Raw genomic sequence first — 60,948 nt, 5'->3', positions numbered from 1 at the left:
GAGTCCTAATTAGTTCTTTCTACAAGTCTTATTTCAGCGAGAGGCTCTCCTCAAATCAGGAGATTCCTTTATATATTAATCTTCAAATCAAGAGAAAAAAGATGCGACCAATTCTTGAACTTCTAAGTGTTATTTATACAAGTTTTCTTTCAATATCTCCCGAGTATATAGAAAGCACCATCTCGAGTTCTCTTAGCAACTTCACATTAACAATGAACGACATTATCTCTTTCACACCAACATGATTCTGAGTTCTTCCTAGGTAACTATGTTTGCAAGAAAGCGATGGTCACCAACAACGATGCACCTTCAGATACTTGAAAGTGCATTGAATCAAAAGAGTTTATATTATACTAAGGAAGAAATCAAACTTTTGACAACTTAGCTGTCAGTACATGGTCAAATTTCGGAAGATAATATAAAGAATTGGTTCAAGAACCGTCGAATCAAATTCAGAAAAGATCAACACGGTTCAAATCATAATGACAATACCTCTATTCAAGACATAGAACAATCTACTATTGAATATCCCATAAGTACAAGTTTTTTCTTTTAAAAAATATTTGATTATAATTATAATCCTTTCTTCTTCCCTTATAATTATAATGTTGTTTAATTTTGTCAACAGATGTTACATCTACTAAACATCAAATTGATGGTTTTTTTCCTTCACAGCTTTTTCCTAATGAACTTGGTAAGACATTCTTCATTGTTCAATTGTTACTTGGTTTTGAGTTGTACTTAACATGTTTTATTCTTATATAGTGGATGAATCGCAATCAAATAATGAAAAAGCCAAAAATAGCCGATATAAAAGAAGACATATATTGAATAATAAAGAAATCCAACCAGTTGAAACTCATGGTTATGTTAATTGTGATGCTGAAACAAGCGATGACAACCATTATGCCCGAAAAAATCACCTATATCAACTAGACGGTGTTGGAGAAAGTGACGATGACTACGATTCTCAAATCAGTGGGAATGATTCAGAAATAGAAGATGAAAACGATACAAATGACCATATGGAAGTTGAAGTTTCCCATGAGAAACCAAGTGAAGTATTGCATGAAAGTTAGTATTATATTAGTTATAGTTTTTCATATTATTTTATTTTTTATATTATTAGTTATAGTTTTTAATATTCATTTTAATTCAGGGCGTTGTTTCCAACCGTTGGATTTTGGAGAACCAACATCGGTGTGTCCTTACTGTGATGCCATTGTTTGGTATGAAGAAAGGAATGACCGAACGAAAAATCCAAAAAATTCAAAGTTTTCTATATGTTGCGGTGGAGGGAAAGTTCAGCTACCTCTTTTGAAAGATACACCTGATTTTTTAAATGAGCTTATGGACTGCAATTCTGGCTCCAGATCCAAAAAGTTTATGAAAAATATCAGAGTATATAACAGCATGTTTGCTTTCACATCAACAAGAGGTGATGTTCAAGAATCAATAAACAATGGTCATGGTCCTTACGTCTACAAGATAAAAGGCCAAAACCACCACAAAATTGGCACCTTGCTTCCACCTGAAGGTTTACGCCCTAAGTTTTCCCAACTTTACATATATGATACTGATAATGAAGTTGTGAACAGAATGAACTCTCTTAGTAAGAAAATTTTGAAAAACGGATATGAAGAAGAGTTGGATCCAGATATTGTGAAGGGACTAATAGATATGTTGAACAATACAAACAAACTTACTGAGACTTATAGAATGGCAAGGGACAAATTTAAAGAGTCTGAAGTAGGTGATTTCAGTATAAAGCTTATTAGTACAAGACAAAAGGATGGGAGACTTTATAACATGCCGACATCATCTGAAGTTGCTGCACTTATTGTTGAGGAAGAGAGTGAATTTAGTAATTACCGTGATATTGTGGTGGACAAAAAAGGATATGGCTTGAAAAGAATAAATGAATTGCATCCAAGTTTCATGGCCATGCAATATCCTCTTTTGTTTCCTCATGTTGAAGACGGGTACAGGATTGATATCCCTTATCGAAATAATGTCAAAGTTGGGAAAAGGACAAACATAAGCATGAGGGAGTTCTACGCTTTCAGATTGCAAATGAGACTAAAAGAAGGAAAAACAATTGTTCTTGGTGGACGCTTGAAACAACAACTTATTGTTGATTCTTACTGTGTTGTAGAACAGATTAGAGTTGATTGGGTTAGAAATAACCAATGAGACTATATTCGTCTTGAGCTTTATCAAGGATTAGTTGATGCAAGTATTTTACGGAGATTTAAAACCGGTTTTGTTGGAAGGCTTAATAGTTCTACCATCTTCTTTCACGGAGGTCCACGTTATATCTTCGCAAAACTATCAAGACGCTTATTGCGATTTGTCAATGGGCTGGATCTCCTGATCTATTCATAACTTTTACTTGCAATCCTAAATGGCCTGAAGTTAAAAAATGTATTGACAAGATTGCTCCTAGATATACACACGTCGATTTCCCTGAAATTGTCGCTAGAGTTTTTGAGATCAAGCTGCATGAACTTATGACGGATTTGCAAAAACGTAAAAGGTTCGGAAAAGCTTGGGCGGATAAGTAATTTACTAATTTAGTTGTTTTTATAACTTATTCTTTCGTAATTTTTAACTTTTTAGTTCATTTGTAGACTTTATGACTATCATATTGCTAAGAAAAAAATATCTCCCCCTTCAAATATATAATTAATCTATAAATAAATGCTGAATATAGAAAAAAAAAATATGCCTAAATGATCCAAACAAGAAAGCAGTCTATGATAACATGTTGTAATATAGACAGGCACATACCTAGCTTTGAGCTCTTGAAATATACATGAATGATACGAGTTTTGTCGGCTCCGTAGTATACCATATGCTGCATAGAAATTTTAGGTAGTCGCCTTCAATAGCATCATAGACTAAGCGGGACCTACAACCTTTGGGATCAATATTTCCAAAGACCATAACCCAATTCAAAGATCCGGGTTAGTTGTTGGATTTAGGGGGAAAGCTACAAACAACAAGAAACATAAGTGCTTACAAGAGATCCTTTTTCACTATAGTTTTAATAACATAAGTAATTGAACTGTTGGTAAACCGTCTGTGATGAAAGATGCAGTTAGAAAAACATTTTAAACAGTTTTCTATCAAAAGTATATATCCAATATACTCGATAAAAGGATCATGATTTGACCACGACATACTAGCCTTCATAGATTATGACATACCAAAAGTAGTGTACAAACTTAACATATGCCAATTTACATGTCTTCTAGCTCTATCTTCATGTTGTACCTTGCTCCCTTCACTCCCTGGAAAAGATTAATAGTTTATCAAATTTGATGTACAAATACTGCAGTCAAAGCACTTGAATTTTTTTAATACACCTTAACTGATAATAACTTAGCTCTATCATTGCCTAAGTGTAATAACTATAAAGTTTATTAACAATGAAGTACCCAAGGACACCACCATCTTTACAAAGTCCACACTCCCAGCTAAGGAACCGTACCTATATAAAAATCAAATAAAATAGTCAATAGATTGAAGACTAGAAGAATAAAAAAACAACTCTTGGATACAAAATCAATCTTCAGAATAAAAAAACTGAGCTGCTTCTTTCGTCAAGATTGAATATTCTCTAATTTACAGAGTACAAAAGAATATACAGAGACAGCAAGTGACCATGATCCATTCTGTTCAGATTGATGTTGGCTTTTGTTTATATAGCAAAAAAAGAGTAGGAGGGTTAGCACACTACTACCAACATCCAACTGAAATCCAACATGACTTCCGACACAAATGTTTTAGGTCAAGAAATAATGTCAGGGTAGAGACTACACCACCATTCTACACTAACTAGAGCTCTACCTCACTCTAACCTCTCATACATAGAAGCAACAAGAGTTATATTCTTAATCCACGTGCATGGGGTACCTAAGAATAGAGGTCGATTAGGAAACAAGTGCCGATGCAATCTCTAAAGGAATAGGACGGGTCTACCTTTGTTGTCTTCCAGCCCCGGTCTTTACTGAAGTTGCGTAACACCAGCCATGTACCCCTGTTATTTCTTAGTTTCCTTTCAACATACTTCAAATAATTGTCAAAACTCATAAGTGCAACAGAAAAGCTACCCCTTCAATAGGGAATGAATAGAAAATTCTAAAATCTTTGAGAATCAATCGAAAACATAAGAAATTAAAATGAATAATTAATCATTTTGAAACTGATATACCAAAAGGAAGAGTCAATCAAAGAGTGGTGAAGTGGTCTACTTCTTAGTTTATTTCCATTGCTTCTGTTATTTTGCAACTTCTTTACATAACATCTGTAAACAATTTGTTGCAAAGTCTTTATATTTACTGTTAAGTTTTAGTAAATATTATATTATTAAAGTATGAAAATCTGATACTAACTTCCAATTAATTGCAACTCTCTACACAATAGAGTTCCAAAAGAGAGGATTGCCCCATGCTCATATCTTTTTGTTTTGGAAAATTCAAGCAAAGCCTTCCACCCCTTCGCAAGTCAACAGAGTTATATCCGCGAATTGCCCGACCCCCTGTGACAAAGTTGCATATAATGCGGTTGTGGAATTCATGATTCACGGTCCATGTGGCGGTCCTAAACCAGATTCTCCTTGCATGGTAAAACCGATGATGGGAATCAAAAATGTTCTAGGCACTATCCGAAACCATTCTGTAGCGAGACAACGATTGACGAAAATGACTTCACAGTCTATATGAGGAGAGACAATGGTCGAACTGCAAAAAAAGACGGAATAACTCTTGATAACAAATGGGTCATTCCACACAATGTGGACTTGATTGTGAAGTTCCAAGCCCACATAAATGTTGAACACTGCAACAAAGCAAGGTCAATCAAGTACCTATTCAAGTATATTAATAAGGGAAAGGAAAGAGCATCTGCAATGATTGTTGAGAATGTAGTGACTGACAATAACAGTAAGGAACAAATTGTCAGGGATGTTGATGAAATATCAAACTTCTTAGACTGTCAATTTCTTTCTTCTTCTGAAGGAGTTTGGAGGCTTTTAAATTTTGATATACAGTACAGAAATCCGAGTGTCGAGCAGTTGCCATTCCATCTTGAAGGTCAGAATATTGTATACTACAGCGAGAAAGATGATCCAAAAGTAGTAGTGCGTTGTGAAAAAGCGCCCAAAACAAAGTTTCTGAGAATGGTTCAAGGCAAATGAAGAGTATGAATTAGCGGGACACTTACATATGTTGATTTCCCAACTAAATTTGTTTGGAAAAAAAAAGTATAATAAGTGGACTCTACGAAAACGAGGAATATCAGTTGGACGAGTTTACTACGCACATCCTACATCAGGTGAAAGGTTCTACTTAAGAATGTTGCTTAATATTGTTAAAGGACCTAGGAGTTATGAAGATATTCGTGCAGTTAATGGAACCCCACATCCAACTTTTTAAAGCAAAACAAGGGGTAATCTTTCAACTACTTCAATTGTCCATCTACTACTAACAGCTTTTTTGTGATATAGTAAGTAACATATATAATAAGTAACATATTAAGCAGTATCCTTCTCGACCATTATTATATTCCAATAAAAGTCTAACATTATTATTAAAGTTATATGTCATTTGACAACAAAATATATATTATGTCGTACTTAATGATATCTCCTATTCTCATAAAACAAAGTATGAATTATGCAACAAAACTGAATCAAGACTACATACCACTCCAAAAATGGCCCTTGAAGCACCAACTGCAGGTGCTTTGCAAAACCAATAACTTGCTGCGCAACCTGTACTCTTGAAACTACTGGATCAGAATATGAACTTGATCTTGTTGCTACAGATGTAAACGATCCAGGCACATTTACTTTAATAGGCATGGCCTTACCCTATGAAAGTCCAATCCCATGAGTTGGCCCGTCTACATCCGTAGTCCAAGGTATGGACATTGGCGAACAATGTATATTACATTAGGTATATGAGTTGTTACTTGCAATTGCAGACGAAAATACATCAAGAAGAAATCTTCTAGGACCACCGATATTCTCCATGGTGGGACCAACAGAGTTCAGAGAATAACAATTGACCTGAAAGAAACAAAAGTTGTTCAGTTAACAAATCAGTAGTAACATCACAGATTTAGTACGCAAGTTCAATACCAAACCATGAGGTGCCCAACATTTGCATGAAGAAAGAATGAAGTGGCCAACCTCCATACCTGTCCTTTGTCAATGAGGCTGTTAATCTGTAGACATAAATACATAATATACTTATGAATCTTAGTGAGTACATAGAAAGGAAATCATAAATGCAAACCAATTTTCTTATTCAAACCTTAGCTCCCCAGAGCACCAGCTTTCCATGGCTTGCAAGTTGTGCGACATATGCTCTAACCAAAGAAAACCATCAAATAAGGTACTGTTCTTCTTGCCCATAAAATAAAAGGGTACACCTAAATGATCATTACTTAATAAAAAATTTATATCAATAACACTATCCGGATTAACACATAGGACCTGTTTGATTCAATACATTCCTATAGATAATATAGGTTTTCCAAGAATACACCATTTATTCATTCATGTGTGGTTGAACGAAAGTAAGGCAGGAAATATTCTCAATCAAGTGCACTTCAATTTTTATCATAGGAGAAGTACAACAATCCGATTTCAAAATATTTTATACTCACAAAACATTGATTGCAATGAGGACATTAGTCCATAATCTTCCATTGCATGAGATGTGGCATTCCTGAAGAGTCTACTTTAAGTCCTGTTAATTTATTTGTTAATATCAAGTTTTTCATTTTATATTATGTAATCCTTCATTTTTGGATTACGTGCATACGGTTTGCTAGAGGGCTACGTGAATGGAATGATGCTATGAAGCAAGCAAGCGAGTGGGCAAATCCAGCTTCTTTAAGAGAACTTTTGTCACTTTAATCTTGTCTGTGTGTGAGGTTACATCTCCGAAATACTTTTTGAAAATCATCGAAAAGCCTTGGTGAAGATATTTTGTTTAAATTCTACGAAAAACCAACCACAACCAAAGTCTCGGCTAAGTGATGACCGGATAAAGAATGATACTCTTTATAAATTGAGAATATCATGGTTCGTAGGGGAAAACACTTACAGATATTGAAGGTTTTCCTAAATTCAATATTTCTTCACAAGCATCCTATGGTAACAAATTGATTGCTGAAGAATTGGATTACAACTACTTAGAGTTGCACAACGAACATATTAACCTCTATAACGGTCTCAACAATGAACAAAAAAATGTTTACAACCGCGGTAACTCGATGCAGTTGAGGCCTTAACTGGAGGTGTTTTTTTTGTCTATGGAAGTGGGGGAACTGGGAAAAACATATCTCTACAAGACTATCATTTCAAAACTCCGTTCTGAAAGTAAAATTGTTCTTGCAGTTGCTTCTTCGGGAATAGCATCACTTCTTTTTTGTGGATTAAACATATCTGGCACATTCAAGGTTTAAAATTATGATACCTACAGATGAGACCACAAGTTGTGACATTTCTCATGGTTCAAAACTACACAAGCTTATTTCAAAAGTGACCTTATTGTGTAGGACTAAGCTCCAATGACTCATAGGGCACACTTTGGGCCGTTGACCGTACTCTGAAAAACTTATTGAAACCGGATACTAGAGATTTTGGTGGAAAGACATTTCTCATGGGTGGAGATTTGGAGACAAATTTTGCGACCATACCAAGAGGTAAAAGAATGGATGTTGTTAAAGCTTCGATTAACAAATCAAAACTTTGGAAAAACGCCAAGTTTTTCACTTGAGTGAAAACATGAGACTCAAGAGTGATGTGATGGACTATGACTTTGTTAGTTCTGTAGATGAGTTTAGCAAATGGGTTCTAGATTTAGGAGATGGGAACCTACCCGCAAAGCGATGAACAAAGAAATAGAGCCGACTTGGATCAAAATACGATGACTTACTCATTTCGAAAGTGACAACTCAATTGAAGATATCATCGGCACCATTTATCAGATTTGGTGAATAAGTATACGGTTAAGTACTTGAAAGAGAGGAGTATTCTAGCAACCAAGAATGACACGGTAGCGAAATAAATTCTGCAGTTGTTTCAAAAATTCTTGGAGATTTAAAAGCTACTTAAGTGCAGACTCTCTATGTCCAATCCCAGGAAAGTGTGAGAACAAGATCTTCTCAGATCCAATGAATTTTTAAACAAACTTGGAATTTTCCGAGTACCAAACCACAACTGAAGCTTAAAGCGTAGAGTCCCTATTATCTTGATGCTAAACATGAATCAAAGTGAAGGATCGTGTAATGGTACTAGACTCACAATGACAAATATTGCTCCAAAAGTCATAGAAGCAACAATTATTCTTTGGAACAAAGATAGGAGAACCAGGTTTTATTCCCGAATGATTATGTCTCCAATTGACACAAAATGGCCTTTCGCCTTCTTGAGGAGGAAACAGTTTCCTGTCAAAGTTTGTTTCACTATGACTATAAACAAAAGTCAAGGTCAGACTTTTGATAAGGTTGGTGTTTATTTACCAAGACCAATTTTCACACATGGCCAGTTATATGTTCTTTGTCTCATGAACCACCTCAAGAAAGGGATTGAAATTCCTAATAAAAAGGATGGAAATGAACCCGGCGGTGCACAAAAAAGAACATCGTGTATAAAGAAGTTTTCAATTCAATATGAAGATATCAACTCAAGGTATGTCCTAATATAGCTATTTTACATTCAAGATGAATCACATACAAGATTAAAATAAAAACAAGTTAAATAAATATATATTAATTTCTTGCATAATACAATGGCATGGCAGCAGATCTCCTTGGAATTAGATTGATTGTCTCTTCGTAGGTCTAGGATACAATTTAAAAAAGAGTGTTTACTTTAATCTAAAACAGTCTCTTTGGGGTTGGATATGGTGGTGCTGCAAGCGACCATCTAGGTGAAGTTGTCTTAGCTTTTTGTGGTGGTTCTGGAAGGAATTATGTTCTTTTTCAGGAGCTTGAAGCTATAGAGAAAGGGTTGCAAGGATGTCAACTACATGGCTTTTGGAGAGTTGAAGTTAGTTCTAACTATTTGTTCAGAGAATATCAGTAGTTCGAAGAGTTAATTTTTCCAGTCAATTATATTGTAATTCCCAAAATTACATTCTCACTTAGACATTTTGATGTGATCCTAATAAGATCTTTCACTATTTTATTTTATTAAAGGGTGAAAAGACAGCAAAACACAGTCCCCATCTCCGAAAGGGCCAAAAACAGAGGTCTTTCTCAGTGTCTACTTGGAATATTTTAGAAAAACAGATTAATGTGGGAACCTTTATTACACTTATGTATAACATATAAGAGAATATGTATCTGCCAAGGTCTCTCTCTCTCTCTCTCTCGATCTACGATAGTGTAAGGTGAGACAAAACTAGAAGAGTCTAGTTGTTGTAGTATTGTAGCGATTTGTTATTTCAAGTTGGAAGCCAATGCCCCTTGCTTAACAATTTAAGGAAATGGTAAAACTAATTTCTAAGATACATGGACCACATAGAAGATATAAGTAAAGATGGAAAATGGATGTTACCTGTGCCAAATTCGAAAACATCCTCTTTTGAATAGCAGAACCCTCCCCTTGTTGTGTAACAGAATCTAATAGGTACCAGAAAAAAGAAAGAAGATGGAATGTAAATGAAATCAGTAAACCAAAAATCAGTGGCAGCGTATCATGCTCTCTCCCGATAAGGTCATGTCACTATCTACAATGAAAACAGCCATTCCAGAAAAGTGTGGCCTACTGCAAGTAACTGAAAACCCCTAACTCATGGTGGTCTTAACTGCTGTATACAAGATGCATATGAATTTTTGCAAGTGCATATGCCACAGCAGGCAGGGTGGCTTCAACTTCCTCATCATTGACCTACAAAGATGTACATAATTCTTCAAGATCTGAACAGGCCTGCATGAGTAAAGTCATCGATTACAATTTACATAAAAAAGAAGTGGAATTGCTAATATTAAATTGTACGCAGGATGCAGGATTGGGAATGAGTAATTAAACCACCAGAACTCTCATCATCCTCATCAGGGTCAATGTCAATAACCTTTTTGGAAGAGCCCCTTTTTCTTTTGAGTAGTGGTACTTTTACGCTTCTTTACTAAACTATCAATGTGTTGTTGCTTAGCTGCACTGCAACATGAAAAGTTACTTTATTTGACTGTTCATTAAATAATACTAAGGAACAATATTATTAGCTATGAAGCAAGGATTGCTCAGAGATAACTCATACTAAAATTTCTGCAAGAGCTAATGAACCATCAACAGAAGTGACACAAGTGGGCGACTCAAAGGGAGAGGTGAGTCACCAGTGCAAAGTGTGTGGCAAGTCATTCGGCTTCACCAACGGTGTTCGAAAGTTACACCACTACTACTTGGGCGATGACAACACAGGTAGTTGATCCGAGTCAGACAACAGTGTCCGAGACTCCCATCCCTACTAGCTCGATTGTGACATCAATTGAAATGAAACAGACAGACCGTGTGGTGTTGAACTATGATCTCAATGACCTTCCTGATACTAATGAAACTATAATATATACTTGAATAGGTACTTGATTGTGAAGTATATTGATTAAGAAGTTTTTCAACAGCTAAGATCATCACGTCAAGGTCTTTCGTCAGAAAATGCTGAAGCCCGTCTGTTTATATTTTGTCATAACAAGCTCGAGGATAAGGTAGTCTTGACCACATATCTTTTTTATTTCATTTTCTTTTAGTCATCTCACATTATGTATGTGTGTGCTCAAGTATCCCCATACTATCTCAAGTACCTGCAGGAGAACAAGTTCTTGAAATTCCTTGGTTTTATGTGGAATCATTTGTCATGGGGTTAGCCCTTCTGGGATCTGTTGTGTTTCGACTTGAGAGTGCACTTGATTTTTTAATGTTTGTTTATTTTATCAGTTACTCTAACCAATAACCTAGCTCTCTAATCGTAATAAATTTGTTCATCTTAAACCAGTTAGTAAATAATGCACATCACTCCTGTAAGTGAGTTTTTATTTAAATTTCTTATAAGTATTTGGAATTTTTAGCCCAATGCAATGCTAGAAAAGCCAAGGAATCCAACCTAGCCTGTCAACTTCAAGTGCAAAGAAGAACCGATGACCATCCACTAGAAATCAAAGTCACATTTGTTAACGGAGTTGAGCAAGTTTTGATCTTTGCCAAAGACATCTACACGAGCATTAGAGAGATGATTTTGGAGAAGGGGTTATTTAGAGAAGGATCGAAGTTGAGTCAAGGTCTCAAAGGGAGCAAAGCCGCGGCAGAACTTGATGTTCCCTTACGGTATTTCTCCAAACACTTACCCCTATTATATGATAGGGGGACCGAAGGATCGGCATCCGGAGGAGCAATACTTTCGAAGAGTCGGGTGGCATTTTCGATATTTCGATATGGCAGAGTATCTTTCCCTCCCTTAATACCCCGTGTTAGAACCGATCGCGGTAATTGGGTGGCACATCAGATGCAGTCTTTGAAGGTACATCAAGCGTAAAAGGAGTCACATCAATCCAAGTTGCAGTTCTGGAAGCGGTGAGTTTTATCATAAGGTTGTGGCAAGCAAGGCACACTAAGTTCGATTACCATTATTTGGTAAACTCCTACTCCGCGCCTTCCCCATACCTCTTAATCGATGATGATTCAACTATAATTAGCTCAATCTCTTCTGGTGATGCGCCCCTGCATCTCAATCCAGTTTCACTCCTTTCCCTATGGTCAAGCTTTTTAACTCCTTAGCACAAGCGCTAAACGATAATAATACCTTTTTGAACTTGACGTGAATCTTATGCCAGTCATCAAACTTCAAGATGGCGGTGCCGAAGTGTCTATTTGTGATTTATTACGCAATAATTTCTCAATCAATATATATTGATAGTTTTTTGTTAAGGAACTAATTCACAATGTTATAATATTGTTTTGCAGGAATTACACTATGGAAAATAAATACACAGGACTTGCCGAGCTCAACCAAAAAACAGACAAGTGTATAGTGAAAGCACATGTCAGCATATTGTGGTTCCCTTTTAATCCGTTGAATAGAAAACAAACTTTTGGAATAGACATGCTTCTCATTGATGAAAAGGTCAGAAATATACATTTAATTAATAATCACTTTTTTTAACTTAATAATTTAATTTTGTAATCATAGGGAGATCAAATCCATGCCAAGGTACAGGACAGCCTAAAAGACAAATTTAGAGAAAAACTAGAAGAGGGAAAAATTTATACTTTTGAGAAATTTGAAGTGGACAAAGAAGACAAGAGTTACCGTCCTGTACGATTTAACTACAAAATTTTGTTTACAAAAGCAACTATAGTAACTCCTACCAATGAAGATGACAAGAGTATTGAAAATTACAAGTTCACTTTTGTTGGATTCGAAAAATTCCTTGCAACAGAAGATGCCTCAGCATGTGACTTGAAAGGTATTTTATAAACTTATTATCTTTTGTATATTTTAATAATGCATATTCGAATGATCTAACAATATTTGTAATACAAATATAATAACAATTTTGAAAAAAATTGGTAATAAAAAACCACAAGGTTTCAGAGAAATTACTTTGGTAGACGAAAGGTAAACATTAATTCAGAAGTACGCAATTTTTTCTTCTATTATTAAATTGTATTTGACAATTTGGGATAATTTACAGGGGTTATGAGAAGACCGTGGATTTATGGGGAGAAATGTCTGATACAATTGCTAATATAAGCAATAAGGAAGAAAATGTTATTGTCATTCTGACATCACTATTTCTGAAAAAGATTGGAAGTAAGTTTAAGCTTTAACATCATCTTTGTATTAGTTTCCAAAATAATTCTTATCATACTAAACTGTTTCCTATTTAATAGTGCAATTCCAAGTGTGTGTCTCATCAGCAATAAAGCTTTACATAAATTTGGATTTAAAATATGTTCATGAAATGAGAAAAAGGTAATTTATGATCAGTTTTATTTACAAAATTTTCAATTATTCATATTTTCTATAATGATTCTCTTTTTCAATTGTGAAGATTTGAAGACCCCGATAAAAAAAATTGGAATAGAAGAAACAGACAACGAAGAACCAATTTCATTAGAGGAAAAAATGAGTAAGGACAGGATAACAATAGAAGAACTCATAAGATATGGGATGGAACCAACAAATCAGGTTAGCCATTTACTATTACATTATTTTTTATATATTTTCAATATCATATGATTTATATAGTTAGTTTTGTAATCTATGACTTTTACTGAGGGAAAGGTCTTCACATGCAGAGGAAAATTTGTTAAGTTGTTAGGGACCAACTGGTACTACGAAACTTACGTTAAATGTCTTGTAAAACACGTTGATAGTGGTTCAGAACATACATGCACAGATTGTGGAGCCAAATATTTAAGACAAAAAAAAAAGGTAAGTCTTCCAACAAATGTCTAATAAAAAGAATATTGAGTACAAATATTCTAAATGTTTTAATTTACAGATACTTTTTAAAACTACGGGTTGAGGATGAAACTGAAATGACTGCTTTCGTAGCTTTTGGTAACAAAGCAGAAGATATTGTGAAAGTACCAATTGCAAAAGTTCTTGATTTAGAGAAAAAGGCAAGTAAAGCATAAACACGTTTAATTTTAATTCAATATTAAATTATTATTAACTGTTTATTATATAATTTGCAGGGTCAAGATTTCGATGACATTCAAAAAGAACTTGAAAAAAATACTGGTAGTCATTGGATATTTCAAGTCAAACTCAATAAATATAGTATGCATGAAAAGTTTCCATCATTTACCATAACAAATATGATATCTGAAGATAATAAAGATATTGGATCAATGACAGAAAATGCAAAGGTATGTTCAAATTTTATTACAATTCCTCTTCCGAATATTTTGTTTACTATTTTTGAGAAAATAAATAACTAATATATTGTTATGTTAAAATAAAGCAGTAGATTTCCAAAGAAATTACTGAAGAAATTCGACCATCAAAGAAAGCTAAAAAAATGAAGAGTAAAGTGATGAAGACAGCAGAGTATCAAGCAAATGAAGAATCTTTTGGAGAGGAATAAATAATTCTCGATAGTTGAATAATTGTTTTTCTTTTATTAGGATTTTATCTTAATCATCAAGATATTTTAATACATTCATCACTTTTTTGATAATAATGTCAAAGTCAAGATCATTATATAGAATGAAGATAATGCAGTTCAGACTCAGATCCCATTATGAGAAGTAGCATACATCTTTGACAATAAAGATGTGTTATCTATCACACATAAACCTTGGAAAATTATGATATAAACATGATATAAATATTCAATATCAAATAATCCAAAAAAATAACCCAAACAATGCTCAAACAATATTTGCCTGAACTTAATTACTACCTTCTAGAGTTGCATTGCTTGCTGCCAATCGGTAAAATATCAAAGTTTTAATATACAAAGATGCTATTTTAATTAGTTGGTTTAGGACTTTAGGTGAAAAGGAAAGAAGGCCAATTAGGTGAAAAGGAAAGAAGGTCAATAAAGCGAAAGGTAAGCACCAGCTGATGGGTGTCTAAATCTTAATACTGATGGGGCAAGAACTGCAAGAGAATACGGATATCGTTCAGCAATTAGACACCATTTTAAAAATGTTAGACATTGTTGCTTTGGTGGAGGTATTCAAACGTCAGTTATGTTTCAAACGTCAGTTATCTTACATGTATATAATAACTGGAATGAGATAATAATTGAAAGATAGCAACTTACAATTGGATGCAAAGCAACTAATGCAAAAACAAACACAAAAATCAGAGCCATTGAGATAAAGAAGATGTTGAGTCCACAATCATGTCGGATGGAGCGAAAAAATGGAAGAGCATCCCCAGAAGCAAATGGTTGCAATGTAACACACTAGCTTAAACGACGAACAACGCGACGCACTGTATTTAGATCAACGTTTATGTAATATTTAGAATAAATACTTAAATCACGTTGCAAACATGAAATAGAAGTAAAACTTGGAATATGTCCATTTCACTATGCAAATATTAAAGCATAATAACTTAAGAATGAAGCAGAATTAAAACGTTTTATGGTTTACGACATATCAAGAGGATAAAGAAACTCCACTAACTAGAATTGCTCATCTTTTTTTTTAACCCATGCGTCGTTCCATCCGTGGAACTTAAATCCAACAAGAGAACATCTTGAACAAGAAGAAACATTCCCGAGCCAAATTTCGATGCCGATTCTGCATTTATAGAAACTAACAGTAAGCCACAATCCAAACTCAAATAAGGTAGCATATGAATGAAAATCTATAAGCAATATAACATACTTGAATACATACTCTAACTAAAGTGGTAGAAAAGTCAATTTGTAACCAACTGAACTTATCTAAAAGTAAAACAAAAATCTGCACCTAGGGCTATATATCGAAATAATAACTCTCGGCTAACTAGGATTTGACAAAGTTTTCGCTTTTACACAAGCTCTAGATAACAAACCGATGTCGAAAACCGACAATTTTTTCATCAACTAGGTGTTCTATCAAACCAACTAATGGTAAAGCTCAATAAACGAAAGGTAAGCACCGGTGATGGGTGTCTAAATCTTAATATTGATGGGGCAAGAACTGTAAAGAGAATACGGATATCGTTGAAAGCAATTAGACACCATTTTAAAAATGTTAGACATTGTTGCTTTGGTGGAGGTATTCAAGCGTCGGTTATGTTTCAAGAGCTTAAAACCATGAGATGTTATGAGGGGGGTGTTTGAAGGAAATTACAAAAAAAAAAAGCATTGAAATCATTAGAGCATTTGCATGAACTATTGGGGAGCACCGTTTGTTTTTTCCCATGTTTTTACTGCACTAATACCAGAATCGATAAGTCTAATTTGGAACAAATGTTGGCCTGCCAATCTCCATGCCATACCTTACCAAACCAACATATCCAAGTTCCTCAAAAACAGAATTTTGTCATGTAAAAACAGGTTTGATCACGGTGATTGGCAACTCACTTGAAATAAGAGCGAACAAAGGAATCATTTTGCTCTCGGGTCGGCGCGATGCGATAATCACATAGAGATTTCGAATTGCCCTTTCAGCTTCTGTACCCTGAGTAACATCATGATGTTAGACCGAGCTCAAGGAAAAAGGGTTAGAATAAAAGAAATAAAGATATTACCTGCTAAAGATGGAGGACATGCAGTTAGAATCCCAGTACGCACAAAAACAAATGCTACTAATAGTCCACCACAATTGAATATGAAGTCCTGTAATCTTAATTTCCACAGCTATAAATGAAAAACAAATTTAACATATGTGAAGAGAAAAAATAAAAAGCACTTATCGGCAATATAGGGACGATGTTAAGTCGAATGAATTTTGAGAAAGGAGAATATCATAAAGAAATCCTTTTGGCAACAAAAGAATCCTATATGGCCTTTAAATACTATGAGGAAGAGCTTACCTTGACATAATGAGCAATCTTAACACAATAAACAGGAAATTCAGTGTAAAATTTTTAAGGCTCCTCCTGCTTTCCAAGTTTTAAGGACCACAGTCAAAGAGCACCAGAAGAGTACTTTCCAAGTCGCATTTGGCTGCATCTTTTTGTATTTGACTTTTAACGTAATCAAAGGGCGCATCGCAAGTCGGCTTAAGAATCCCAAAACAGCACTTGCTCCTAGAGAAGCAAATGAAACAGAGGAGCAGTTCAACAAACCAAAGAGCACAAATATGATTATTCCTTTTACGAGACATTAGACTACAAGAAACTCTACAAGAGAAATATAGAAAACAATTATGATTATAGTGGGGTGAGCCAACCAATTTCGTTCAAACAACCATAAGCCACATCAATTTTTTCTTTAACAAACTTTTGGAAGGCGGATGGTAAAACATGCAAAGCATTCTCAACATGGTTCGCTCTAATGCCATTCCAACAGCCTGCCAAGAAAATAGAAGGCTATTATGTCTGCAGGAACCAAGCATCCCATGTGGATTTTAAAAATACCTAATGTTTCAAATCCTCCGGAATTTGCTCCCGAAAATGTGATATAAACAAACAAGCAATGTGCTCTCCCTTCTGTTAAAATGCAAGTCTACAAGATTGTCACAAAGTTTGGTGCATCACTCCACCATCTATCAAAGAGATCGATACATGTATAACTTCTCAATTTGTTTGGCCAAAATCCTCTTCAATCTTCGGTAATTCACGTGTTTGCTGTCGTCTTCGAGCAACCTCCTTGCAACCTCCAACAATCAATCTACAAAAAGACATCCACAGGGAACCTCATGTTATGAAAATGGTGCAAACCGGAGAGCGGACACTGGATACAAAAGGGCAATCTCTAATCTCAAGCTTCGCAATTCAGGGCATCCCCGGAAGGCACGTAAGTCAATGCCACGTCGGTGTCTCCTTCAAAAGCAAGCGATAGTGTACCTAACTAACTTCCCATATTGTCCAATGTAATAGAAGGCCTTATCGGTGAGCAAACCGGATATCTGCTAACCTTCGAGCTTCTTACGGTTCATTACAATAGCACCAAAGCCCATATCCATGGGTTCTTTGTCGAGATGGTCCGGTAGGTGTCGCCCCATTATACAAAGGCGGAACACCACAAGATCGGGCGGTTCTTTGACAAGACCCCACAACAATTTGCATTGGTCATTTTATTGCAAAAATGTAGAATTGAACATTGACTTCTTACACGCCGAAATGGCAACAAGGCCCACTTACGAGGCGGGGGAATCATCATCCTCCGGGCAAAATTTGGAAAGACTTCGAAGTTCACGTAGGTCATTGCATGTTCGCGACCCACAGACTGAAGCCTGCGTTACATACCATGTTGTATTTAGCCACTTATTCTGTCTTTAGCATTGCATTTTTCGCGTCTCTTTTGGTTCCGATTTGGTACCTTGAGAGTTGGGACTAGGATACTTGGTCTTAGGTTGTTAGCTTCTAGCTAACTTCCCAAAATTGTTGTAATATTTGTGTGACAATATTAATTTAGTAACTATTAAGGATCAAAAATAAACAAAAACACAATATTGACTCTAAGTAGCATCAATGAATAAACTACTACACCCTTTCATTGCAATCATTCAAGTAGTGTCGACCTACTTTACCTAATCATTGTTTAAACCCGAGTCTTTTTATTCAATTGCCTTTTTCACATATTGTATTCTCAAGCTTTTAGATTTTGTTCCCTTTTTTACAATGGAACAATCGAGAACTCATTGCTAATAGAGAAAATAAGGTCGCGACTTTACAACCACACTAGCTAATACCACTAAAATAGATTTTGCTATACTACCACCAAACCATTATCCCAAAACCAAATGAATATGAAACCATCAAACCTTATCACCACGAACAATATCACAACGCTGCCATAGGACCGTAAGCATAGACTAGGCTAAACCCTTGAAGTATAATATCTAACAAGGAGCCTCATCTTCAAAAAGGATGTTTCTAATGTTAAATTTTACCTCAAATCTATTTCGGGTTTCCATCAATTCATACCTTTTTTGCTCTCCAACAACAAACTTCGATCTTTGTGCAAAATATTTCTTTTCTTTTTTTTTCAATCAAAGCAAAGCAATGAAAATAGAGAACATCGATATCGTGTCGGTCTAGAAAACTTCGAGGGAAGTCTAACCGACAAATAGCACATTGGTGGAATGGAACACAAGACAGCCTATTCAAATGACGACAACAACAACAACCAACAACAACAATAACAATAAAAATACAAATAGTAATAATAATAATAATAAGAATAATACTAAAATTAACAATTCTAAGTAATTTCAAAGAATAATCGATTCTTTGTGGCTATCATTGTGTAGTCGGCAATCACGGAAATAATCAATGAGCTTTATCTTTATAAAGGCGGTTAGGTAGGATAAAGTTTGCCACATACAAAAATGGGGAACAAAATGATTATAGACCAAAAGAATCACATATACTTTCACGATAACTCTTTCACATTCCCTGGTGCTGCTCCTTTGAAGGATATTGATTCGATGCCTTCAGTCGAACGAATCAAAGAGAAAATCTAGGCCAACATTTGCTTGCGTACATTATGTAGTTAAGTGAAAAAGGCAGAACGGGCTCCAAGAGCTACCAATCACAACTCCTAAAATTCTAAATGAACCTAGACACTCCTTAACCTAAATATACATTTGCATATAAAAAAATCGAAGCTTCGAGGCTTGGCGGATGGAATTTTTCACTTTCGATATTGAAAGGAAAGCCTCATTATAAGTGCACATCATCGACGTGAAATACTAAGATGACAAGTTAATCCACCTCAATGTCAAAAGAAGCACATCTCTACTATACTTTCTAATGGAGGAACACAAAAATACACACCACAACAAAGAATTCTTTTTCAAGACTATACTTTCGGGCAATCTATGGTGGACATAGAAGATTGGCCTATTTCATCAATCGACAAAAGCGGGGGACTCCACTAGATCGCCAAGGTGGAAGTTACTTACCAAGCGCTTGAGGATGATGAGTCGAGAACTACTTCACTATTGGTCCGAAGTCTTTAAAATTTGAATCACATTCAGTTTGAGTGGGTTAAGCTAAAAAGCTTCACGTAGCGCGATACGTCTTGATGAAAATAACAATATTCACCAATTAGCTTGGTTTCCTATCTGAAGCTAACTTTGCCACTGGATCTACTTCCGGGCGACTACCACAAAGGTGATCCTAACCCACGGTGACCGATGTCGAGCCGGTACACTATAGTTGCCTGTTCGATGAAATCATCTTTCAACAAAAAGTATTTGTTGTGACCCCCGCAAGTTGGAATTACCGGTAACTCCGGGCGTAATTTGATATATGTGTTCTTTTGGGAAGAGCTAGAAATAAAATATTAGTTTCCTCATTTTTAATTTTTCCACCGGTGCTCCCCCTTGTACACGGTTTATTTCAAAGATACTACTTTCCTCTTCTTTTTTGTTTGTTGGTGCTCTAATAAATTCGATTGGAGGCCATGAAATTTATAAAAGCGGCATTTGAGGGGGTGGGAACACAAACAAAAGTAAAAAAAGGTACAAGCACCTTATCTTAAATAGTCAACTCGTGCCTACTCCTTCCAAAAGAGGCAAAATAATTAACGAAGCTTGCGACAAAACATGCCTTAATCCCACTTTTGCGTTTTCTTGGGGCATGTTGATGGAAGGGGAAGTGCCCTCAAAACAAAACAATTTTTACAACAAATGGACGGACAATTAGAGACTACACCACCATTCTACACTAACTAGAGCTCTACCTCACTCTAACCTCTCATACATAGAAGCAACAAGAGTTATATTCTTAATCCACGTGCATGGGGTACCTAAGAATAGAGGTCGATTAGGAAACAAGTGCCGATGCAATCTCTAAAGGAATAGGACGGGTCTACCTTTGTTGTCTTCCAAAATGTTAAAGATTAAGCATCGGCGTAACACCACCCATGTACCCCTATTATTTCTTAGTTTCCTTTCAACATACTTCAAATAATTGTCAAAACTCATAAGTGCAACAGAAAAGCTACCCCTTCAATAGGGAATGAATAGAAAATTCTAAAATGCTGAGAATCAATCGAAAACATAAGAAATTAAAATGAATAATTAATCATTTTGAAACTGATATACCAAAAGGAAGAGTCAATCAAAGAGTGGTGAAGTGGTCTACTTCTTAGTTTATTTCCATTGCTTACGTTATTTTGCAACTTCTTTACATAACATCCGTGAAACAATTTGTTGCAAAGTCTTTATATTTACTATTAAGTTTTAGTAAATATTATATTATTAAAGTATGAAAATCTGATACTAACTTCCATTAATCGCAACTCTACACAATAGAGTTCCAAAGAGAGGATTGCCCCATGCTCATATCTTGTTGTTTTTGAAAATTCAAAGAAAGCCTTCCACCCCCTTCGCAAGTCAACAGAGTTATATCTACCGAATTGCCCGACCCTACCGGACAAAGTTGCATATAATGGGTTGTGGAATTCATGATTCACGGTCCATGTGGCCGTTTAAACCAGATTCTCCTTGCATGGTAAAAAGCGATGATGGGAATCAAAATGTTCTAGGCACTATCCTAAACCATTCCAGAGCGAGACAACGATTGATGAAAATGACTTCACAAATATATGAGGAGAGACAATGGTCGAATCTGAAAAAAAAGACGGAATAACTCTTGATAACAAATGGGTCATTCCACAATGTGGACTTGATTGTGAAGTTCCAAGCCCACATAAATGTTGAACATCGCAACAAAGCAAGGTCAATCAAGTACCTATTCAAGTATATTAATAAGGGAAAGGAAAGAGCATCCGTGAATGATTGTTGAGAATGTAGTGACCGACAATAACGAGAAGGAACAAATTGTCGTGGATGTTGATGAAATATCAAACTTCTTAGATCATCAATTTCTTTCTTCTTCGAAGGAGTTTGGAGGCTTTTAAATTTTGATATACAAGATGTAAACCGAAAGTGTCGAAGCAGTTGCCATTCCATCTTGAAGGTCAGAATATTGTATACTACAAATGAAAGATGATCCAAAAGTAGTAGTCGTTGTGAAAAGCGCCCAAAACAAAGTTTACAGAATGGTTCAAGGCAAATGAAGAGTATGAATTAGCCGGGGGACACTTACATATGTTGATTTCCAACTAAATTTGTTTGGAAAAAAGTATAATAAGTGGACTCTACTTAAAACGAGGAATATCAGTTGGGCGAGTTTACTACGCACATCCTACATAGGTGAAAGGTTCTACTTAAGAATGTTGCTTAATATTGTTAAAGGACCTAGGAGTTATGAAGATATTAGATGCAGTTAATGGAACCCCACATCCAACTTTTAAAGCAGCGGTCGTAATCTTTCAACTACTTCAATTGTCCATCTACTACTAATGGCTTTTTGTGATATAGTAAGTAACATATATAATAAGTAACATATTAAGCAAAGATCCTTCTCGACCATTATTATATTCCAATAAAAGTCTAACATTATTATTAAAGTTATATGTCATTTGACAACAAAAATATATATTATGTCGACTTAATGATATCTCCTATTCTCATAAAACAAAGTATGAATTATGCAACAAAAACTGAATCAAGACTACATACCACTCCAAAATGGCCCTTGAAGCACCAAATTGCCAGTGCTTTGCAAAAACCAATAACTTGCTGCGCAAGAACTGTACTTTGAAACTCTTTTGGATCAGAATATGAACTTGATCTTGTTGCTACCTGCATGTAAAGCATCCAGGCACATTTACTTTAATAGGCATGGCCTTACCCTATGAAAGTCCAATCCCATGAGTTGGCCCGTCTACATCAAAGTAGTCCAAGGTATGGACATTGGCTTAACAATGTATATTACATTAGGTATATGAGTTGTTACTTGCAATTGCAGACGTAAAATACACTGCAAGAAATCTTCTAGGACCACTGATATTCTCCATGGTGGGACCAACAGAGTTCAGAGAATAACAATTGACCTGAAAGAAACAAAAGTTGTTCAGTTAACAAATCAGTAGTAACATCACAGATTTAGTACGCAAGTTCAATACCAAACCATGAGGTGCCCAACATTTGCATGAAGAAAGAATGAAGTGGCCAACCTCCATACCTGTCCTTTGTCAATGAGGCTGTTAATCTGTAGACATAAATACATAATATACTTATGAATCTTAGTGAGTACATAGAAAGGAAATCATAAATGCAAACCAATTTTCTTATTCAAACCTTAGCTCCCCAGAGCACCAGCTTTCCATGGCTTGCAAGTTGTGCGACATATGCTCTAACCAAAGAAAACCATCAAATAAGGTACTGTTCTTCTTGCCCATAAAATAAAAGGGTACACCTAAATGATCATTACTTAATAAAAAATTTATATCAATAACACTATCCGGATTAACACATAGGACCTGTTTGATTCAATACATTCCTATAGATAATATAGGTTTTCCAAGAATACACCATTTATTCATTCATGTGTGGTTGAACTAAAAGTAAAAGGCAGGAAATATTCTCAATCAAGTGCACTTCAATTTTTATCATAGGAGAAGTACAACAATCCGATTTCAAAATATTTTATACTCACAAAACATTGATTGCAATGAGGACATTAGTCCATAATCTTCCATTGCATGAGATGTGGCATTCCTGAAGAGTCTACTTTAAGTCCTGTTAATTTATTTGTTAATATCAAGTTTTTCATTTTATATTATGTAATCCTTCATTTTTGGATTACAGGCATACGGTTTGCTAGAGGACGACAGTGAATGGAATGATGCTATGAAGCAAGCAAGCGAGTGGGCAAATCCAGCTTCTTTAAGAGAACTTTTTGTCACTTTAATCTTGCTGTGTGAGGTTACATCTCCAGAAATACTTTTTGAAAATCATCAGAAAAGCCTTGGTGAAGATATTTTGTTTCGTTACAGAAAAACCAACCACAACCAAAGTCTCCAGCTAAGTGATGACCAGATAAAGAATGATACTCTTTGCGAAATTGAGAATATCATGGTTCGTAGGGGGAAAACACTTACAGATATTGAAGGTTTTCCTAAATTCAATATTTCTTCACAAGCATCCTATGGTAACAAATTGATTGCTGAAGAATTGGATTACAACTACTTAGAGTTGCACAACGAACATATTAACCTCTATAACGGTCTCAACAATGAACAAAAAAATGTTTACAACTGTGTAACTGATGCAGTTGAGACGCAATCTGGAGGTGTTTTTTTTGTCTATGGAAGTGGGGGAACTGGGAAAAACATATCTCTACAAGACTATCATTTCAAAACTCCGTTCGAAGTAAAATTGTTCTTGCGATTGTTTAGCCGAGGGAATAGCATCACTTTTTACCGTGGACGAACAAAGACATTCAAGGTTTAAAATTATGATACCTACAGATGAGACCACAAGTTGTGACATTTCTCATGGTTCAAAACTACACAAGCTTATTTCAAAAGCTGACCTTATTGTGTAGGACCTAAGCTCCAATGACTCATAGGCATGCCTTTGAGGCCGTTGGACCGTGACTCTGAAAAACTTATTGAAACCGGATACTAGAGATTTTGGTGGAAAGACATTTCTCATGGGTGGAGATTTCAGACAAATTTTGCCAGTCATACCAAGAGGTAAAAGAATGGATGTTGTTAAAGCTTCGATTAACAAATCAAAACTTTGGAAAAACTGCCAAGTTTTTCACTTGAGTGAAAACATGAGACTCAAGAGTGATGTGATGGACTATGACATCAGTAGTTCTCGTAGATGAGTTTAGCAAATGGGTTCTAGATTTAGGAGATGGGAACCTACCTGCAAAGGCGATGAACAAAGAAATAGAGCCGACTTGGATCAAAATACCTGATGACTTACTCATTTCAGAAAGTGACAACTCAATTGAAGATATCATCAGCACCATTTATCCAGATTTGGTGAATAAGTATACAGAAGTTAAGTACTTGAAAGAGAGGAGTATTCTAGCACCGAAGAATGACACGGTAGACGAAATAAATTCTGCAGTTGTTTCAAAAATTCTTGGAGATTTAAAAAGCTACTTAAGTGCAGACTCTCTATGTCCAATCCCGTGAAAAGCAGAACAAGAAGATCTCAGATCCAATGAGATTTTTTAAATGACTTGGAATTTTCCGGAGTACCAAACCACAATCTGAAGCTTAAGCGTGGAGTCCCTATTATGCTGATGCGAAACATGAATCAAAGTGAAGGACTGTGTAATGGTACTAGACTCACAGTGACAAATATTGCTCCAAAAGTCATAGAAGCAACAATTATTATCGAACAAAGATAGGAGAACCGGTTTTTATTCCCGAATGATTATGTCTCCAATTGACACAAAATGGCCTTTCGCCTTGAGGAGGAAACGGTTTCTGTCAAAGTTTGTTTCACTATGACTATAAACAAAAGTCAAGGTCGGACTTTTGATAAGGTTGGTGTTTATTTACCAAGACCAATTTTCACACATGGCGATTTATATGTTCATTGCCTCATGAACCACCTCAAGAAAGGGATTGAAATTCCTAATAAAAAAGGATGGAAATGAACCCGAAGGGTGCACAAAGAACATCGTGTATAAAGAAGTTTTCAATTCAATATGAAGATATCAACTCAAGGTATGTCCTAATATAGCTATTTTACATTCAAGATGAATCACATACAAGATTAAAATAAAAACAAGTTAAATAAATATATATTAATTTCTTGCATAATACAATGGCATGGCAGCAGATCTCCTTGGAATTAGATTGATTGTCTCTTCTGTAGGTCTAGGATACAATTTGTAAAAGAGTGTTTACTTTAATCTAAACAGGTCTACTGGGGTTGGATATGGTGGTGCTGCAAGCGACCATCTAGGTGAAGTTGTCTTAGCTTTTTGTGGTGGTTCTGGAAGGAATTATGTTCTTTTTCAGGAGCTTGAAGCTATAGAGAAAGGGTTGCAAGGATGTCAACTACATGGCTTTTGGAGAGTTGAAGTTAGTTCTAACTATTTGTTCAGAGAATATCAGTAGTTCGAAGAGTTAATTTTTCCAGTCAATTATATTGTAATTCCCAAAATTACATTCTCACTTAGACATTTTGATGTGATCCTAATAAGATCTTTCACTATTTTATTTTATTAAAGGGTGAAAAGACAGCAAAACACAGTCCCCATCTCCGAAAGGGCCAAAAACAGAGGTCTTTCTCAGTGTCTACTTGGAATATTTTAGAAAAACAGATTAATGTGGGAACCTTTATTACACTTATGTATAACATATAAGAGAATATGTATCTGCCAAGGTCTCTCTCTCTCTCTCTCTCTCGATACGATAGTGTAAGGTGAGACAAAACTAGAAGAGTCTAGTTGTTGTAGTATTGTAGCGATTTGTTATTTCAAGTTGGAAGCCAATGCCCCTTGCTTAACAATTTAAGGAAATGGTAAAACTAATTTCTAAGATACATGGACCACATAGAAGATATAAGTAAAGATGGAAAATGGATGTTACTGTGCCAAATTCGAAAACATCCTTTTGAATAGCGTAACCCTCCCCCTTGTTGGTAAATGAATCTAATAGGTACCAGAAAAAAGAAAGAAGATGGAATGTAAATGAAATCAAGAAACCAAAAATCGTGGCAGATCAGATCATGCTCTCCCGATAAGGTCATGTCACTATCTACAATGAAAACAGCCATTCGAGGAAAAGTGTGGCCTATCGCAAGTGTGAAAACCCCTAACTCATGGTGGTCTTAACTGCTGTATACAAGATGCATATGAATTTTTGCAAGTGCATATGCCACAGCAGGCAGGGTGGCTTCAACTTCCTCATCATTGACCTACAAAGATGTACATAATTCTTCAAGATCTGAACAGGCCTGCATGAGTAAAGTCATCGATTACAATTTACATAAAAAAGAAGTGGAATTGCTAATATTAAATTGTACGCAGGATGCAGGATTGGGAATGAGTAATTAAACCACCAGAACTCTCATCATCCTCATCAGGGTCAATGTCAATAACCTTTTTGGAAGAGCCCCTTTTTCTTTTGAGTAGTGGTACTTTTTTTCTTTACTAAACTATCAATGTGTTGTTGCTTAGCTGCACTGCAACATGAAAAGTTACTTTATTTGACTGTTCATTAAATAATACTAAGGAACAATATTATTAGCTATGAAGCAAGGATTGCTCAGAGATAACTCATACTAAAATTTCTGCAAGAGCTAATGAACCATCAACAGAAGTGACACAAGTGGGCGACTCAAAGGGAGAGGTGAGTCACCAGTGCAAAGTGTGTGGCAAGTCATTCGGCTTCACCAACGGTGTTCGAAAGTTACACCACTACTACTTGGGCGATGACAACACAGGTAGTTGATCCGAGTCAGACAACAGTGTCCGAGACTCCCATCCCTACTAGCTCGATTGTGACATCAATTGAAATGAAACAGACAGACCGTGTGGTGTTGAACTATGATCTCAATGACCTTCCTGATACTAATGAAACTATAATATATACTTGAATAGGTACTTGATTGTGAAGTATATTGATTAAGAAGTTTTTCAACAGCTAAGATCATCACGTCAAGGTCTTTCATTTAAAATCTTTCAAGCCCGCCCGTTTTATATTTTGTCATAACAAGCTCGAGGATAAGGTAGTCTTGACCACATATCTTTTTTATTTCATTTTCTTTTAGTCATCTCACATTATGTATGTGTGTGCTCAAGTATCCCCATACTATCTCAAGTACCTGCAGGAGAACAAGTTCTTGAAATTCCTTGGTTTTATGTGGAATCATTTGTCATGGGGTTAGCCTTTCTGGGATCTGTTGTGTTTCGACTTGAGAGTGCACTTGATTTTTTAATGTTTGTTTATTTTATCAGTTACTCTAACCAATAACCTAGCTCTCTAATCGTAATAAATTTGTTCATCTTAAACCAGTTAGTAAATAATGCACATCACTCCTGTAAGTGAGTTTTTATTTAAATTTCTTATAAGTATTTGGAATTTTTAGCCCAATGCAATGCTAGAAAAGCCAAGGAATCCAACCTAGCCTGTCAACTTCAAGTGCAAAGAAGAACCGATGACCATCCACTAGAAATCAAAGTCACATTTGTTAACGGAGTTGAGCAAGTTTTTGATGCTGCCAGCACATCTACACAGAGCATTAGAGAGATGATTTTGGAGAAGGGGCAGTATTTAGAGAAGGATCTGAAGTTCAGAGTCAAGGTCTCAAAGGGAGCAAAGCGTGCAGGAACTTGATGTTCCCTTACAGTATTTCTCCAAACACTTACCCCTATTATATGATAGGGGGACCGGAAGGATCAAAGCATCGGAGGAGCAATACTCGAAGAGTCGGCCGGCATTTCGATATTTACGATATGGCAGAGTATCTTTCCCTCCCTTAATACCCCCGCGGTTAGAACGACCGCGGTAATCGGGTGGCACATCGATGCATCTTTGAAGGTACATCAAGCGTAAAAAGGAGTCACATCAATCCAAGTTGCAGTTCGAAGCGGTGAGTTTTATCATAAGGTTGTGGCAAGCAAGGCACACTAAGTTCGATTACCGGGTAAACTCCTACTCCCCGCCTTCCCATACCTCGCCATCGATGATGATTCAACTATAATTAGCTCAATCTCTTCGGTGATGCCCGCATCTCAATCCAGTTTCACTCCTTTCCCCTATGGTCAAGCTTTTTTAACTCCTTAGCACAAGCTTAAACGATAATAATACCTTTTTGAACTTGACGTGAATCTTATGCCACCATCAAACTTCAAGATGGCCCGGTGCCGAAGTGTCTATTTGTGATTTATTACTTAATAATTTCTCAATCAATATATATTGATAGTTTTTGTTAAGGAACTAATTCACAATGTTATAATATTGTTTTGCAGGAATTACACTATGGAAAATAAATACACAGACTTGCCGAGCTCAACCAAAAACAGACAAGTGTATAGTGAAAGCACATGTCAAGATATTGTGGTTCCCTTTAATCCGTTGAATAGAAAACAAACTTTTGGAATAGACATGCTTCTCATTGATGAAAAGGTCGAGAAATATACATTTAATTAATAATCACTTTTTTAACTTAATAATTTAATTTTGTAATCATAGGGAGATCAAATCCATGCCAAGGTACAGGACAGCCTAAAAGACAAATTTAGAGAAAAACTAGAAGAGGAAAAAATTTATACTTTTGAGAAATTTGAAGTGGACAAAGAAGACAAGAGTTACCGTCCTGTACGATTTAACTACAAAATTTTGTTTACAAAAGCAACTATAGTAACTCCTACCAATGAAGATGACAAGAGTATTGAAAATTACAAGTTCACTTTTGTTGGATTCGAAAAATTCCTTGCAAATGTAAGATGCCTCAAAGCATGTGACTTGAAAGGTATTTTATAAACTTATTATCTTTTGTATATTTTAATAATGCATATTCGAATGATCTAACAATATTTGTAATACAAATATAATAACAATTTTGAAAAAAAATTGGTAATAAAAACCACAAGGTTTCAGAGAAATTACTTTGGTAGGCTAAAGGTAAACATTAATCGTATACGCATTTTTTTTCTTCTATTATTAAATTGTATTTGACAATTTGGGATAATTCTGAGGGGTTATGAGAAGACCGTGGATTTATGGGGAGAAATGTCGATACAATTGCTAATATAAGCAATAAGGAAGAAAATGTTATTGTCATTCGACATCACTATTTCAAAAAAAGATTGGAAGTAAGTTTAAGCTTTAACATCATCTTTGTATTAGTTTCCAAAATAATTCTTATCATACTAAACTGTTTCCTATTTAATAGTGCAATTCCAAGTGTGTGTCTCATCAGCAATAAAGCTTTACATAAATTTGGATTTAAAATATGTTCATGAAATGAGAAAAAGGTAATTTATGATGGAGTTTATTTACAAAATTTTCAATTATTCATATTTTCTATAATGATTCTCTTTTTCAATTGTGAAGATTTGAAGACCCGAAAAAAAAAATTGGAATAGAAGAAATGCATAAACTAAGAACCAATTTCATTAGAGGAAAAAATGAGTAAGGACAGGATAACAATAGAAGAACTCATAAGATATGGGATGGAACCAACAAATCAGGTTAGCCATTTACTATTACATTATTTTTTATATATTTTCAATATCATATGATTTATATAGTTAGTTTTGTAATCTATGACTTTTTACAGGGAAAGGTCTTCACATGCAGAGGAAAATTTGTTAAGTTGTTAGGGACCAACTGGTACTACGAAACTTACGTTAAATGTACTGTAAAACACGTTGATAGTGGTTCAGAACATACATGCACAGATTGTGGAGCCAAATATTTAAGACAAAAAAAAAAGGTAAGTCTTCCAACAAATGTCTAATAAAAAGAATATTGAGTACAAATATTCTAAATGTTTTAATTTACAGATACTTTTTAAAACTACTGGTTGAGGATGAAACTAAATGACTGCCAGAGCTTTTGGTAACAAAGCGTAAGATATTGTGAAAGTACCAATTGCAAAAGTTCTTGATTTAGAGAAAAAGGCAAGTAAAGCATAAACACGTTTAATTTTAATTCAATATTAAATTATTATTAACTGTTTATTATATAATTTGCAGGGTCAAGATTTCGATGACATTCAAAAAGAACTTGAAAAAAATACTGGTAGTCATTGGATATTTCAAGTCAAACTCAATAAATATAGTATGCATGAAAAGTTTCCATCATTTACCATAACAAATATGATATCTGAAGATAATAAAGATATTGGATCAATGATGAAAATGCAAAGGTATGTTCAAATTTTATTACAATTCCTCTCCGAATATTTTGTTTACTATTTTTGAGAAAATAAATAACTAATATATTGTTATGTTAAAATAAAGCAGTAGATTTCCAAAGAAATTACTGAAGAAATTCGACCATCAAAGAAAGCTAAAAAAATGAAGAGTAAAGTGATGAAGACAGCAGAGTATCAAGCAAATGAAGAATCTTTTGGAGAGGAATAAATAATTCTCGATAGTTGAATAATTGTTTTTCTTTTATTAGGATTTTATCTTAATCATCAAGATATTTTAATACATTCATCACTTTTTGATAATAATGTCAAAGTCAAGATCATTATATAGAATGAAGATAATGCGATTCGGACTCGAGATCCCATTATGAGAAGTAGCATACATCTTTGACAATAAAGATGTGTTATCTATCACACATAAACCTTGGAAAATTATGATATAAACATGATATAAATATTCAATATCAAATAATCCAAAAAAATAACCCAAACAATGCTCAAACAATATTTGCCTGAACTTAATTACTACCTTCTAGAGTTGCATTGCTTTTTGCCAATCGGTAAAATATCAAAGTTTTAATATACAAAGATGCTATTTTAATTAGTTGGTTTAGGACTTTAGGTGAAAAGGAAAGAAGGCCAATTAGGTGAAAAGGAAAGAAGGTCAATAAAGTTTAAAGGTAAGCACCGGTGATGGGTGTCTAAATCTTAATACTGATGGGGCAAGAACTGCAAGAGAATACGGATATCGTTCAGCAATTAGACACCATTTTAAAAATGTTAGACATTGTTGCTTTGGTGGAGGTATTCAAACGTCAGTTATGTTTCAAACGTCAGTTATCTTACATGTATATAATAACTGGAATGAGATAATAATTGAAAGATAGCAACTTACAATTGGATGCAAAGCAACTAATGCAAAAACAAACACAAAAATCAGAGCCATTGAGATAAAGAAGATGTTGAGTCCACAATCATGTCCAGATGGAACGAAAAAATGGAAGAGCATCCCCGAGAAGCAAATGGTTGCAATGTAACACACTAGCGAAACGACGAACAACGCGACGTACCTGTATTTAGATCAACGTTTATGTAATATTTAGAATAAATACTTAAATCACGTTGCAAACATGAAATAGAAGTAAAAACTTGGAATATGTCCATTTCACTATGCAAATATTAAAGCATAATAACTTAAGAATGAAGCAGAATTAAAACGTTTTATGGTTTACAGACATATCAAGAGGATAAAGAAACTCCACTAACTAGAATTGCTCATCTTTTTTAACCCATGCGTCGTTCCATCCGTGAACGAAATCCAACAAGAGAACATCTTGAACAAGAAGAAACATTCCCGAGCCAAATTTCGATGCCGATTCTGCATTTATAGAAACTAACAGTAAGCCACAATCCAAACTCAAATAAGGTAGCATATGAATGAAAATCTATAAGCAATATAACATACTTGAATACATACTCTAACTAAAGTGGTAACAGAAAAGTCAATTTGTAACCAACTGAACTTATCTAAAAGTAAAACAAAAATCTGCACCTAGGGCTATATATCAGAAATAATAACTCTCTGGCTAACTAGGATTTGACAAAGTTTCGCTTTACACAAGCTCTAGATAACAAACCAGTGTCAGAAAAACTGACAATTTTTTCATCAACTAGGTGTTCTATCAAACCAACTAATGGTAAAGCTCAATAAAACGAAAGGTAAGCACCAGCTGATGGGTGTCTAAATCTTAATATTGATGGGGCAAGAACTGCAAGAGAATACGGATATCGTTGAGCAATTAGACACCATTTTAAAAATGTTAGACATTGTTGCTTTGGTGGAGGTATTCAAACGTCAGTTATGTTTCAAGAGCTTAAAACCATTGAGATGTTATTCAGGGGGTGTGCTGAAGGAAATTACAAAAAAAAGCATTGAAATCATTAGAGCATTTGCATGAACTATTGGGAGCACTGTTTGTTTTTTCCCATGTTTTTACAGACTAATAGCTGTAACTGATAAGTCTTGGACTGGAACAAATGTTGGCCTGCCAATCTCCATGCCATACCTTACCAAACCAACATATCCAAGTTCCTCAAAAACAGAATTTTGTCATGTAAAAACCAGTTTGATCACAGGTGATTGGCAACTCACTTGAAATAAGAACGAACAAAGGAATCATTTTGCTCTGTGGTCGGGCGCGCGATAATCACATAGAGATTTCCGAATTGCCCTTTCAGCTTCTGTACCCTGAGTAACATCATGATGTTAGACCGAGCTCAAGGAAAAAGGGTTAGAATAAAAGAAATAAAGATATTACCTGCTAAAGATGGAGGACATGCAGTTAGAATCCCAAAGACGACACAAAACAAATGCTACTAATAGTCCACCACAATTGAATATGAAGTCCTGTAATCTTAATTTCCACAGCTATAAATGAAAAACAAATTTAACATATGTGAAGAGAAAAAATAAAAAGCACTTACTGGCAATATAGGGACGATGTTAAGTCGGAATGAATTTTTGAGAAAGGAGAATATCATAAAGAAATCCTTTTGGCAACAAAGAATCCTATATGGCCTTTAAATACTATGAGGAAGAGCTTACCTTGACATAATGAGCAATCTTAACACAATAAACAGGAAATTCAGTGTAAAATTTTAAGGCTCCTCCTGCTTTCCAAGTTTTAAGGACACAGTCCAAAGAGCCGCTGTAAGAGTACTTTCCAGTCGCATTTGGCTGCATCTTTTGTATTTGACTTTTAACGTAATCAAAGGGGGACTGCAAGTCGGCTTAAGAATCCCAAAAACAGCACTTGCTCCTAGAGAAGCAAATGAAACAGGAACAGTTCAACAAACCAAAGAGCACAAATATGATTATTCCTTTGCACAGACATTAGACTACAAGAAACTCTACAAGAGAAATATCTGAAACAGTATGATTATAGTGGGGTGAGCCAACCAATTTCGTTCAAACAACCATAAGCCACATCAATTTTTTCTTTAACAAACTTTTGGAAGGCCAGATGGTAAAACATGCAGCATTCTCAACATGGTTCGCCCTAATGCCATTCCAACAGCCCAAGCCAAGAAAATAGAAGGCTATTATGTCTGCAGGAACCAGCATCCCATGTGGATTTTAAAAAATACCCACTGTTCAAATCCCTCCGGAATTTGCTCCTGAGCTGTGATATAAACAAACAAGCAATGTGCTCTCCCTTCTGTTAAAATGCAAGTCTACAAGATTGTCACAAAGTTTGGTGCATCACTCCACCATCTATCAAGAGATCGATACATGTATAACTTCTCAATTTGTTTGGCCAAAATCCTCTTCAATCTTCGGTAATTCGTGTTGTTTGTCGTCTTCGAAAGCAACCTCCTTGCAACCTCCAACAATCAATCTACAAAAAGACATCCACGGGAACCTCATGTTATGAAAATGGTGCAAAACCGAGAGAGCGGACTGGATACCCAAAAAGGGCAATCTCTAATCTCAAGCTTCGCAATTGGGGGCATCCCCGGCACATAAGTCAATGCCACGTCGGTGTCTCCTTCAAAAGCAACCGATAGTGTATGCGAACTAACTTCCCATATTGTCCAATGTAATAGAAGGCCTTATCGGTGAGCAAACCAGATATCGCTAACCTTCGAGCTTCTTACGAGTTCATTACAATAGCACCAAAGCCCATATCCATGGGTTCGCTGTCGATGGTCCGGTAGGTGTAAGCCCCATTATACAAAGACGGAACACCACAAGATCCGGACGGTTCTTTGACAAGGCCACAACAGCTGCATTGGTCATTTTATTGCAAAATGTAGAATTGAACACAACTTCTTACAGCTTCCGAAAAATGGCAACAAGGCCCACTTCGAGATCTGGGGAATCACCGTCCTCGGGCAAAAGCTGGAAAGACTTCGAAGTTCACGTGAGGTCATCGCATGTTGCACCCACTGAGCCCCCGCGTTACATACCATGTTGTATTTCGCCTTATTCTGTCTTCTTTTATTTGCATTTTTCGTCTCTTTTGGTTCTGATTTGGTACCTTGAGAGTTGGGACTAGGATACTTGGTCTTAGGTTGTTAGCTTCTAGCTAACTTCCCAAGAATTGTTGTAATATTTGTGTGACAATATTAATTTAGTAACTATTAAGGATCAAAAAAATAAACAAAAACACAATATTGACTCTAAGTAGCATCAATGAATAAACTACTACACCCTTTCATTAGCAATCATTCAAGTAGTGTCGACCTACTTTACCTAATCATTGTTTAAACCCCCGTCTTTTTTATTCAATTGCCTTTTTCACATATTGTATTCTCAAGCTTTAGATTTTTGTTCCCTTTTTTTACAATGGAACAATCAGAACTCATTGCTAATAGAGAAAATAAGGTCGCACTTACAACCACACTAGCTAATACCACTAAAATAGATGCGCTATACTACCACCAAACCATTATCCCAACCAAATGAATATGAAACCATCAAACCTTATCACCCTGAACAATATCACAACCGCTGCCATAGGACCGTAAGCATAGACTAGGCTAAACCCTTGAAGTATAATATCTAACAAGGAGCCTCATCTTCAAAAAGGATGTTTCTAATGTTAAATTTTACCTCAAATCTATTTCCCGGTTTCCATCAATTCATACCTTTTCTGCTCTCCAACAACAAACTCGATGCTGTGCAAAATATTTCTTTTCTTTTCTTTTTTTCAATCAAAGCAAAGCAATGAAAATAGAGAACATCTGATATCTGTGTCAGTCTAGAAAACTCGAGGGAAGTCTAACCAGCAAATAGCACATTGGTGGAATGGAACACAAGACAGCCTATTCAAATGACGACAACAACAACAACCAACAACAACAATAACAATAAAAATACAAATAGTAATAATAATAATAATAATAAGAATAATACTAAAATTAACAATTCTAAGTAATTTCAAAGAATAATACAGTTGCTGTGGCTATCATTGTGTAGTCAGCAATCACCAGAAATAATCAATGAGCTTTATCTTTATAAGGCAGTTAGGTAGGATAAAAGTTTGCCACATACAAAAATGGGGAACAAAATGATTATAGACCAAAGAATCACATATACTTTCTGATAACTCTTTCACATTCCCGGTGCTCGAAGGATATTGATTACGATGACTCAGTCGAACCGAATCAAAGAGAAAATCTAGGCCAACATTTGCTTGCGTACATTATGTAGTTAAGTGAAAATTAGATCAGAACGAGGCTCCAAGAGCTACCAATCACAACTCCTAAAATTCTAAATGAACCCTAGACACTCCTTAACCTAAATATACATTTGCATATAAAAAATCGAAGCTCGAGTAATAAAATAGATGGAATTTTTTCACTTTCAAGATTCGAAAGGAAAGCCTCATTATAAGTGCACATCATCGACGTAAATACTAAGATGACAAGTTAATCCACCTCAATGTCAAAGAAGCACATCTCTACTATACTTTCTAATGGAGGAACACAAAAATACACACACAACAAAGAATTCTTTTTCAAGACTATACTCGGGCAATCTATGGTGGACATAGAAGATTGGCCTATTTCATGTCCTGACAAAAACGGGGACTCCACTAGATCGCAAGGTGGAAGTTACTTACCAGCGCAGATGATGAGTCAGAACTACTTCACTATTGAATTCGAAGTCTTTAAGCTGAATCACATTCAGTTTGAGTGGGTTAAGCTAAAAAGCTTACAGGGGGCGTACATTCTGTCTTGATGAAAATAACAATATTCACCAATTAGCTTCAGACTTTCCTATACGAAGCTAACCTGCCACCTGGATCTACTTCCAGACGACTACCACAAAGGTGATCCTTACACCCAGTGACCCAGTATCGAGCCGTACACTATAGTTGCCTGTTCCAATGAAATCATCTTTCAACAAAAGTAACTTATTTGTTGTGACCCCGCAAGTTGGAATTACGGTAACTCGGGCGTAATTTGATATATGTGTTCTTTTGGGAAGAGCTAGAAATAAAATATTAGTTTCCTCATTTTAATTTTTTTGGTGGTGCTCCCCTTTGTACGGTTTATTTCAAAGATACTACTTTCCTCTTTTTTTTTTTTGTTTGTTGGTGCTCCTAATAAATTCAGTGGAGGCCATGAAATTTATAAAACTGGCATTTGCAGGGGGTGGGGGGAACACAAACAAAAGTAAAAAAAGGTACAAGCACCTTATCTTAAATAGTCAACTCCGTGCCTACTCCTTCCAAAGAGACAGTCAATTAACGAGCTTGCGACAAAACATGCCTTAATCTCAGCCCCTTTTTCCGTTTCTTCAGGCATGTTCGAGCGTGAAGCAGGAAGTGCCTCAAAACAAAACAATTTTTACACAAATGGACGGACAACTGGACAGGAGCTGGATGCATAAAAGAAAACATAAAACTTGGCAACCCTATAAGATCCTTCAAAGGCAAAATAGACAGATACAAGCTGCTGAAAATGTTGCAAGCAATGAAGCCAAAGTAAATTTCATCAAAGAAAAAAAAAACAAAAACTTAAAACTTGAAAGTGGAAACAACGGTTTCACACTTTCACAACTTCAAAATGGACTAAAAAGATTCGACTCTAAAGTCCAAGCATACATTAGTACATTTCCCCCTTTTTTTTGTCTTTCATTTCTTTTTTTGTCTTTGTTTTGGAGAAATGTTGGCAACGTATTAGATATTCTATTAACCAAGACTTCGATTGCTTAAAGTGTAACTATCAGTACCAATTTTATCAAAGTGACATAGCATCAGGCCGTGAGCTCTTGCCAGATTATTGATCCACCTTTTTCCACACGCAAACGGAGCTAACACTTCCTTGAGTTCTAAGACCAGCAATAGAGCACATAACAATGCAGCAACACTACCATTTGGTTGGTTGAAGCAGGATACTCAATCCGAACTGGGATTCATGTTAGCTTCAGTTCAGACTTTAGATGGGGATACTTCATACTTTGATATAGCTCAATTAATAAGTATAGTGATCGGTTAGAATTAACAATCGCTGAATGGGATGTGCAAGGACTAACTCAAAGCTTGAGAGAAAGTAGAGGACTCCCCTTGGGTGTGCCCAAGTAGAGAGTTCTTACCGCTTTTTAGTACTCCAATTCCTATCAGTTAATATACTATAATAACTATGTAGCAAATAGTCTATCAAGACTACAGAGAGTCTTAACCAGTATGACATTCGCCAAGTGGTTGAAATTTATCCCTTGAACTGTCGATGTTTCTATTTAATACATTCTGTATTTGGCACCATATACTTGAACAATAGAAGAGGTTGGGCAAAGGGAAACTAGCGCAGTTTTGCTGACCGCAAGGTTCCCAGGACAACAAAGCGGTATTTAATATTGTATAATAAAAACCCTTGCCTACCGAGTTGGTCTGTTCCCACAAAATAATCTAACTCTACCAAAAAGAATCCTATTAATACTTAACTTCCTAAACAAACCTATCTATATAAACACAAAACAAAAACACTAATTAGGGATATATATATATATATAATAAGAATCCTATTAATACTAAACTCTTAATGACATAAGAAAACCTAATCAATTAACCTAAACAAACCTATATATAAAAAAAACCAACGATCCTCCTAACACAAAACAAAAAACACAGGTAAACTTTCAGTTTTTTCTTTTATTCTGATTTACATGTTGAATTCGATACATTAGTTTTACATATATAACTGAGTTCTTTTTCTTTTCTTCATTGCATACAATAGAAGATATTCAATCAAGGCTTCAGAAAGAGTTAACAAATATGGATAAGGTAAACTATTTTTTTTACAGTATCTTATTTAATAATTTTGTTGATTTCTCTTTTATGATTCAACTGATGATAAAAACAAAAATTTAAATATTAAAGTTTAAACACATGAGATATTAGCGTAAGCCTATAACGGTTTCTTTTTTATTATTCTTTTAATTCAAAATTATATTGGACTATATTGAACTTAAAACCTATATTAGTGTAAAAACCACTCGCTATTAACTGTTAATGGAAACCCTCTTACCCCTCCTCTTTATTATTCTTCTCAATATTGTGAAATCAGTGGGACTGTGGGAGACAAGTCTCAAGTTGAAGGTACTGAGTCAATCAATCCAACACCACAATTAATTTTTCTTAAAAAACTTCAGCATCAAATCGTCCATTATATAATTTACTATACTCAGCAACATATGTAAGAAGTACTGCACATTCAGGATTGGGTCATATGACCGTATAACTCTTATGCATCAATCAAATAATCCTGGCAAATAGCAATTTCAGTTTCAACAACAGTAATAATGAAAATGAGTGAAAACCAATACCTTTTTGTCTTCTTTTTTCGCTTTAGAATTCAGTGTGGGCTTTTTCCTCTCAAAATTGAATTTCAATGGAGAAGCTGAGAATCGATCTAGAATGTCGAACGAATGGAGACGGAAACGATACATTAGCTTAAGCTTGAAACGCCATGAATGTTGAAACTTAAAGAGTCATGACGTTTCAAAAAAATAGAGAATGAATTTTCATTGATAGGATTTCTTTGGTTTCAAGTTTTTATCGATTTCAAGTAATCGAGTGGCTGTGTAGTGTAGCAGGTCAAATTTGAATAGAATTTGAAATACAATACCCGCTTAAAACATATGTTACCAAATTTGATGGGCCTAGGCCCAACAGTAATAGTAAACTTAGAGGTTTCTAAAACCCAAAAGCTTCTACCTAATTATAAAAAAAAAACTAATTTAAAATAAGGTGATTTAGCTTTAGGTCGTCCCAATAATATGGGTATTTGCGTTAGACCCACATTTTTACATTTTTTAGCTTTAGGTAACCCTATCGTTAGTTAACCATCATTTACCAAGTTTGACCGTCTATTGTGGTGTGTCTGGTGTTATGCCCTTTCAAAATACCACAACTACCACTCACGTTTTACATGTGCCCACACTATAAAACTCAAAATCCACATTTCAAATTACCCAACACGTGTCATAATCTTGGGTCCTAATAGAGTGGAGGCTGCAAAAAAGGAGAAGCTCGCTGTTCTAAAATATCAAAATATAAGATATATACAAAACTAGAACCCTACGAAAAGTGAACTTTCAATCACTTAGTAAAACATAATCTATTAACCTAAAAAAAACAATTGAACTACACATATCGAAAAACCAAGTAGCCTATTTTCTTCATTTTCTCCATTATTTTCAATTATTTATTGACTTCATTTTATTATGTCTATTGCAGATAATGGCGTATGAAAATTACAACTTATGTAAAAAAAAATGCTAAAGGAAATTCTAGAAGTAGGACTTAACATTCAACAAGATCTGGTCTACAACACAAGATTAGAGAGCGGACGATTCAAAAACACTGTAACATTAAAGGTACCGAAAGACTTATTCTTTAACAATGAAGACATCATAGTTAATGAAATTGATGGAAGCACCACATATTCTGTTGCAAAAGCAAAGGATTCAGCAGCTTTTCACGCAATACAGTTTATAAAGGATGAACGTGATATGGAAATTGAAGACTTCAATTTCAAAGAACTTATGAAGAAAAGAATAGAAGTTGAAGAGAAACAGAATCAACTCGACATCCTCAAAAATATTATGCTAGATTGTTTGGTTGATGATAAACACAACAAAGATAAAATATATTATCTCGAAGAAAAAATTAAAGGAATGAAAGGCATGGAGAGTTCCATAATAAAGAAAAGAAAACCATGAGGATTAGTACTTGAATACCAAAATTTTATTATGTTGGTCACATAGTATTTTTTTCTGTTAAACGCTTATTTTAAACTTTAGATATGCATTAATTTCATTTATTTACTTCATTTGTAGCAAAATAATGTTGTTTTGAAATATATTCGTAGTTAATGTGCTATTCAAACTACACCATTACAAAAGAAGTCTTCTGATTTCACTGAAGTTCATGCCTGAAACGAATAAACCTAAAAATAGACGAACATTAATCCAAATTTATTGGAGGAAGTAATGAAAAATTAAATCTTGAGGATTCCGAACATCATCTCCCAGTAACTAAAAAAAAAACATATTTATAAATATATATGGGCCTAAAAGAATACCTAAAGATCAAGAATAGTGCTCTTTTATCTGTTTCGTCTTCAAAGATCGTGAGCAAACCATTTCCCATATACTTTACCATTAGGCAAGCTATATCTAATAATATAAGCATATGCCATGGTATATTACTAACAACAACTTTTTAAAACTAACAACAACTTTTTAAAACTAACAAAACAGCAGTTAGTATTTCTCATTCCAAATCCATAATTTGGAATATTACTACTAATGCAGGTCCACTACTAAACCTGTCAAATCAAACATAAAATATTCAATTCAGCCAAAACATAAATTAGGATAAAGATAACACCCAAGTCCCCAACACATGCACATATACAACTCAGCCCATTTTGTCTCTTAAGTATCTTAAGCAATTGGACTAAAACAATATTTGACTAAAGAAACTTACCCATCCATGGCGTCTACGATAGTAGATAAGTAAGACTACAATGAATATGAAACCAAAAGAATAGAGAGCAACAACTAGGAGTTTAGGTAAAATGGGTTTGTGGCTGGAGGTGTAAGGAATGATGACGAAAGAACTTCTACACTTTAACCGAAACAAACTTCAAACATCATAAAATCATATTTAAACAAATGTTTACAATATGTCTTATTTTCAAAGCAGTAAATTTACACCGAGCCACTTATTTTACATTTTAACCTACTATTTAAATCTACTAATGTATCAGAACTCCTAATAAGTGCAAATTTATACATCAAAGTTAAGATAGTTGTTAATCCTAATAATTCAAATAACCCACCATTCGTTAGACTTAAAAACCAATGACAAATGAAATAAACGAAATAAACCGAAAAAAAAAAAATTAAACATCGAGTACCAATATAGAAAGGAAATAGTAATGCTGCTCCAAAGTACAAAATTATGCCCTGTTAGCAAATGACACCGAGTAATATATGCGTACTTCTTTGCTCCATAGACAAACATAAAGATAGACGTAAAGTATATTGAACCACATAAAACTGTGTTTAGAATGTACAAGGAGGTAACACTTGCCTAGAATGCATCAAATTATTCCCGCCCTTACTTATAAATTCATCATTCCTTATAAAACCTCAAGCCAAGTTTATCAACACAGTGAGGCCAGTGATTTCAGCATGGTCATAAGGTAAGTGTCATGGCACAAAATATTCATGTTGGTTTCCTTATAGAATGAAGTTAGGCCTCTTCAAAGTTTTTTTTTTTTGACTTTGAGATTTCTATCACAAACTTAAACCTTGCTTTTGAAGTTTTATTCAGTTGTTTAAAGCCATCTCACTCACTTCACCCTTATTTTTCCTTTCACGAATACGTAAAAGAGAGGCACTCCCATAAAAGCACTCCAAGTTCAACTCTTTTTCAGTAGCCGTCTTCAAACAATGGAGAAAACAGGTACCCTCTTTGTTCTCAATTGATTATAGTGGTTCTTTAATCATAGATAATTAGACAGTAACTCAACCACATTGTGACTGAGCAGACCAAGTAATTTTGAAGCAATAGGTGAATAGCAATAATTTTCTAACTTCTCTTCACTGCATCTCTTTAATCAATTGAGGTACGATTACCATTTATTTTTTAAGTTAAAGGTATAATCATCATGGAACAACAAACATAAGTAGAAATTCATAGAGCAAGACTTCGGGAGCAATTGCGCGCTCAAAATGCTAAGAATATTGAGGTATATTTTTTTACTCATAGCACAGCTTCTCCAGTTCTTATGTACTTTTGTTAGCATCTGCAGTCTAAAAAGTAACAAACTTATTATGAGTTGTTATTTTTTATATTATTTATCTTATTTCTTATATTGTTTGTTTAAATCAATTTTTGTCACTTTTTGGACGAATGTATTATTATTAGCATTCAGGAAGGAAAAGAAATAACAACAGAAACGATTACAATATTTCTCAGAATTCAACTTCTTCAACTCTTTCTCAACATTCCATCTCATAAGGATTAGTACACCAAACGGAAGTAGAAATTCATAGAGCAAGACTTTGGGAGCAATTCCGCGTTCAAAATGCTGAGAATATTGAGGTATCTTTTTTTTTAATCATCCACTTCTTCTGTACTTTTGTTAGCCTCTACAGTCGAAAAAGTAAAAAAAAAACTGATATCTTTGTAAACTAAGCTATAAAATAACTGTTTCTTTCTACCATAGTATGAAGAATTTTTCATCTAATTCATGGAATATTAACCATCATGTATTAATAATTGAGAGGTAAGTGCTACTGGACATGTCATGCTATCAATTTTTTAATACTACGAAGATGCATTGCGAATTCTTATTTTATATGTTGTGAAACAAAGATTTCATATTCTATGTTTGTTTTTGTAGTTATCTCATTTGTAAGTTGTTGGTTAAACTATTAATAATGTTTAAAGCAGTTTTTGACAATTTTCATATGCATGTATTAATATTAGCATTCATTTTTTTTTTTTTTTTTTTTTCCTAAAAGAAATATTCTTCATCTTATTCCTTATGTTGTAAAGTATATGTTTGTTTAAATCAATTTTTGACACTTAATTTCTCTATTAGCATTCAGGAAGGAAAAGAAATAACAACATAAACGTTTACAATGTTTCTCAAAAGTCTACTTCTTCAACTCTTTCTCAACATACTATCTCACGAGGGTTAGTACCTACTCGGCAACAATTGGCTCAACGCGCTCGCCAAGAAAAGAATCGTATGCAATGAGTATTCACCTCTCCAATGGATGTAGATGTACCTACTCCATAGAAAGGAAAACATTATCTTGGTTGAATGGATGTGCAATGTGGATTCTGTTCTGCCCTACATTGGAAAGATGAACAACTATCGAAGTCAACCAAAAACAAACCTCTATTTGGGATGTGCTGATTACAAGGAAAGATCAAATTGCCTTTGCTTTCTGAACTGCCCCCTGCCCTTAAATCATTGTATGAAGGATCTAATGCCAATGCGAGGTCATTTCGTGAGCACATTCGGTCATACAATGCGTGTAATGCTTTTACAAGTCTTGGTGTTAATCCAGACATGCGTGTATTGCATGGGCGTGGTCCAATATCATTTGTTATACACGAAAGACTCTACCATAGAGTCAGATCATACATAATCAGAAATAGCAACAGAGATGCATTGATAACATATCTTTTGTGCAGCTGCTGTTCGTTGCTCTTACTTTCAGCCATTACAAAATTTTATAAATTTACACCATTTACATTAAAAAACTGAAAAATAACATCATTTCCAATCAACAACAAGTTCTATGTACAACGAAAGAGTTGTGGGATAATACAACCCAGAACAACCTTTCTCCTCAAATCCTACAGTTTTCGGCCACCTTTAATTGACACCTCTACTCTGTCCATAATAAATTATTTCCTAATTGATTTACATAAACAAACAAAATATAACTGATAATGGATGTAAACTTGAAAAGATTAACACTTTTTTCCTAGAAAGCAAGAAACCATTACTAAATGCTCAATCATAATTTATTCATAGTGTAGCCAAGTATCATAATCTAATAACTAGATTGAAGCAATATTACGTGACAGCGAGATATACTAATTAATGATATTCATAGGAAACACATCAAAAATATTGTGAAACCCAATATAATATTCATATCTCATAGCTCTACATATAACATGTGGATAACGGTTACACAACCGAACTTGAGAAGATAAAGAACCGTCCGCATAAAAAATTAAGTAAAAGAAAATATAATATGCATATCTCATAGCTCTACATAGAATATGTAGATAACAGTTACACAACCGAATTGGAAAAGACAAAGAACAACACACATAAAAAATAAAGTAAAAACCAATCTAATATTTATACCTCATAGCTCCACATAGGTATTATAATTTTCATAATAATTTAATATAACGGCATCCGTTCATATAACGGGTTCGAAAACTAGTATATATATAATAGCAGTCCCTTTTCGAGCTCAATAGGACTGTCCACGTAAAGGAAGATTAAGAAAAAATAGGAGAAAAAAACTACAAAGTATCAGTCCGACGAAACTTAACCTCGAAAGATTCCTAATCTAAATCACACTTTCATATTTTTAAAAGGCTTGAATATTTAGAAACTCTATAAACTGTCAAGTTAATATATAATCGACTGTACTCATTATCTTCAAACAGATTGTTTCCACTCAAGGTTTGGGTATTTGATATCTTTATGAACTACTGTCAATTACAACATATTTTCCACCATAATACATCATTTTGAAGCGGCCTTTTGTTTTGATCCTTCAAGTTGTGCAGCTTACCCACCTTGAGCCCCATCTTCTTGCTTTAACTTCTTTTCCAATTTCTTACTTTCTCATGCCCTTCTTAGATCTCATCACGTGTATATGCAAGTATTCATATGTATCTAAAGTAGAGAAGAAGAACCTCTGACATATGAAAAATAAGAAGAGTCTTATTGAAAAAGGAAAGAATAATTGAAAAGAAATCAGAAAAATAAAAATAAAAAATAATAATTAAAATAAGAAAATTAGTTGAAGAAGTAATGGTGATTGGCTTACCTGTGAATGTTTTCCTGAATTGAAATTTGAGTACTCAAACATGAGTCCTACCAAGCTTCCATGACCTCTTTTCCTTCAAGAAAACTTTCACACTTGGCAAAGTAGAATGTTTCCACCCACAATCCACCGGTGACAGAACCAATAGCTTATCCCATATCATATTATGATACATATATGATGATGCCAAGTATTAATTTTTGATACCAAGTGCTTATCTCTATAATCTTCTCTCTGAATTTTTAATAGGCAAATATGTCGACCAAAAAGTGATGGTCCCCAACAGCAATGCACCTTCACATACTTGAAAGTGCATTTAATCAAAATAGTGGAAATTATACTAAGGAATGGAGAAGAAATCAAATTTTTGACAATTGAGGCAATACCTGTAGTGGAGACCTAGAAAATGTATTGACAAGATTGTTTGTTTGTTTGTTTTTTTTGATTGGTAAGCCTGTTTTTAAATGAGATACAAGATTGCTCTTGGATATACATACGTTGATTTTCCTTAAATTGTTGCTGCTAGAGTTTTTGAGATTAAATTGCATGATCTTATGACCGATTTGCAAAAGTGCAAAAAGATTTGGAAAAGCTTGGGCAGGTAAGTAATCTACTACTGAATAACTTTCTAAAAGTCATTTATTTTTTAATAGCAACCTTATTGTAATTTAAGTTAATTATTTTTTAATGTCTTTTAAGTTAACTTTTTTTTATAATAATTATTTCTTAAGTTCTCGCCTTTACTTCTATCATCTTACTAAGGAAATAAACAAGGTCACCTTCACATACTTAATCTCTATAAAGATACTAACCATAGAAAATGTACCAAGAGACCAATTCATAGATGCCTAAATGAACCAAACAACTAAGCAAACTATAAAATAACTCGCTGGAAGATAGGAATATACACATACCTAGCTTGAAGCTCTTGAGATCTTCTTGAAGGCCCTTCAAATGGCCTAGCCTAGCTCAATCTATCTTCATGCTGGAGCCTACTCCCCTTCTCACTTTCTTGGTTCAACTTCAAATAAGTAACCAAACTATAAGATAACTCGCTAGAAGAAAAGCGTAGTTTATCAGGCTTTGACATGTAGAAAAACCAAATAAGTTTGCTATTACACATACCTCACAGGAAGCACTTGGGAACTGCTTGAAGCACCTTCAAACAACCTAGCTTAGTTGTATCTTCATGCTTGAGACTACTCCACTTCTCACTTTCTTGAGTCCAACTTCCATTGACGACAATATAACGAAAAATCAAATCATGGAATATAGAAATAGAGAAAACAACGGAATACATCACGGAGATAGATCACAACAGAATACAAAAATTGGAATACATTGAGATAGATAGAACAGAACGGGGAAACAAGTGGAGAATATAGAGTAAGAAAACAAACCTTTGTCCATTGTTAGACATAGGTTCCATTTCTTCATGCAGCCCAAGCCAATATAAATTGAAAATATCTCCAAAAAAACAAAAGGATAAAATAACAGGAAATCAAAACGGGGAATATATAGACATACAGAAAACAGCATAATACAAAGAGGTGAATCCAACGAGATAGCGCACAACAACATCTTCCAACTGGCTGATCAATCATTATCTAAGAATGGAAATATAACCTATAGAGTAATAACACATGAAATAAAAAATAAGTAACGGAATTAAGATGTTAGAGATTCATTATTACCTCATTTCAATTATTAGCTCTTCAAGTGCAATGTGGTTTGGGAATAATGAGTAGAACGATGAGATCAAACTTGGGGCAATCGTTCTGCTCAAACACACCAACGGTGCAAATCTTCACCATGCAAACTCATAGTTAGTGGCAGCATCCTCTGCTGGCAGGGAATCATTGAGGGAGTGTATATGGTTGGGGCCCACCGGCACCTGGAAAAATTAATTATATAAAAATATAATCATAAATTTAAAAGTATGACACAAAATGCTCTCCTAAGCAAGTTAAAATTTTGACTCGGTGTTATTTTTCCAATACTTTACTTTGACGAGTTTCTATAATCGAAGAAGTAGTGTTAAAAGAAACAAGTTAACTGCAAGTATAAAATATAATACCTATGCAAAAAAATTGCACTTTGACACTTTGAGCTCATTGCTCAATCATGTACGCTACAAACATGAGTTCAAGAACACATCCTCGCTCACGCATGATAAGTTAAAAAAACAATCGCTTGCAAATATGTCAAAAGTGTATTTCCATGCATGTTGAAATAGCACTAATATATATATATATTACAGAAGATCAAGAAGAGTTTTCTTTCAGATCAACGGAGTGAAACAGAACATCTCCTATGGTGATGTGGCAAACGAACAAAACAAGAGGGAAACTAAAGGAGTTTTTATATATAAAAAAAGGTGATGTAAATACTCCTGTTGAACTTAATATAAAGGGAATTAGGAGCAATAAATCCCTTCCCAATCCTACAATAACCTACAACTTTGAACTTAATCATGTTTAAGTTATGCTACAATACACGTCTAGAAACTGACCATGCACCACTTTTCTATAGAAAGTGAGTATTAACTTCCGAGTCCAATCTCAGACCATTGAATCACATAACATTGGTCAAAGGCCCCAAGAAAGGGATACAAAATCAAGCTTGATCCAAAAGGAGGTTTCTAATAACACAAAAAAACATGAGTTTTCATTTTAGATGGTTTTTAAATCAGCAAGAACAATTACTAACTTATGCAACTGAAAAATTACCTATTGAAATGTTATTGATACTATATTCATATCTAACCATGATTTTTCATTTGAAAATATAGATGTAGGACACTTTGTGAAGACAAAATAGTGCACATACCTTTTGTCCAAATAGAGTAGTAAACTCGGCAACGGAAGCGGAATCGGTATCGATTGCTTTGCATATGACGAATCTATATATCTCAAGTAACACCTACAGGATAAACACAAAAAATCATAATAACTAGTATACTACCAATGCAGTGGGGCGTGAGCGGAGCCCCTGCGTATGCTATGGTTATTCAACAAATTCACTCACCCAGTTCAAAATAAACAAACACAGCCTTCAAAGTGAATAGCACCACCTCACTGATTTACTTAAAATAACAGAGAATAGCATTTTAAGGTAGAACCCCATTGAACTTTTAAGAAAAAAGAGTTAAAAGATTAGTTAAATGGACAATGAAGTTGATTAGGTTAAACTTAAGGGTACGATAGTTTTTTTTTCAACCTCATTGTATTATAGGTTGTTGCTCACAAGCTAAGTAACTAGGTATAGAGCGCAAGAGCATCTAGGTACAACCACTAGGCCCTGACCACTCTAGCTACTGGACACTCACAATACCTTAAGACAAAACTGTATTGAGATTTTCACAGAGAAGAGGTATGTAATTTGAAGAGTGACCTATTGTGGGGAAAGTTTACAAAAAAAAAAAAAAAAACCCAGAGTTAAGATTCGCACGGAAACAAATTGGGTTATTTTTTCTTATATCAAGTTCGAAGTTTAAAATGGGGACTGATGTTCGAACCTTTAGCAAACAAATTTCTTGAGATTCAATAAATTGTGGATTCTAAACTGCAATGAAACTAGTAAGGAAAATTCAACACTTAATACAAATTAAATTTAAGGAGGGTTATAATTTAAATGAAAGAAATAGGAAAAAGAACTAACCCTCGTATTAATGGAACTAAAACTACAAAAACAGCCTTGATTGTGTCTTTACATCGCCAATTTCGTTGCCTCCAAGAGTTTCTTTTAGATTTTTGGCGGAGAGAACAAGTGATAGAGGAGTTGAAGACTTGAGAGAAGAGAGTTTTGGCGGAGAGAAATGGGGAAAGATAGACAGAAACCAACCAAACGATATTTTGGGCCACATACCCTCTCTCGGCCCAGAACGTTCACTCCGCTCACTTGATAATTCACTATAGAGGTATAGAAATACTAGCACAAAAAAACTTCGTTCTATTTTTCTTTACTTCTTTATACAATTTTGCTGATTCTCTATAGACACCAGCCCAGCCACCCACCAAGTACAAAGAAAAAGTACATGTACACCATAGTTACATAATTACATTAATACCCACCCCAAGCAAATACAAGAAAACGCCTACAAACTTAATCAGAAAAAAGCAAATGCCTACAATCTACTAGTGAATCTCCCACCCCTTCATTCGGATTAGCCACCCGAACTTCTCCCCTACAGACTCTAGCCTCCATCCCTTGTGTTTACCCTGCGCCACGACAATCTCCCATTTCAAACAACTCATACTTGGCTGAAGATGCTTCTTCAAGTTATTTCTGCTCGATCCACCTGAATATAACCCTGATATGCCCCCCTACGCAAATAATAAACATGTGATTACTTTTTGTAAAACAATTAGTACCAAGATGAGGACATAAATGCTTCGGAGTCGTGGAAGAGAGTACCTGAACAACATACTTTAAAGTCGATAATCTGTATCTCAAAACGTGATTCTGATTGCTGGTTTCGATAATATATTTGAGATACTGACACCTTTTTCCTTCGGAGTAAAATCCATTGTTTGAAGTGCACGAGAAGCTTCGCGAGCCAATTCAGCATGAAGTTGAAGACATGTCATGGCCATCTATGCAAGAACATTTAGTTGGTTATGACAATGTAAATTAGTAATGGAAACATAGAGAGCTTAAATTTCCGAAGAGAGAATAAGCAGAAAGAACAACGGAGACAAATTACATAACCATTTTCATATAAATTGCATCGCAGTGAAGTTATTGCCACCTGAATGGCATTATAAATATATATTTGTAGTCTAGGATTTCCTTGAACTTGACGCCTAGAAATTGAAATGTAAGATATGTTGTCGAGCAGATGTGATTAAACTGTTATCAAGTTCTAGCCAATGTTTCATTAGTAATGGGCACTTTTGCCGTTGGACTCCAGGTTCTAAGAAGGCAAGTGACAAACTTATTTGAGACAGGCTCTTGACACTGAGATTGTGATAATCTCCAAAAATACATCTTTGTTGTGTTTGGTTTGCAAAAACAGAGAACATATATTCCTGGAAGAGTAAATGCACAATATTCCACCTTCCTCTGCATGCCTGGGCATTACGTACGCCTTGCTTGAGGGATTTCATATGAGAATATATTATTATGAAAAACTCAAGCAATCTATACGCATATTATCAGCGCTGCAAGTCACATAACTTCCTCACGCAACTCCACCATTTCTGTTCTTTGAAATTATTACCTTGTTTTTTAATACAATCAACAACAATTATGCGTCGTAGCATGAGCATCTATTATATGTGTAAGCATCTGTATTACATCTATTTTTGTACATGCTTGATCTGCTAGGTACCTCATGTATTTATTCACCTCTAGACGGAAGAATATACAGCTAAAATTCTACCATTTTACCTGGTAGCAGATTAGTTTCAGCACTACTGATCCTGATCTACCTCAACTTCTTCTTCTGATAATATTTCACCAGCCAACCCGGTTCCACTTCGGAGAACCCATACTTTGTGTTGATTGGGTGGGTTTACCTCCAGTTTGTGGGTTGAACCCTCAATGCTTCGGGTTAAGGGTTGGCTGAGCCCCTGCTTGAGTGTCAGCCTTTTGTCCATCACCCAGTCTCAATAATAATGCACTCTATCCCACCTAGCTACAATCTCTATAATTTGACCCCCAATAAGGCCGGGCCTTAACATAGGTCTCTGGAACCCTATCAAATGCCTTTGATTCCCCTCAAGCCCTATGTTCTACAAGACTGAGAAAGGAAGCAAACTCCAGACACAGCCAAGTGACCCCCGTATCCAAGTTTCTAAAGCAGTCCAAATTCTCCAAGACAAAGATCAACACAACAATACATGGTCCACCAACACCCTTCCCTCCTATACAAATTACAATAATTGACTATGATTCTTATTTGTCTCCCTAGGTTTAACAACAGTAACTAGTGCGAATGCATTCCAAAGAAGCACAGGTGCAGAGAAAGGAAATTTAACTAGAAAAAAAATTGAAACCGTAGCCCAGAATAATGAATTTCACCCAAATCTAGAGTATGCTACCCAAATTGAGATTAGTCAAACGATGAGGTTGGATATGTGCTCTTTTAGGGAGAGAAAAGAGTGAGCTGTCTATTGTATTGAAACATTAATAACCGTATTTCAATGTGTAAGACGTTTGAAACATGTTATTTCAACAACGTTTTCCTTGTCAAGACAGTGCAGAACATGAGAGGAATTTGATTCAAAAGGCACTTACAGATGCACATTCAGTGTCAGTGTCAGATTCAGCAACATGAAGTGACCACGTGCGTATCCATTCAAGCCCTTTAGAAATCTCAGGGTTTCCTTCAAGCAAGGCAGTCGCTACAGATGACGGATGAAGTGCTATCAATACACATGAAGCTGCAAAGATAACAGATCGTCTGACATATGCTTCCGCGTGATGGGAAACCTCCCTGAAACAAATACAATGGACAAAAATTAGATGGTGGTGAAAGACTAAAAGTTATTCAGTAAGACAAATCAACTGTACTCCAATGGTGATTCAGAGGATAAGCGTTTATATACACATGACCAAATGCAAGATGAAAGAAGTATATCATTTGACAGATGGGATTCCTTGCTTGGCCAAGCATGATCAAAGTTTGTAGTTCTTTGTTTTTATTTTCATTCTTCTCGTATTTCTCTTGTTTTCATATATCCCCATGTTGTATATCAGTGGGATACTTCATCCTACATTGTTGATATTTTGATCATATATATAGAGACACACTTTGCCAAGCAAAATAAAAACCTGGGAGCTCTTTGAAGCCAAAACTCAACCTAGATCGAGATCATTGACTTCTCACTGAACAATTCACAATGCTGTAGAAAATCTTCCATGTTAGCCTATCTCGACAGTGCTAGTTCAGCGCTAAATATTTAGATATGCACCAACACCGATATGGCATTCAAAAACCATATCCAAATTATATGACGGTTCGACAGCAAAAATCTTACCTAGAGCTTAACAGATCGAGAAAATGAGGAGCCAAAGCTGAAGCTTCTGGATGCATGGCTGTACATTTCATACAAATACCAAGCATATAAATAAGTCTCCCAAGAACAACAAAATCTGCACCAAGCAAGTCAACACCATGCCTCTTCTTATCAAAACCCTGCATAGCTGGGAGCATAAATGCAGCTGCATACAAAGGAAAGTTGTTTTTTGACTGTTCCACCTGATATTCTTGTCTCTTGGCTGAATGTAGACTCCATTTGCGGGACTTCCCTTTCTTGACCTGACTGGGTCTCAAAGGAAGTTCCCTCTCATATTGATATGACCAGCGTAAAGGAGTTCCTGTATCTGAGATTTCTTTCCAAGCACCTGCTCCAGGAGGCCCTACACTAGGGGGCAAGAACCATGGTTGGGTCTCTGATATTGTTGATATAAGGCCCTTTTGCTGATTATTTGTTTTTATGCATCTTGCATCAGCAAGCTCCTGTGCAGCATCAGTCATAGTCTCAAGTATAAGGATGCGTTGACTGATATCCACATTAGGTGAGTACAATAGCTTGTTAAAGGCGTCCAAAGATTCAAATGGACATGTGACAAGCAATGCAATCAGAGCTTTTTGCCTTTTTTCTTCTGCAGTTTCTTCTTCTCCTTCAACAGTCAAATCTGAGCAACGAACCTGCACAAGTGCTCTGACAAGCTCGCCCGATACATGTTTAAGTTCATCAGGTGATGCTCTAACTAGATTCTCAGCAACATCTAATGCTCTTTCCACCTGCAAATTAAGAAGCATTCAGCTCATTCACAATGAAAAACTAACAGTTCCCAAGCTAGAGGGAATCAGAATAGCACTTTATAGAGAGCACAGTGGCACTATTAGAGATGGATGCTAGTGTGGTTAATAGACCACTAATATCTTAAACAAAATACCAACCATGTTGATGAACAAATCCACCCACTGTACTTCGCCCTAGGACTGTCTCTCATGCTCTATTTTACCATTCACCGTAAATAGCACCATTTTTCCCACTTTGATGACTGAACGTTCCATGGAGATAGTGTTTATTTCAATCAACGGTCTCATTTTACTTTGGAAAAACATTTGGGAGGAACGGGGAGACATACTGCTTGGGTTTTTGTGTTCAGATGGGGTTCAATTTGGGCAGTGCGTAGAATGACTGAACAGGTGGATATTGGAGTTGATTTTTTTTTTCGATAATAAATATTGGAGTTGATTGTTTCTGTTTTGTTGTGCGTTTTCTTTGTTGAAAACTTGTACTGTAGGATATCTCATCCGACTTTTAAGCATCATTATTTATCATTCCAAATATGTAACTATCGTTCCCAGACAGAACAGGAAAAACAGCTTAGAAATGATAGTTTATAGATGGTAATATGGTATGCATCTTGACGCATAATATGCACCACATAGGGAGTCAATGTCAGAATCCATGAACGGCGTATCAGTAGAAAACAATGCTTACTATATATGCATGTGGATCATCAGGTTAAACCAAGATTCCTATTCTAAGAACAAAGATAAAATTAACAACTTACTCCATCTGGATCATCAGGTTTCCGTAATGCCCCAACTAAGTCAACAAGTTGCGCAAACTTTTTTTTCAGGTGTGTGTCATCATCGGACAAGTCATACGGCTGTAAGGATGAATCACTCATTTCCGAAGTCTCACTTGCATCATCATCTTCATCCTCATCATAAACGTGCTCACTGTTTAGTGTTGCTGGATCAATTATCTCAAAGGGGTCAACCAACTTGAAATTGGAGAGGTTCTTATTTGTATTTTTAACTTGCATTCTGTCAAATGCTGCATAACCGACTTTTTCATTTGACATAGAGGTGGGAGACGTTTCTGTCTTATCCTTGGCCTTTCCTCTGCTAGGTGAAGTAGCTAAACTCTTTCCATTATCAGGAGTGAACCCAAATTCCCAGTCAATTGTTTCTTCAGTGCAACTATCATCAAGGTAGAGGGGATTATTTGGGTCAACTACTTTGGAGAAAACCAAAGCAACACAGCCAGCCATTCTTCGCACTAAATGAATAGGGCTCTCTAATCTGCCTGCAACAATCAAGAATCAGGATAACTATAAGAAACACATAATAACCACTCAAACCACCGAATACTCTGCCAAAACTAGTAAGAATAAAGTCATACAGCCGACCCCTTGTAGAATCGAATGCATCACATCCTTGGTTGCTTCTAATTCATCCTTCGACATCTTCTCCATAAGAAGGCCCACTGTCGCAGTTACATCTGAATACTTGTGAAGGGTTAACAAAATTTTAAAAGAAATACATAACAAGGACCTTTTAATGTGTGGCAGAGTGACCTTAACAGAACTGACACAGAGTATCAGAGCTCACCAAAGCTCAGCAATCAAGATATAATTACAAATTCTAATAGGCTGAGAGATGTATTCGAAATGAATCAGGCATAAAAGGATCATACTTGCATTACTTCTTAACTTGTGTAAAAGGACCAGTCAATGTGATGATGTCTGGGGAGATACAAATTAAAAGGCATGAAGGATACAAGCTTGTTGCTCCATTGGAGCTCTTTGGACAAACTCATGCTTGGACCATACTTCAACCATGCACTGCACCCTGTCTAAAAGGCCCTTATTATGTTCACCTTTCGTCAACCCATTCGTTGTGGGTGGGCATTCAAGAACAGCAAACTGAAGAATCCATCTCAAGCAACATAGACGAAATATTTTCCACAGCAAAAACTTGTCAACAAACATTGACCTAAATATGGAAAATTGTGAGGATCAGTATACCATAGTCACAATTGGTAAGGGTACTCTCTAGGAAAATAAAGAATATGACAGCATTGCTTAAAGATTAAAAATGAAAACAAAAATTCATAATACCAACAGTGAAATAGTTAACTCCAAGTACGATAATTTCTGATAGGCACAACTGACGAAGCATCCATACAAGGTGTAGTAGATACCAGTAATTGTATCTTTTCATTTAGGGCGGTGGTATTAGCAGTTGAGCACCATCAACTATGGTAATGGCACCCCTTTCTTGAATCCACTGGTATTGGCACCCCACTATTAATCAATAGAGTAGTTGTACACCAGATACCGCATCCAGAGAGTTCGTTCTTCTCATCTCATCCTACATTGTACTCTCTTTTTCACTCTTTAATTACATATAATGCACCCATATTTTTACCGTTAAAAAAAAAAAACTATTGTAAATTGTAATCAAGGTATTTCTCTAGTTTTTTGTCAAGGACTTTCTCCTTGTATCCAGGTTTATACAGCATTCTTCTAGATTTAGCCATCCCCTTGTCCAAAACTTGTGGATGTGTGGCGTAATTTTATCCCCAACTACTAGAACTCAATTTTTCCTAGGTCCCAAACACTTAGTTATATCTGATACCCAATTTCTCCTACCCCAACAATCCCCACACAACCACAGAAAAATCTCAGATGTTTTAAGTTCCCATTTCTTAACTAAGGTAGAACCATATTGAGTCATCGTAATTATGCTCAGATATGAGTGATATCACAGTGTAGCTCAGCAGCATTGAGAAAAGCATGCATAGCATATATAGCAACTGACCTGATAGATGCTTGGGTTTTGAAAGTTCGGTGAAACAAAATCCAGATACACCAGTATGCTTCAACATCACTTGCATTTTCAGCATAAAGATGACGCAATAGCTGTTCAGACATTCTTTCCACAGCATATGGGTCTTTTACTGCCTCCAGAATTTTAATCCAGAACTGGGCTTTTGACTCGGATTCGATCAGATTAGGATCAAGAGAATCAACACTTGATGATAAGAAGCTCTTCACAAGTTTAAGAATTTGAGGGATCATTTCAGCTATCAGAATATCTGGGTATAAAAGTAGAGAACTGAATTGTCAGTTGTGAGAGAACTGAAAATAGGATCTCTAACATCAAGATTTTAAAACAATAAATGGTGACACATGGTTCCTTCACTTGAGCACAATATGCATTTCAAGTTTTCCATTATGGTTGAGTATCTATTTCGTTTTTCATCTGGTCGTCATACTATTACAGAAGTGACTAGAGAAGTTTGATAAGTTCCAAGTCAGAAACTTATATGAACAAGCACATCAAAGAGAATGCTGAAGATAAATGGATGTAGCACCCATCTCTTCCCATGCCTTTTTTAATTATTTACTTTCCAAATTAATATACTTTACAGTTTCAATATCTCTTGTAAAAAAGGCAAAGAAAAAAAAAGGGTTTGTCAACAGAAAGTTAAAACGCAGTGAGCAGCACTCAACCCAAAGGAAAAATGATCGTGGAAGCAATCAAGCAGGAATTCCAAAAAGTGGAGGGGGGAGGGGGAGGGAAGACCAGAGACAAAAATTTCCCCTTACTTAACAGAATGATATTTTGATGTTACTCCACAGCCCACATTTTACATGTGGCTAGCAACTTCACATAAAAGAATACTGAGAATGTGAAAAAAGGTTGTGTAAATCAGAAATTACTTTCTTGAAAAGATCATCCAAAAGTTTTTAGAACATATATTTGAGTGATTAGATTATATACTATATTCAATGCTAATTTTGGCATAAACTAACATTTTCTAACAAGTTGAGGGAACTTGCATTCATAATTCACAAGCATTGCACAAAATATTAGGCTATTTCTATTTTCAAACGGAGTTTTCTGATTGTTTTTAAGCAATTAGAATGTACTACATCCTGCTACATCTACCATATGCCCCAATATAAGCACACTATGACAACGTCCAGATCACCTGCAGACCCACGGCGACAAATGCGGGCAAATGTTTCCCCAACAAAGAACAAGGTAGCATCCACAACACTTCGGTCCAAAATATGTTTTGTATCACAGAGTTCTAGTGCACCATTTTCTGCCCCAGCGAGAAGTTGAATACAAATCTGCTTGAAGAACAAGCTAACATAATTCTGTTAAGTATTAACAGTAAACCAGATAGAAGAAAACAGAGCAAATAACCTAAAAATAAATTATGCAAACTCCTGGAATTCGTCTTAATTTTTCTTTCTTCTTCTTTTTCTCTAGTTGATTTTATCTTATGCGAAAGAATAGATTATAATTAGTAAAGTAGAGAATGTTACACTGCTATAATATTACACTCAACTGTGTAAAAGGATTACATTCTCCCACCCAAATACCAGGTCCTCATGTCTCACTCCTCTTAATTTAGTACCCAAATATCCCCTACTTAATATCCTCTTAGTTATATCAAATGTGAACAGAAAGAAAATGTGCATAACGATATCAAATATCATTATTCACTATCCACTAAAAGAATTTTAAAGGATACTGTGAAGAAAGTTCAGCAGAGGCCCCCAGTCGCGCTTTGTCAGGAATGGACACGACTTGCTGTGCAACCCTAGATATGAAGACCAAGTTATCTGGCTTGAGCCTTTCACTAGCAAAATCTTCAGATCTCGCGGAAGCCCCAAATTCCCTGGCCATATGGAGTACCCCATCTTTTTCAAGCAAGCGCAATACCAGTATCCTGTCATGAAAGGATCACCTCTGTAGGTAAATCTTAAAAGTAATATGAAAAATATGAAAAACAAAAAAGAAAAGAAAGATTAGACTTCTCCAAAAGGTTCATTTTCTTGTTTGGGCGTTAAAAGATTGAACATCTTAATGTAGGGAAACAGATAAGTTACAATGTAGAAAGAGGTTGCCTGCAAGCCATAGGCATACATGTATCGTCATTATATGCCACTCCCAACCAAAACAAGTGAATCATGTCTGGAGACAATATTTTTTTTCCCTCCAGAGTACATGTTCAGTGCCAAATTACCGCAACCATTTATTGACAGAGCAGGAATCATAATCTGTATCTCCTTCACTTCTGGAAACCCTTCGAGCTTGGGAAAACACACCCTATTCCAACTAACAAGGTGATACTGACGATTTTCCTCGAGACCACGTGTTACAATCAAATCTATGGGCAACACTCACAGGAGCCAAAAACAAGGAAATGAGGTAAATTGGAAGGATGGATAGGAACTCATATAAGGAACACCCTACCGGCCTATCGACCTATCCATACTGTGTGATTACGCTACAAGTTCTTGATCACCATATTCTTTATAATCTTATGATAAATACTCAACACCCGGTAATAGCTGAAGATAGGAAGAATAGAGAGAACACCAGAATCACTGATTCTTTGATCTGCCAATCTCACCCACGGTGTACTAGCACTCTTATTAAGGTTGACTTTCAACACCGAAATAGCTTCGAAACAAGCCAAATGACCTCAAAAGGTATCCCAGAGGACTAATTGTGTTCCCTACAGTTGTGTCATCAACAAACTGAAGATATGAATGAGGATCTGGTATCTCAAAAAAGAAAATGTGACATTGGAAGGATCCTACAGAGCTTCAACCACAATGATAGGGAGAAACAATGAAAGTGGGTACCTCAATCCCTAATCAGCTTCACAAAATGGAAAGTCTTACATCAATTGCCTATCTAATAACCCACTTAACTAAAACCCTATCAAATCAACTTGTTGAAGCTATTGATATTACTAAAGTAAAAAATCTTTGAAGCATAAGGATGATTAGCTTACATCAGTAAGAAATACCTAAAATAGTGCTAGAAGAATTAGTTTTTGTCTTTTTGACATGAAATGCATTTGAAAAATAAAATAACAATAATCGCCTTTTATTCCAAAAAAAAAACAACAACATGAAACTAGCAACAAATACCTCTCTGCATTTGAACAGACAGCATTAAAGTCGACGTCTTCATTCTTAATTCCACTCGGTGATAAACCAGGAACTACAGCTTGAACAACCTCAATAGAAGGCCCGTTAAGGAAGAAAGAATCGTAGACATACTTTCGTGCTGAAAAAGGAAAACACGCTAACCAATTGGAAGCAACATCTGCCATGTAGAATATCAGTATGACGACGTTAACAGTAAGGATGGTGCCATAATCAATAATAAACTTACTGTAGATTAAAAATCTAGCAAGAGCTGGAAATGCAAGTCCATGATAAAAAACATGTCTCCATTCATCAATTTCCAACGTGGATGGAACCACAGCATTGAGGACCTGATATATGATATGATATAGTAATACTAATTATTATATAAACACATTTTAATAAAGCTATAGTTAAGTAGAGTAGAGAATAACTGACCTGGTCTCTGTAGCGACTATCTATACTACCTACGATAAGAGAAGAATCCAACGGGAAGAGAAGGATGGAGAGAGAGTGAAGAGAGGAGATGACTTGGTCAACATGTTTTGCTTCGTTTATGGAAGAAATTGTTTCTCCAACTTTCTCAACTAATTTTCTTTCTACTTCTTTCTTCATATTCTTCTGCTCTTCTGTCCACTTGAACCGGCTTTTACTAAGAAGTCGAACCGGTTTGGGATTAATATGTTCTCTCCACGAAACAATAACAACATAGAAAAATTTGTACTAATTCAGCACTAATTCGTTGTTTCTGTATGTAGGGTTTTTTAGACATTGGTCCTAGTTTTACTATGGTAATTAGACTTTAGTTCATAAATGCTGAAATATTAGGTTTTAGTCCTACTTATGCTGCTTGACTGTCAGTCAGTTGAGTTGACTACGGTCATGCTGCTTGGTTTTTTGATATGTCTTGCGCGTGACTCTCACACGTTTACTAGATAACACGGGGTGTTCATTTGGACCCAAAACCCGACTTGAAAAACAGACCAAAAATCGACCTGTACCCCCCAAAACCCGACCCAAACATATTTTTCAAGCATATTTTTTCACACCGTATCAAATATTTGGTTTCGGGTATTGTAGTATCAATTGTGGTCTGTAGGTTTACAGTTAACAAGTGCGACCATTCCTCAAACACTTAAAGGCCACAATTAAGAACGCCCAATCATCATCCTCATCCTTGTTTCCCACCACCACCACCTTCGGCACCCCACCAACATTAGACCATGCTCCTTGAACGCACAACATCAAAACCTCAAAATCAATATATCAAACCCAAAAAATCAGACCCCATTAACTGAAAACTCAATAAATACAACCACATCGACACGAACACGGAACCTAGAAGGAGGTATCGGCAACAACAACTATGATATGGGAGTTCATCATTTTTTAATTTTTATGTTTATATGGGAGAGTTGAAATTCTTTTCGTTTTGAGAATGGGTTTGGTGGTTCCTTGTTTATTTTTAGTTGGAGAATTGGAAGAGTGTACTTTGGTCTTTTTCAGTGTTTGATTGCCTTGATTTACAATTGTAATTGTGATGAAACGGGTTGAAGAGAAGACATAAAGTAAAATGGGTTTGTTTAAGTTATTGGGGCGAAATTGAGTTGTTAGATCACATTGATCTAATTACAGACCAACACGTGGCAAATCAACATTTACTAGTCTAATTACGCATACTATGGTAATTAGACTAGTAAGCGCGTGAGACGCATGCTCAAGGGGCATTCTTACCATTTCAAAAGAGCATGCAACATGACCACAGTCAACTAAATTGACTAACGGTCAAGTAGCAGAAGTAGAATTAAAACCTAATATTTCAGTATTTCTAGACCAAAGTCTAATTACCATAGTAAGACTAGGACCAATGTCTAAAAAACCCTAATCTTTTCGTGACGAGCTTGCAAAAAAAAATATAAATCTTGAGCCTTCCTTATTAATGCGTAGTAACGGTTAGTATTAAAACAATGGAGCAATTGCATATTCTGGGACTAAACTATCAACAAATCGATAACTTGGTGGTAGCCTGGTAGGGGTGTACGTAAAACGGGCTACTCCGCCCTCAAACCATAAAGCCCGTATGACTTGAGGGTTGAGCCAGCCCGGCCCTCTCATGTAGTAAGGGGCGGGCCTATGACGGCTAATGCTAAAATTGTGAAGCCCTAACCCTTACCTCAACCCTCTCTTTAGAGAATTGAGAGTCAGCCAGAAAGTCGGGTTTGAGGGCCAAGTTTGATTACTCTCTTAAGCTCTTTATTTATAGTATAATCTTGCTAAA

The 60,948-nt window shown here is 35.4% G+C and overlaps 2 protein-coding genes and 2 long non-coding RNA genes across 8 annotated transcripts; 1 reads left to right on the top strand and 3 right to left on the bottom strand.

The window, feature by feature from the left end:
- Positions 1–897: 897 nt before the first annotated feature.
- On the top strand, positions 898–1,311 carry LOC147511346 (uncharacterized). The gene is made up of 2 exons (XR_015216977.1): positions 898–1,074; positions 1,160–1,311. It is a non-coding gene; the product is annotated as an uncharacterized LOC147511346 (long non-coding RNA).
- A 1,042-nt stretch (positions 1,312–2,353) lies between these two features.
- Positions 2,354–10,869, bottom strand: LOC147511345 (uncharacterized). Its single transcript, XM_086598436.1, has 9 exons — positions 10,822–10,869; positions 9,829–9,910; positions 9,578–9,642; positions 6,205–6,231; positions 5,977–6,073; positions 5,709–5,823; positions 3,441–3,493; positions 3,210–3,293; positions 2,354–2,409 (listed from the first exon to the last, which is right to left on the bottom strand). Exons 1-9 carry the CDS (start codon positions 10,867–10,869, stop codon positions 2,354–2,356), a joined length of 627 nt encoding a protein of 208 aa, XP_086454562.1.
- A 33,623-nt stretch (positions 10,870–44,492) lies between these two features.
- On the bottom strand, positions 44,493–48,801 carry LOC147511344 (uncharacterized). Of its 4 annotated transcripts, none has more exons than XR_015219333.1 (8): positions 48,618–48,801; positions 47,787–47,879; positions 46,652–46,851; positions 46,358–46,424; positions 46,083–46,186; positions 45,872–45,978; positions 44,961–45,260; positions 44,493–44,828 (listed from the first exon to the last, which is right to left on the bottom strand). It is a non-coding gene; the product is annotated as an uncharacterized LOC147511344 (long non-coding RNA). The 4 variants fall into 4 exon arrangements; XR_015219335.1 differs by having other exon boundaries at positions 44,961–45,191; XR_015219332.1 differs by having other exon boundaries at positions 44,961–45,251; positions 48,618–48,692.
- An 84-nt stretch (positions 48,802–48,885) lies between these two features.
- EMB2423 (telomere length regulation TEL2 family protein) lies at positions 48,886–60,209 on the bottom strand. 2 transcript variants are annotated; one of them, XM_086603058.1, is made up of 13 exons: positions 59,109–60,209; positions 58,918–59,020; positions 58,671–58,848; positions 57,260–57,457; positions 56,708–56,868; positions 55,531–55,807; positions 54,488–54,702; positions 54,110–54,208; positions 53,493–54,013; positions 51,941–52,710; positions 51,198–51,396; positions 49,374–49,552; positions 48,886–49,282 (listed from the first exon to the last, which is right to left on the bottom strand). In XM_086603058.1, exons 1-12 carry the CDS (start codon positions 59,283–59,285, stop codon positions 49,409–49,411), a joined length of 3,042 nt encoding a protein of 1,013 aa, XP_086459184.1. In that variant the 5' UTR covers positions 59,286–60,209; the 3' UTR covers positions 48,886–49,282; positions 49,374–49,408. The 2 variants fall into 2 exon arrangements, with proteins under 2 accessions (XP_086459184.1, XP_086459185.1); XM_086603059.1 differs by having other exon boundaries at positions 58,671–58,809; positions 59,109–59,808.
- Positions 60,210–60,948: the final 739 nt, after the last annotated feature.

Source organism: Coptis chinensis, chromosome 3, assembly GCF_015680905.1.
Source record: "Coptis chinensis isolate HL-2020 chromosome 3, ASM1568090v1, whole genome shotgun sequence".
NCBI lineage: Eukaryota > Viridiplantae > Streptophyta > Magnoliopsida > Ranunculales > Ranunculaceae > Coptis > Coptis chinensis.
This window is presented reverse-complemented; position numbering and strand designations above follow the sequence as displayed.

Excerpts from the sequence above, each read along its gene's own strand:
- LOC147511345 (XM_086598436.1), bottom strand. The coding sequence starts at position 10,869 with ATGATTCCACATAAAACCAAGGAATTTCAAGAACTTGTTCTCCTGCAG. Across the intron at positions 9,911-10,821 it reads AAGAACTTGTTCTCCTGCAG|GTCAATGATGAGGAAGTTGA; the intron begins GTACTTGAGATA and ends ACATCTTTGTAG. Across the intron at positions 3,294-3,440 it reads AAAGATGGTGGTGTCCTTGG|GGAGTGAAGGGAGCAAGGTA; the intron begins GTACTTCATTGT and ends AATCTTTTCCAG.
- EMB2423 (XM_086603058.1), bottom strand. The coding sequence starts at position 59,285 with ATGAAGAAAGAAGTAGAAAGAAAATTAGTTGAGAAAGTTGGAGAAACA. Across the intron at positions 55,808-56,707 it reads TTGTCGCCGTGGGTCTGCAG|ATATTCTGATAGCTGAAATG; the intron begins GTGATCTGGACG and ends TTTTATACCCAG. Across the intron at positions 51,397-51,940 it reads CTCGATCTGTTAAGCTCTAG|GGAGGTTTCCCATCACGCGG; the intron begins GTAAGATTTTTG and ends TATTTGTTTCAG.